The sequence below is a fragment of the Phyllostomus discolor genome, chromosome 4 (assembly GCF_004126475.2).
Source record: "Phyllostomus discolor isolate MPI-MPIP mPhyDis1 chromosome 4, mPhyDis1.pri.v3, whole genome shotgun sequence".
NCBI lineage: Eukaryota > Metazoa > Chordata > Mammalia > Chiroptera > Phyllostomidae > Phyllostomus > Phyllostomus discolor.
In genome coordinates, this window is record NC_040906.2 from 69668178 (window position 1) to 69740266 (window position 72089).

Genomic DNA, 72089 nt, shown 5'->3' on the forward strand with positions numbered 1-72089 from the left:
CTTGCACATCATGGGCTTTGGGGAAGCTACAGCTCTCAGAGGAGCCAGCATAGGCAGGGAGGCAGCTGGTTGACAGGGATCATGGAGACAAATGACTTGGAAGATTCCAAGTCCCATTCTGCATCAGGCTCGGGTTCAATTTTAAGACCACAAAAGCAATTCCTTAAAGTTCAGAGCCAGCCCTGGGTATACTGCTGAAGTGTGAGACATTTGGAAGTTACGGGAAACCAGCCAGGAGGCACCACGTGTTAAACCGCCTCAATTACCTGGTCCCCCAGGCTGTAATCACGTACCACTTCAGGCTTGAGGACCACCCATCACTCTGCCACTGCCATAACTTTAGTATGTTTTCCAAATAGTTCTCTCCTGCAGTCATCCCTGGATCTCCTCTGCGTCCTTCCTTTGCCTACAAGGAAATGGGAGAAAAGAGGGATGCACTTTTTTTCACGAGAATTTACAGAGCACATATAATCCTCCTGCTGTGGGGAACTTTCCAGTAGCTGGCTGGTGAAAAGCTGACTCACTGCTCCTTCAGAAACCCTGGAATCGCTGCTTCATGGGCTTTGGGTGAATGAGAGCAGAACAGAGATGAAAGAAAACCCACAAACAGTGCCACTGCCCCCCACACGGGAGGGAGAATGTGCCCTAGTCAATTCCCTCGTCCCTTTCCAAAGGCCCCTGTGTGCACACCTTCCTCTCAAGGAGGTTATTGTATATGTTAACTAGGTAAAAAAAAGTATAAATAAAATTCATGCAAATATATCATACAAAGTGGTAGGAGAATGCAGAATGCATTATTTGGAAATTAATGCCCTATTTCTAAGCTAGGAGATATTTTACCCTTGCACACACACATGTACACATCAACATATGTACCATATGTGCTCCCTTAGCCCCTGGTAAGAAAGAGGCTTTTAAGTTACCTATCGGGAATCCTGTATTATTTGAGGTGATATTTGTTAGATTGGGTAAATGGTTGCACTTTGGGCCCCTGCACAAATTTTATGCACAATTGAATTTTTATCACAGACCAGTCATTCCAGGACTTGGCTATGTATTTCCACAATAGTCCTAGATATTTTTGAACAGGAAAGCAATTCAACCTTATGCAGACTCTGTATATTAAATTTTCCTGTTACCTTTTTGTGTATTTTTCAGATATGTTTCAACTCCAAATCAAGGAATTTCCCTTATAACCTCTTAAAAAGTCTAGGCTTTTGGAAGTGAATATAATCCACATGTTCCTCACTTTCTTCACAGAATGTTACTCTCTACAAATCACTTGACCACTAAGAAGCTATATGATATTTTTAAAGGCCATTTTTTCCTTAGAGAAGGGAAATCACATTTGATCAATAACACAGTTAGTTATAAAATCAAAGTTACACAAGGACTTATGAAGATATATTGTTTTACTATTTAACTCCAATAACTTTGGCTGGAGATATGTGGAAACTCACCAATCACTGTCAGAAAAAATGCACATTATTGTTTTTTTTTCTTCACAGGCTAAAAACTCTATTTTTTGTTTATATGATGCACTTCATCTTCTCATTACAGTGACTTTTCAATGTGGTTCCTAAATCTGCATTTAGAATTCATTGGAAATAACTGCATTATGCAACTATCTTATATTTTAATGTATCTGCACATAAATACATCTTACAGAAAATCCTTTAATCTGTAAACCTGAGCACATAATTATAATACAAAGTTGTAAACACATAGCATAATAAAAGATAATAACTCTCTCTGGACGATGAGCTTTCTAAAGACAAAAGAAATGTCTTCCTCTTTATGGTCTCTACACATAGTAGACCTTTGATAAATATGTGTTGATGAAAGAAAATGTGATTTAAAAAATAACAGTAAGAAACAAAGTTACAGTGGAGTTTGCCATTTTAGACCACAGAGGGATGCCAGCTGAGCAAGGAGGAATATGTTAACAGGACACAATAATATACCAACCCCTACTTTAATCCAACACTAAAATGGATTTAAAGGTACATGGCTGAGGGCGAGAGGGAGATGGGAATGTGCTCAGTCACACAGCTGCTCAGGCCCTGCCCTTCCCAGCATGTTGCTTAGTTGGCAAGAGGAGCTGGGGGCTAGAGTTGGTTACAAGGCTGTAAATTAATTTGTATTCAAACTTCTAATGTTAGGGTAATCACTGTGCTTCAGAAATAACTACACTTTAGTTTTTTATATACAAGTATATATATCATACGTATAACTATACACAATAAATACAACAAACATATTTATAGTATACGCATTTGTTAAGCTATACATAGTTTTCATTCTACATAAACATTTGTGCATATATAATATATAATATATATGTTACATAAATTTCTCTGTACGTGGAGATTTGTATTATTATAAAGGAGGAAATGGAAATGTTGACTAAAGAACATTCTTTTGTTAGAGTCTTCAAGGAAGCTGGCAATGTTCTCTGATGTCTGAGGCTTATTCACACTCATAACTTTATGTGAAGTACCAAAGAATAAAACATGAAGCTCCTTTGGGACATTTAGGAAATGTGATCTCTCCCTCATTGATAAAATCAAATTTCTAGAGTTACAAAAGAAGAAAGAAAACTTGTTTGAAGGCTATATTCCCAACCAAAGATCTTCAGTGGATTATTTTTTAAGCTGCAAAGACCAAGAAACACAGACCAAAAGGGGGTCTGAGCCCCAGCAGCACTTTCCCACACACTCCGCATCTTTGACTTCTAAACACCAAGTTGTAAATTCTGAGAGCTTCCGGCTCACTGCATGCTGGCCTTGCTGTCTCCACAGAACCTACATTCACCTTTATACAGGAATGTTGATTTGTAACACAGACATTGTGAAGGATATTTAGATGTTTAACCAATTTTCAGTTATAAACATCAGATTTACAAATGACCCACAGTGAGAACCACTATGACCATCCCTTTTCAGTGTTCTGTTCTCCCTCACACTACAGACCCTGCTGATTCTGCTGAAACAAACACGCAGGCCACCCTCCACCCTGCCCCCCACACCACAGCAATAAACAAATAAGCAGAGCCACAAGCGAGTTGTGAAGTATAGATCTGGAGAAAGGAACCCACGGAGAGCATCCTTGATATACTTTGCCATGGGGCAGGAAATCAAAATGCAAATACCAGAATTAAAAATGTTGTTAGTCATTCAAACCTGAATGGGTATCAGTTTCATCAGAGCTGCTGTCATTTTCATCAAAGTCAACCTCCTCGTTCAGCCTTCCTCATCATCCACTCCTGCGAAGACGTTACAGTAAAGACCAGGAAAAAGCCCCTCGGGGTGGGGCATAGGAGTGAGTAAGAACAGCCCAACACAATCTGGGAGAGAGCTGCAAATAATAAAAACCAGAAGACTGTGTCAAATAATCTCAGTTGATTTTAGAATTTTGACAAAGTCACACCAGGTACTAAAAAATTTTCTAGTTTTCTAGAAAACTGTCTTCTTTCCCTATCTCCTCTTTCCTTCTTTCCCTGCTCAATGGCCACACGCAATCCCTCAGCCACACTCTTGGAACCCAATCCAACACAGCATTTGGTGAACAGTCAGAGTTAATGCATTTTTGTTTCATCCAGCCTCAGAAGTGCTTTTTGGAATAGAACTAATTTATACGTTAAAGACTTCCTATAATATTCAAAGTGATAACAAAAGCGGGTTTTTTACTGAGCCAGGAAAAGGAGAGGAAACTCTCCGTTATTGGACATATGTCATGTGCTCTGCATTGAGCAAAGCACTGGGCAACACACAATGAAGAATCAGCCGTCTCTGTCTTCAAAGAAATCTCAGGCTTGCTGGGATGACGAATGTATAAATAAATGAAGACAGTTGAGTGCTTAAAGGCATTATGGACATTTTTGCTATCTGGTGTGAGTGATGCAAAGAAGCAGGCTGATTTAAAATGTATTTGGCTGATAAGAACTATTTCTAATATTCAGTGTTTACAGGCAGAGTCCAGCAGTGTGGCAATGAGTGGCTAGTAAGAGTAAAAGACAATTAAAAATGAATCAAAGCAGGAAAAGTCTTCCTTTCTCTACTGGCTTTATATGGAGCTCTAGAGTCTGAGTACCAAAGACAAGTGGCCTCAGCCATAAGTGGAAATGTATCCCTATTTAGGTATTCAGGGGGCAAAGAGGGCAAAAGAGACAATTCCAAAAGGCATGTAAGCTAAAGGAGACTAGACATGAAAGACTGAAACCAATATTAGCAATATCTATATTTATATATGTATATGTATGTATGGAAAATAATACAATAATTAATAAATAGTTACCCATCCTCACAAAAACCATTCTCGGTATATTAACAATGTTTGGACTTTTTCCAGACATGAGCATGATGGGTTAAGAAAACTAATAGACTCCCTGTGACTTTGAGAGGTGGCACACACAACATGGCCATGCATGGAGCCTTTGCTAGGCAGTGAGAAAGCAGAGTTATGGCTATTGTATGAGTTTAGAGAGACATTGAACTCTGTGCCCTAGAGGAACATATATTTGCTCTGTACCAAACAAAGCTGGTCAAAGTATGAAGAAAAGGGAAAAAGAGCCAGTGAAGAAAAAAACAAATATAATCTATTGACGCACAAAAAGAAGATTTTTAAAAGTTAATTTTGTTTGTTTTTGATGGGGATATTCTGCAAATGATTTATAGTGAAGGTGTTAAAAATGTAGAGTGAAGTGTGATATATTATGCAAAGAACTATATTTAAAGCAATAATTGAAAGAACTATAGCCAGGAAAAAAAACACAAAGTGATTTCTGATGAATGTTTAGGTAAGTAAATAAAAATTAGTTTGGTTATATGATCTAGACATGTGTTTTTCTCAGATATTCCTCTTCCTTTTTAATGAGGAAAAGCCATTAAAGATACCTAATCTAATAATTTCTAAAATGTTTAAATATATCTTTCCATTTATTGTTTTTGAAGAAAAAGGGTGATCTAAAATGATTATTCTAATGAAAGAAGAGCATACAAATCATTTGAATTAAAGTATATATGCTATATACATACCTACTTTAAGATATAACTGTTGAAGATAATATTGAATTAAAATGAACATATACAACACCTAGACATTTTCAGATGCTAAAGGAATTTCTTGAAATACATTCCCCTTCTCTCAGTTAAGAATTAAAATCAAGTTGTTCCAAATGTCATTTTATATAGTGCAGAACATATCAGTACTATGTCCAAAAGAGATGTGTGATGATAATGTCACATGAGCGTTCCTGGGCACATGCAACTATTTCAAAATGAGTGTAGAAAAATTCCAGTGTCATAATGCTATTTACCAGCAATGTGGCGGCACTGGTAACCAGGCAGATACTGGCTTTTCTGGTTCTGAAGAGCGAAGGATGTTGACAGAAAGCACCACCCCATGATTCAGGTGTCACAACAAGGTTTAAATTATTCTTCAGTAGAATTTCCAAGGTTATTCCTTCCCACAAGCTTTGTATATAAGATTCTCTGCTATCCCCATGGTTACCGAAAGGGGAGAAAAAAAACAATACACTTTAAATGTTTTGGTGTTGAACCCCAAGCACCAAATGACCTTCAGCTGAACAATGTCTCTGGATGGTTTTAATTTTCTCATTTGATTCTGGATATGACTTGCCTTTGAAAACAACAACAACAAAATATCCTCAACCAACAATACATATCTTCTACACACATAATAATAAAAATTAGGTTTTTGCATCCAGCTACCTTGTTTGAATCTGAGAGGACTGGACATTAGAGAGATTGCCCAGGAAAAAAAGTGATCTGAGAAGATGGGAAAAGAATAATAAAAGCAAATAAAACGAGTGACTCCTTGAGTTGGGTTGTTGGAGCCAGTAAGCCATGTGAATGATCCCCATCAACGCCAGTGAAAGCATCTATTTTTAATTTTGTATTCAACAGAGAATATTAAGATTCAAGAGGAAAAATCTAGACTTACGTGGCCCATTTGTCCTATCAAGTCTCTCTTTCTCAAAGAAAATGTAAGTAAAGCAAGCAAAGTAGTGCAACAAAAAGACTGGCAGAGACAACAAAACATATGCCTTTCTTATCTCTGCTTCTCTAAATGAGTTTATGTCTCTTCAGGTTTTGGAGGCAAATCCCATCATTATCCACTGCATAGATGATATGAACTGGGTATTTCCAGCAGAGTTCTTTCGTATTCTGTCCTGGAAGCACCAGTACAAGAAATTCCATAGTATTCCTGTGTCCTCAGTGTGAACGCTTGCCACTGTGTAAGATTCAAAGATGGATATAATTGAACCCTTGTTCTTATAGGTTAGTCTAGGAGCTAAACACCTTATTCTACCTTTTATTATAATTTGATATCCTTTTCAGTGCTTGCACAAGGGAATGTAATGAGAGTTTGAAGGAGGAAAAATTAATATCTATTTGGAAAAATCAGAAATTACTTTCCAGAGGCTGACCTTGGTACAGGGAGGACAGGATTTAAATAGGTGGCAGCAGAACGGGAGCCTATCACAGCTAGGGAGCATGATATCACCAGAGGCATGTACATTATTATTTGCACCATAATGAGTTTAGAGTTTGTATTGCAGAGTATGTACACTGCAGGTTAGAGAAAAGTAGCAGATAAATAAGTAGCATTGTTCTATAGAGAGCCTAAAATTCTAGTTTAATAAGAATGCATTTCAATCTGTAGATAATTGAAAGTCGTAAATGTATTTTTAAATGTAGTGGTTGAGCTTTCTAAAAATGCAGTCCTGATCATATTGTATTTTGAGTACAAAAGGATTTTATAGAGCCAGTGCAAAGTGCAGGTGTAAGAGGGCTCATCGTCCTTGATCTCCAGAAGGACCACAGGGCTGGGACTACCTTCCCTCTACTCCCCATCCAGGCTGCCCCACAGTACTTCTCTCTTCACTCCCACCCCACCCCCAGCCAGCTTTGCTGTGTCAGGTGTCCAGATAGGCTTCCTCCAGTATTAATCCTTATTCTGGAGGGCATGTTTCCTAAACAGTGCCTGTGCTGGGCAACATCTTTGTATCCCTGAGCTTTTAGATAAAGAACCAGGCAACAATCACCCTGAAATCTGAAGAATGTATTCTGGCTAGAACAGTGGGTAACTCCACAGGAATGTTGTAGACACTTTATTTTTGGACAACTCCCATCGGCACTACAGCCTTTGGCAGATTCCTGGTGCTTCCTAATGCTGAGAGGATTGAAAATGAAATAAACTGAGATAATGCAGTGGAATGATGTGCACGGGAGAATATCACAACATAAAGATGGACAACGTAAAGGCTAAAGAACCCTCGTTTGTGTCAAACTCAGAGTCAGCCCTATCTCAAAAACAGAGAAATCCACCAACCACACATTTTAATGGGGACAATATCACCTCCAAAGGGTGAAGATTGTGTCTCAGAGAACAAAACCATCTAACCTGTGTTATGTATAAAACACAGAGATGCATACAGCATATAAACAGATATAAAGTATATTTGTGTTACATTGTCATAGGGGAAATTTTATTATTTTCTTAATAAAAGTTTAGTTTATTAGGAAAACTATATTTTAAAAATCCCCTTAAGAGAACAATGACAAAAAAATTGAGAAACACTGTCATAGGGTCATAGCAGCCTCTACCTCTCCCCATTGCTTTGCAGGGGAAACAGAGAGAGGGAGAGAGGGGGAAATCTATGAGAAATCCCCTCCTTGACTCTATCCTCTGAGCCAAGGCAGGGCTGTCTGAATGAATACACAGAATTCACTCTGACAAGGAACTCAGAGAGCTAAGTATTTAGAGAGCTGACGGCAGACTGTGAAATTGCCAGGTCTGGCCGGGCTGCAGAGAGCCTGCTGAGTGGCAACTGGGGAAGAAGGAAGCTCTGCCAGCTTAGGAGTGTCTTAAACTTGAGGGTGGGGATTTTCCAGGGACCTCATTAGATCTCAGGCTTGTACCTACAGAGCTGGGGTTCCCCGATACTGCTCTACACTTACGGGCAGACATGCCAGGCCAAACTTAGCCTTAATTGCTGTCTCTCCCAAGCCTGAAATTCCACCCACCCTTCTCAAGGGATATGGAGGTACTCTAGAAGGCAGTGTTTGGGCTACCTTGGGCTTCCTGTAGGCCAATGGACTGGAATTGGAAGGACACTTCGGTGACCAAATTCCACTTAGAGTGATGACATATTCTCTTATTTGTGAATGAAGGACAAACAGATTAAAAGAAGCAGTAGAGGTTTGGGGTCATTCATGACATCACACAGGGAGTCTTCTTTGTTTCCATCTGCATAATTGTTTTGTCCACCTACGAACACCTGGAGTCTTGCCCAGTATCTGAGACTTGGGAAAGGGGTGGGAAAGTGAACAGAACCCAAGTGGGAGGAAGGAAGTAGCCCTACAAAGAAAGCATACAATGTAAAGGACAGTGGAAGGCAGCAAGGGGAGTGGAGTGGGTGACAGTCAGATGGCAGAAATGAAGGCAGTGGTGGGTTATCAAGGCCATTTAACTAAGGAGAAAGAAAATATGAGGACTAATTGGCTAGATACGTACTTTCTGTAATTATGTTGTCTGAGAAAAATTATGCACAGTTATATATGCATAGTTATGTATATATCTCATACTTACATGCTTTTGCATGTATATACATACATGTATATCTCATCTTATTATATATGTGTGGGATACTCTGGTATGTAATTTTCTAATTTGATAATTATTTAACAAAGTTCTTCTTTCAAGGTACCTTATTTTGAATTTCTTTTTGTGTCCCTGTATGTTAAGCAGAAAGTGAGAGGATACTTCCCAAACTGGAAATGCATCAAGGTAAACAATAAAAACTTGATGAGGCCGTCACCCTTTAGATCTTGGATATCTTGTGAAGAATGAATAATGCGCAATGTAATTACTTGCTAAAGGATTAGGATATATTTTTTAATTACAAGTTTTTACAGGCAAATGTTCAGAGGCTTGCACTGACAAGCCTTAAGATAGGTAAAGAAGTTTAAGTTCTGTGGAAAGAGAAACAGGTCCACAGGAAGAAGTAACATTGTTATCTCAGGTCATTTAATGCAGAACCAGCTTTGGGATCTATGATGATGCCTTTTATGGTTAAAAGAATGGAGACTTGATTTGCATGCGTAATATGTGCTTAGATTCACATCCAGTTAAATACAGCTAAGCTCACACACCCATGTCATTCTGACAAGACTGAGGTGCAGATGAAACAAAGGATTCTTTAAGTCATTCAGGCCAACATTGTATCTCTGCCTCTAGTAAAAGGACAGACATTTCTACCTTGCTAAATTCAAGAAAGAACACGTCTTAGTTTTTTTTTATTTCTTATGTGTTTAAAACTAAATTACCCAAGTCTTATTTACTACCTTTATAAAATAGAATTCAGCCCAATCTACATTTCAAGAGGGAAACTAATTATACGAGGATACTAATATGGCATGAAGAAAAAGAATTCTTAGTCATAAATCAAGTATGTACCATTGAAACCACATGCTTTAAAAATAATGGCTTCCATGTTTATAAGAAAAAAACTGCAGTATTTGAATATCACAAGCTATCATGCCCAACTCCCCCCATCCATCCTGCTGAGAGGGAAAGAGCCCACTTGTCATCATTACATTTCTCTCCACCAATCTCCATACCTTTTTTAAAAGGCACTGCCAGAGCCAAGCTCATTGCTAACAGCATAGGGGCCCCAGCTTTTGGGTGTGACTCTTCCCTCCAAGCTTACACATACCTAGAGCAGACTTTCTTTGCATGAATTGTGCTTACAGTGTGTGTTTCTCAATATGCTTTTGTTTCTTTGGTTGATTGGTCGTCATGAGTTCACCACCATTCTCTCTACAACATGTGTGAAAGAGTCCCGTAGTGTCATCACTAAATTCAAATTCTGAGTATTCAGGCATAACAAAACTGAAAAAAAATGTGAGACAAGCACGCCTGATCCGGGCTCAATAAGTCCATTCTGTCACGTCCTTTGACACACCACTAAAGAAGCTTTGGCAGTTGTTATTTTCACAACAATTCCCTCAACGATTTTATTTTACGGAGGAGAAAGGGTTAAAAGAGGTGAGCAAATGCCAAGAATTGTGGGGTTTTGGGTTTCCTTTTCAGTTTTTTTTTGCTGTTTCAAGAATTTTGGGTGGTTTTGTTGTCATTTTCTCTTTTCAAAATCTAGTTAATACCAATCCTTTTCTAATGTCAGACTTTGGTTTTAATGTCACACAGTGAGCCATTCCTAAAGAAGTACAAAGTAGAAATAACACGAGTAGCTATGCTCCTTGTGTTATTTCTACTATAGATTAATCATCTATAGATGATTAATAAATCATCTTTTCAGCATGCTAAAACACAACATATAATTAAATAAAAGTCATTTTTCTCTATTCCATTAGATAAATTAAAATCTTTTAAAAAACACCTCCCACACGTAAAATTGTGATATTTGCGTCCTTAAATAAGCATGGTTTTTAAAACAACAAAACATTTTTCTGATGAAAATAAAAGTTTTCCAGATAGAAATATATAGATAAGAAAGGATTTGTTTTCTAGAAAATTTCATGTTTGAACACAGAACTCCATTACTGATGGCCTTTCTTTTAAATAGACACACATTTGCTCCTCCCTAAGGCAAAGTGTATGAGCCATTGCTTTTCACAGTATTCTACCTAAATTGAAATAGAAGCTAAGGAGACAAAGATAAAATTTAGATTGAGTTGAAATATCATGTCCTTTTCTAAGATCTAATCACGAGGGCTACCACAAATACAAAGTCAGTAGATCATGAGTCACACATGAATGACTGTCAAATGTTTTTTCTCCACCTGAGGAGATATTTTAAAAGAAAATAATAGCTTCTAAAGTATGCCATATGCCATGTGTAATACTAGTAATATGTTAGAATATTTAATAGGGAAAAAACACTGAAAGATTAAAAAAGAAACTTATTTTTCTACACCAAAAGCTAAAGTAAAAAAATCACAGACAGAATTTCATAAAAGAAAAACAGGTATCTTATTTGCTCTAAAAAATTGAATGAGCTAATAAAATTGGGAGAACCTCAATTTCTTCAAATTTCTAGAAGGATTGCAATGTTACTGAGAATTATTGGCATGCAAAAATACAGGCAGGGCTGTTTACACCATTTTACAGAATTGTTCATCACCCATTCACAAGGTGTTCAGAATTGTTGTAACTTCACTAAGAATCGAAGAGGGGTTTATAGTGACCTATACAGTAAGATTCCATTCAACAAAAACTTATTAAAATCTAATTTTTATGATGCTGCTACAAGTTGCCAGTTTTTAATTCAGGCAGACTTTACAAAATAAACTCTAGGGAGATTATCTTGACATATTAGCTCCTTCTAATAACAACCCTTCACTTGTCTGAGCTGATGACCCTTAATATGTTCTTTAGAATATAATCTTTTAAATGGACAACTTAACAAATATTGGCATAACCATATATGATAATGCTTGTAGGGTAAAAGAAAACAATTGCATCAATGAATTCAGATGATCTTGGTTATGCTTCAAGTTTCCTCACTTCTTAATCTTTTATGTAGATAATGTGCAAAAACATCTTTTCTAAACTCCAACCCAGTCTTTAAAGTCAGTGGATCAAGTTCCTCGAAATCACACAGCCACTTAATGGTCAATAATAACCTCTAGAAATCTTTCTTCATCTGTAAAATTAGAGGCCTGAATTGATTGATCTTAAAAATCCTTTCCACGTTTACAGTTCTTGTTCTAACAGCAATAGAAATACAGAAAAGCTTCAAACAAAATTGGACAGGAAACTAATATTTGTAATGTCATACAGAGAGATTATTCAGCAATTTCCATTGATAGGAGTCATATGGTGAATCCCCCAGAGCTATTTAGAATCAAATTTCTGATTGCTTAGAACTATAGGTAGAGCCCATTTACTTCTTCTTCTTCTTCTTTTTTTTTTAATTCAAGGTATTCTGAGGTTATGCTCTGTCTTTCTTGGGATGGACATTCCATATAAGATGAATGTTGCAAAAGGGCTACACTGAGCCAGAGATGAGGTGGAGAAGAATGGGAAATGGAATAAAGATCACAGGAACAGAACTGGGTTGGGGATCAGCATGTGATAAATACTTTAAGACCCTGTGTTTCTTGTTGATGGTGGGCTAGCCTTCCAACTGCACTTAACACCCTATATGATGAAATAGGCATTGAGAGATCATGAACAGTTTTGTTTATCATCTTATATTGTTTGTCATGAGATAGCTGGTGTAACGCTAGATAAATGCCTTAGTCAAAGAGCAGGGGAACCAACCAAAACACAGTTTCAAAGATTTAAAGGAAGCAGTCTGATGTGGTTTCCTCCTGTAAAAGTGGGTGTGTTTGGGTGGAGGAGCTGGGTAGGGTGTTATGAGGAAGTATTTTTTATAATATCATGCATTTATAAACTCTCCTTAGAAAATATTGTAGATGGTTCATATTTATAAAAATATAAAGTTTTAGATTACTAAATATAAGAATTAAAATACTAGAATGAATGATTTAAAAAGGAATAATTCTAATGTTTCACATTCAAATGACTCATGCTTCAATTGTTTTTTAAATATACTTACACGATTTAATAGCAAAATATACATACATTTCTTGAAGAATTTATTAAATTTTGAGGATAAAAGTATTTTAAATTAAAGTCTACCAAGAACGTACAAATGATATTTGATTCATATTAGTAGTACGTGGTAAGAATTCGACAGTCAAGGCAAACTGGTATGTACAAAACATTAAGAATTCATAGAAATAACAAACTAACTCTTCTCTAATAATTCATAGATATTCTTTTTAACATGTTCCCCAATGTATATTGTGTTGTAAATTTATTGTAGTGGAATTATGTATGGACAGGTCTATCTCCTATTTGTACTAGATGATCTTTGTAATCAGGGTTTGTCTTTCTACCACAGACTTCTGTGATTACTGGACACAGTAGGCATACAATAAGAATGTGCCCAATAGTTTGGTATTGCTCTGATTTATTTGTAAAGCAAACAAAGAAAAAGTCAAAGAAATAAATGATCTTATCCACATCTTTAAAGCCCTGGATAATAATATTGTGACACTTGTAAGTAAAACACTTAAAAGACAAATAACAGGCTGGGAGAATGCATCCTATATAAGGGAAACATTCCTAAAAAACAAAGAACTACAAAATAAAAAGAAAGCACAAACAGTCAAATAGGAAAATAATCATTGAAACATATGAATAAAAATACAAATGACTAATAAACATATGAAGAGACAATAAACCAGAGAAAGTCAAATCAAAACAATAATGAACTATCCTGTTTGCCTGTTTCATGAACCAAAATTTTAAAAGGCTGATAATAGCGTTGGTTGTAAAAGTGTGGGGAAATTACTGCTCATATATGGTTAGTGAGAGTATAAAATAGCACAGCCCACTTTGTGGGAAAGGGTTTTCAGTTTCTAATCTATTAAAATTTAAAACACATGTGTCCTTTGAACCAGCAATTTCACATCTTGGAATTCATCTTAGAAAAATACTTATATAAAGAAGCATGTGTCTGAATTTTTCTGGCAACATTTGCTATATTAGTGAAAAATTGGAGGCAATCTAAATACCTATTAATAAGGTACAGGTTAAATAAACTGTGGTCTGTCCATCTGCAGAAATCTGTACAGTCATTCAGAAGAATAAGTTGAATATGTGTTCATTGACAAGGAAGTCTATCTGTGACAGACTGGTGTAAAAAGAAGTTTTTTTGGAAAAATATATAATCACAACATATACGTAGCATGTCCAGGTGGCCGGACACTTTCATTTTACCATTATACCCTCTTACACTGACAGATGTCTTCACTTGATCATTTTTTAAAATGCAATGTTTTAAAAATATGAAATGCAGAGGGAGGATTTTGCATGCTTAGAGTGAGATTTGTAACATTAAATATGTTGTTTTATCTTATTTTTAATGAATATAATACAGGCAGGTGTTAAAAAAAATAAAATAATACAGATGAGCTTATTGTATCAGATTGGGTACTATTGGTTGCAAGTAACAAGAGCCTTGACTCTACTGATTTAAAAAATAAGGCAATTATCATCTGACATTGCAGGATGTTGGTGGGAGGGCAGGCTTTGAGCCTGGTGAATTTTGCAGCTTACAATTATCATGAAGAACCTGACTTCTTTCCAATTGTTTGATAATTCTCAGTGTAAATTTCATTCTCAGATGGCTTCAGTGGCCCATTCAGATATGGCATCATCATCAGGAAGACAACAGAGGTTAAAGTACATCCCTTTATAGTTCTAAGGAGTGAGGGCAAGTTTTCTCAAAAATGACCCTCCTCCACCCTGGGAGCCTTCCTTTCCCATACCATTAACCAGAATAGATCCCAGACAAAGGAAATGTGATTACCCTTGGGGTTTTAGGTAGAACTGTGTAAAAACTAAATTAGGGTTCCATTAGGAAGAAAAGAGTGGATGAATGAAGAAGAGTCAACCAAGAATATCAAAGTGTATTATGAAAAAGAATAACCCTTTCTCATCGCTTCTTAGCCTTTTGGCTAAGGTCAAGTATAAAGAATAACCATTTCTTGTTCCATCGCTCTTCCTTCTCTAGTCCCTCTCATAAGAACAATTTTTAACTCTTACTGTTCCTTGGGCAGTTACCCCAGTATCTCTAAGTCATATACTTATACCACTATATTTCAACTTCTGAATTTTAGGGCTCATCTATGAAATTTATTTATGTTCTCTACCAGTAATGCCATTGTTCTTACAAACATAGTTATGTTATTATGTTTGTTCCCTCTAAAGATTACCTTTGTAACTCTAAAAACATATATTTACACTTTTGATTTCTTATTCAATCAACCAAAAGCAGTATGTATGACCCCACACTCTCAGAGCTGAGGTGCTGCCCACTCCCACCATATCCTATGGCTTTGTTCCCTGATGACAAACCCCCCCATTTCTATGTGTTATAATTTTAGTTTTATGACGACATGTTCTTAACATTCTGCAAGCATAGATGTGTTTTCTGTGCTTTGGTTGTAGATTACTTCTAAAGGTTAAAAACCAATAATAAACTTTATATTAACATAATTATATAAGTATTGTTCAATGGGGTTTTGTTTTGTGTAAGCTTGTTTTGACACATTTGCTCTTTTTGTTCTCAAATAATTTTCCTTTATTATGTTCTCAATTATTATCAGATTCCTCCTTTATCACTTACTAGTGCATTCATCGCTGCACCCTCAGCATGATCCCTCCAGGATCTCGTTCTTCCTTCCATCTGTCCTGGCTGCTCTGTGGGCCTGCCGTTTGGGACTTCCTTCCACTGTTCTGGTTTGGGTGTTCTATTTATCGAGTTCATACCTTTCTTTTTTCTTATACATTTTCTCATTTCACTCAAAATATTCTCAAAAACTTCTGAGAAGATTTGCTCAGGAGGTTGACTCTCTGCAAAGTTTTATTGTGACACCATGCTTGTTTCATAGTTTGTGTGCGTGGCATATCGTGTTCCCAGCTTTAAAGGCATTGCTTTGTTGTCATCTAGTGTCCAGAATGGCTGTTAAAAAGATGGCTGTAGTAATTTTGAACAAGAAATACATATACATGTACATGTATTTTCTCTGAAAGCTTTTAGGGTCCTCTTAGTCTTCAGTGTTCTGAAATTTCACCTTGACATTCATAGGTATGTGATTTTCTCTCATTTTGTGTAGATGTTGAGCCCTTTCAACCTGAATGTTCATGTCCTTCTGCTATAAGCTTTTATCCTGTTTAATTTTTTTGATAATGTCTTGTCATCTGATTTTATTGTTCTTTCTTTTAAAAAAGAGATTTTATTTTATTTTTTTTTTAGACAGAGGGGAAGGGAAGGAGAAAGAGAGGGAGGAAAACATCAATGTGTGGTTGCCTCTAACACTCCCCGTACGAGGGACATAACCCACAACCCAGGCATGTGCCCTGACTGGGAACGAACTAGTAACCCTTTGGTTTGCAGGCCGACACTCAATCCACTGAGCCACAGCAGTCAGGGCTGTTCATTCTTTCTGAAACTCATTACTTGAACAATATACTTGCTAGGTTGATTATCTTTTTAACATAATCATTTCACATATTTTCTTTCTTGTAGTCTTAATTATTTTCTGAAAGATTATATTTACTTTCTCTTGCAAACATTATATAGTTTTTTCACTGATTTTAGCAACAGTTTTTAAATTCCAGAAGCTCTTTCTTTTATTTGGTCCATTTTTGTATCATTTTGTTTTTATGAATATAATACATCCTTGAATCTATGTAGGATGCCACTGTATTTTCCTTTGTTTACTGAAATTTCTTATTTTTCTCTGAAGTTAATTTTTCTTTTTACTTCTTTCTCTGTCATGATGCAGGCTTTCTACAAATATCTTTGATTTTCAGTTGTCTTTCATATTAATGAACAGGACAACATAAAACTTCACTCTGAGTTCTAGTATAGTGACAGGGTCAGACATGAGGACATGAAAACTGCAACCACCAGTTTTCCCCTCAGAGGGAACTGGCAGGGTTGGGGTTCTTGGGCTTTGGTGCTCCTAAAGGGCAAAACAGAAAGGGTTTTGGTGAGGATCATCAGCACCCACATCATCCACCCTAATGTCCTCCAAATAGTTACTTCAGTATTTTTGGAGAAGAGCCCTTTGGTTGCAACGGTCATGGCGATTGGTAACTGGCGATTAGATAACTCCATGCCAGGCATTTTGTTACTGAAGATAACTGGGTTGTGCTCAGAATTTAATTTCTCTGTTGTCAGTCCCACAGCTTTTCTTCACCTTCAACAGTACCTGCCATTCCTGAGTCCTAATCCCCTCCATGGTCTTCAGGAGAAGAGAAGCTCCAGGCAGGGTCTTTGCAAATGAACTCATAGTTATGTTGTCCATTGGTCCCCTTCTTTGTCCACCAGTTCTTCATCTCACTTTTGTCCCCCAAAAATCTATTAAAATTTCTCCTTAGGTGATATCCAATCCCAGCATTTTTTATTGTTGTAGATTTTATCTTCTTTATTCTCTACTAATATTTTAGTGGGGTTTTCTGGGAGGTGGTAGTGGAGAGAGAAACACATAACCTCAATTCACTACCTGGAACTAAAAGTCACAGACAAACTCTTAAAAGATAAGCTTTTACCTCCATTTTAACATCAAATTTATGAAAAGCACCTTGTCATGCAGTATTTATTAAATTTTAACAACTTTAAGAGATAGAAAAAATTATCTCTAACTTGAAATTAACAAAAATCAGATGCAGTTAGATTGACTTCTTCAAGGTTGAAACACTAGTTAGAAACACAAAGCTTAGTATTATAATTCAACTACCAACAACACAAGGACAATGAGTATTCACAGTTTCAGAGATGTGCTTTTAGTCACTGACATATTTCAGAATCTATGATGGTATCAAGTAAAGAGTCTTATTTCTTCTAACCAGTCAACCATACCTTTTTGAATGTTAATTTCTTCATCTGTAAAGTGACAGGATCAGACATGATTACATATCTAAAATTTTTTCAGCTTTAATGTTTGAGATTTAGGCAATATGTCCCTAAATGATATTGTTTGAGGCTTAACAAACCTTACTTCAGAAGTGTTTTCTGAGCATGTTGCTGCGGATTTAAGTATACAGTGCCCTGCCCTTAGTGGGATGGGCTTCATCAAGAATTTTCCCAGGACACTAAATTAAATCTAATAATATTTAATAGTGAGGACTCCTGCCTAATTAGTACAGTGATGTTCACTTAACTGAGATGCCTCTAAGTGATTGTGTCCTGTATCTACAGAACTTGAGGCGACCAGAGACTGGTGATGCTTTTGGCTTCTTCAAATAATTCTGCTAGTGCCAAGTTGCCAGAACACTACAGAGAAAGCAAACCCTTCTCTAGAAACATCATCTCTCCTAGGTAAAAAGAATCAATATTCCCAGGAAGAAGATTACTGTTCAGTTCTCTAATAAAGATTAATTAGCAAATGGCACTCTTTCTTTCACTGAAAAGGCTACTCACAGATAGCTGGTCTAGTGTATTGAGTACTTGACATAGGTGTGTATGGCAGCAGACACAGCTGTATGGTGTTTTCCAGAGAGAATCTCATTATCTACATTAAAAGACAAGCCCATATGGAGAAAGGAGGCAGGAGCTTAATCTGAGGCTTCAGAAAAGGGAAGACTCCAAACACATACACACACGTACACTCATGCTGATTAGCCAAATTTAAAAGAAAAGCACAGGGTCATAGTTTCTTCTTTACAATCTCTATAACCTCAAAAGTTGCTGAATTTAACACCTGCTGGTTTTTAGCCACCAGGGTTCTCTCAGTTTAGATTAAACGAAGTCTCTGTTTCTTTGGTGTCTTAACTCATTGCTGTACTGAGGTTTGTTGCCATTGTCTTATGAGAAGCTTGACTTTATACCGTATGGTTTATTCTATCTCCTCCTTTTGGCATATATGACAATATTTTCCTTATAAGTAGCATTTAGGGAAATTTTATAATGGAGAACTTTATTATTTTAAGATCTAACATAAAGCATGTTTAAAATTCAGCTCATTTTTGGATACATAGACCTATGAATTATAAATTGATTCATAATAGGGGAGATTTGGGCTTTATCTGATATATGTTTATCTCATATAATAATGAACATGTCCTACAATAATCATAATATTTTCTGAGTTGCTGAACACTCCACACATACAATTTGTTCATAAGCCAAATAATCCCAGACCATATGTTCCATATAATCACTGTAGCTGTCAACAAGCAGACTCACACTGCTTAACTTATTTTTTCAAGAAGGGTGGAGCTTTTAGATAATTCACTTAACAAAGTTAAAGGTATAAGTTTAATTACTGCTTTGCAGCAGCTTACATTACATTTGGGATCAGTAATATGGTTATTTCTTCTACCCAAAGGAGGAATGTTCCATGCCCTCAATTTAACCCCTCTGAACCAGTGCTTACCTACACTATCATTAGCAAAAGTATTTTACAACTCACTGTAAACACAGAGAGTTACTTCTCTCTCCTCATCTCACTGAGGCACTGGGGCTGGGCAAGAGACTAGTGAAAGTTAGGAAAACTAATGGGCTGAAATCAGGTGGATTTCAGCACCTGAAAGAGAAACCTGACTGACCCTTCAGCAGGGACAAGCATTTACTTAGGACTCCTCTTCCCTTATCCTTTGGTTCCTCCTCATTTCCATGTCTTACCTCGACTTAAGACATGTGAATTAACAGTTTTCACTATGGTGAAATGTAATAATTTGGGATGTAATAAAATATTCACAGCTTTTAAGAAAATCTCTAATTTTGATTTTTAGGTTTTCATTATTTTGTCATTATAAAATTTTTAGTTTATGAGATAATGAATGTATGCTTCACATTAGTTTAAAATACTTGAAGTGACATTGGAAAGTTTGTCTCTATTTTAAAAGCAGAGTAATTATACCATTTTCTATTCAATATTGTGTTCCCAGTATGTACTCAATGAATGACAATTGTTGTTGATTAAATGCTATAAATGCATGTTACTAAAAAATCATATAATACTTGATCATTATTCAGGTCCACCTGATCACTAAGTATGCCAACAACTTAAAGTATTAAATAAATTGCTTCAGTCCAGAGTTCTCTTCATGACTGTATGTTTTGCATTGTTCATTCTTCTAAATAGAGTCATCTTATGACCTACTGAGTCCCAAAGAATCTCTACTTACTTTGAAATTTAGATTTCTCGGATCAATTTATAAGGTCAAAGTAGTTCCAGCACTTCACAGGCACAAGAACTTCCTCAGCAACAGGCTTGGGTTACACTTTGTGTGCATTCCACAGAAGAGTTTTAAATTTAATTCAGGACTAAAAGCACCTGAATAGGAGCAAGAAGTGTTGTGGATGGAATAATGAGAAAAGCAAAGCAAACTGAGGGCCAGAAGGCTGGTCAAGGTTGTAGAAGTGCCTCAGTTCCTAATTTGTCTGTGACCTTGTTTTTTTTAGAAGTGGTGTAGTTAGACCTCAGTCTTGTGAATTTTACAGTGAAGACACTGAACTCTTTCTCTCTGACCTTATGTTATAATGTTAATGCTTTTGACTTGTCACATATTTCTTCTAAGGGCACTTTATAAAGCTATGGTGGTCTGAACCTAACAGCTGGTAGTATAACAGAGGTCATTTTGGGATTTATTAAATATCTAAATATATTTTATAAATGTACAAAAGTCTAGCAAAGTCAATAATAATACGGAAGCATTTTATCTTTAAAACTTATTAAAATATAAAAATCAAATCACATTTAGTTATATGTTTAAATAATTGTCTTTTTTTTTTCAGAAAAAGATAGATTTTAAGATATTAAGATGTTAGTAAATCTCCATATTTATTTTCTGTTATGGACTATCTAGTGCTCACCCCATTCATGTGTTGAAGTCCTAAGCCCTAGTGTGACTGCCTTTGAAGCTAAGGTCTTCAAAGGAGGTAATTAAGGTTAAATAAGGTCATAAGGGAAGGGCCCTGATCCAATAGAACTAATGGTCTATCAGAGAAAGATCTCTCTTGATCTTCTTCCACCCTCCCTCCCTCCCTTCTCTCTGTCTCTCTCTCTGTCTCTCTGTCTCTCTCTCTCTCTCTCTCCACAGACACACAAAGGAAAGACAATGTGAGGACAAAAGGTGAAGATGGACATCTATCAGGTAACAAGGGAGGTTTTACCAGAAATAAAACCCAGCCAGACCTTGATCTTGAACTTTCCTGCCTCCAGATTGTGAGAAAATAAATTGTTGTTGTTAGTTGTGCAGCTGGTGCTATTTCTTTGTGGCAACCCAAGCTGACCATGATATACTCCATATTTATTAAAAGTATATAGAAATGAATAAAATATTATGCTGTAGAGGTTTGTGAGACTCCTCAGAATAGTCCTAGGGCTTTCTGTCTGAACTGCTTGGATGCCTGGCAATAACGGCATCTAACTAAAAAAAAATCACTCTTGAGTTGTAGGAGGAAAGGTCTATCATTATGATAAGTCTTTGTGTAATCAATATTCAGGCAATGGCATGCCACATGTATAATTTTAAACTGAACAATGGCAAAGTCTATCTATTAACAAACACTATACAAGATCTCTTAAGATTCATTTTGTCTAAGAAAGGGAGGATTACAGGTGTTTCCTCCAAGGTGGAGAATACTGTGGGGTGACTTCCAGGGCTGCAATGTTGTCACTATCAGATTTCTTGAACTTACACAACTTATCCTGCCTTTTGTCACAGAGAGGGAGCATAGGGATAGCCAAAAATATTACAGAATTCAGAGATGAATGTTAACTTCCTAGTTACTAGAATCAAAAGAATGTAATTGAGTCATCATTCACAAGCACAGAGAAGCTAAAGGTTAGGTGGATTGCCCACAGTGCTCATTTACAGGAAGTAAATGGAGAGTCAGAATGCAAAACTAGGTCTCTTGAATTCCATTGTTCAAGTTGTCATACAATCTACTGCAGATACCTCCTCTTTCTATGTATGGAGAATATGGCTGGGCCTAAAAAATGTGTGCCACAGATCCCATGGCAAAATGCTTCACAATATCCTATAATGGGTACATATTATTCAATGGAAAACAACTTGAAATATGAGATATTTTTAAAACAACAATAAAACCATTTCAAGCAACTGCATGCTATAGTGTAATTGTTTTCCTTCCTTTGTAAATTATCTGGGATGTGCACAAGTCAAATGGTCCCTACATATGTTTAAAAGAAGTAAACTTATTTCCTTTTCTTGGCTGGTTCTCATTTTGTAATCTCTTATAGAGGTGCATTCTTGAAAGAAAAATAATGACTTGGGTGTGTGACCTTTGTCAAAATCATTTGTAAACACTCTTCCATAATGGAAAAGAATCAACCTTGAAATAAACTAAAACACAGTTATTTTTCTTGACTGAAAGTCTTGCCTAAAAAAGAATTTCAATTCACTGTCAACTTTCAAAGATGCTATATTGTTTTATTTGTAGTACAAGATCATTAGGGAAAAATATAAGTAAAAACAAAAAGCAACTTCTGAATGTCTGAGGAGATCATTAAGGTTGTTTCAAACTTACATGTCTGAAATTATGAAATGCAGATTTTACTGTTATTTAAATTTCCTTTTCATTTAGAAACCCTTTGTCTTGCTGGAAATAGCCTAAGTGCTCATCAGTAAATGAGTGGGTGAAAAAACTATGGTATATTTACACAATGGAATATTGCACAGAAGAAAGAAAAAAGGAGCTCCTACCCTTTGCAACAGCATGGATGGAACTGGAGAGCACTATGCTAAGTGAAGTAAGCCACACAGTGAAAGACAAATACCATATGATCTCACCCATAAGTGGAACATAATCAACAAGACAAATGAGCAAGCAAAATTGGACCAAAGACATGGAAGGAAATAAAGAACAAACTCACAGTGACCAGAGAGGAGTTGGGGGGATAACAGGGAAAAGAAGGGAAAGGGTCATCAAAGAACATGTTTAAAGGAGACATGGACAAAGACAACGAGCGGGGGAGGATTGAATGTGGGATGTGGGGGTGGGTAGGGCATAGGAAAGTAATGGAGGGGAATGGGGACAACTGTAATTGAACGACAATAAAAAATAAAAATTCCTTGTCTTATAAACAAAATCCACCACAGGTAATTACTTTTAATTGTGATTTTTCAGGTAGTTTCTAATATCTAGTTTTTTATTTCTCCAATAAACTGGTAATAAATTATCATTTTGAAAAATTCACAACTGACAATTTAAAATTTCACCATAGTATTGATCAAGAACTTTATTTGCAGCTGACAAGTAGCATCATACTCTCGAAAAGATCTTTTGGTCAGTTAACCAAGTGCTTAGATAAATTTTTCATCTAATGCCACAACACTGTGCCTTACATTAAAAGATAAAAGTGGCAATTCTACAGTAAAGGCTTAGCAGGGAGTCTGCTCACTCTGGGAGTGGTGTTGGATGGTACTAAGGACAAGAGCATTGAATGGGCTTCAAATTTTGTTTCTTTTTGGAATGACATCTTGCAAAAATAGTAAGTAGGCAGAAAGCAGGGCAAATAAAAATATCTAGTATGGGATTTTAGGGATCTTGAACAAATACTTTGTTTCTTCCTCCCATCTGTAGAAAATACCACTTTTTAAACTGATTTATTTTTAGAGAGGGGGGAAGACAGGGAGAGGAGAGAAACTGATTGTTTGCCTCTCCCACGTGCCCCACCCAACCAGAGACTGAACCCACAACCCAGGCTTGTGCCCTGACTAGGAATCAAACTGGGACCTTTCATTTTGTAGGAGACTGCCAACCAACTAAACCACACTGGTTAGGGAGAGATTGCCATTTTGAATAGGTGAAACTATATTCTAATTTTTTTAAATCAAACTTCTGGGGAACAAATATCATATTATACTAATAAGTAATGATTCTTGCTACTGGAAATGGTTCCTTTATGCGGTTCCAAAAATCCTTCCATTGCATTTTATTGTACGTTTATTCTCATTTAGTCCTCAGTAAAATGGAATCTCCTGTTAGAAGAAAGAGGAGTGTCTAATCACCACCTTAATTTAAGTAAGAAATTTTCATAGGCTTTATGATAGGTATTGTATCTAATCTAAGCATTTTCTTCCCTGTAACAAATAATCTCACTTGCCCGCTTCTTCCTCATCTCCTCGCATTTCAGAATCCCTAGTTCACCTGGAGAACTGGAAGGAACAATAGACAAAGGATTAAGAGTTAAAGCTCTTTTCATAGTCACATAACTAACTGCCTTTGGATAAAATACTTCCAACTTTACAAGTTTTGTCAATAGTAAAATGTAAAGTTTGAGGAAACTTATCTCTAACTAATTGTCTATCTCTGAAGGCAAAGTCCTGGTGCTTTCCTGAAATCTATCTAGTTTTCCTACATTAATTAGGGGATCTAGAACTGGACACAGTATGCTGGTGCTCAGTATAAAATGAGGTCACCATTGTGACATACATTTATTCCTATTTCTAAATCCTGGTCTTATAATAATATACTTAAATTGAACCTCAGTGGTGAAAAATAATTTTATTATTCATGTTAATTTCAAGGTTTTTTTTCTGCTATTTTTGACTTTGTTTTTAAGTATATCAGCTGAGGATATACCGAATTAATATCCATTTTGTCTGCTCATGATTATTTCTCCAACATATTATTTTATTATTATAATCTGGGAATCCGTGGACTTACCAACCTGTCTACTTACAACACATCATTTACTCCCTTAATTATTATCCTCACAAATCACCAGGGAAAATATTTAGCAGCACCAGGGCAGGTGCTGGCCCCAAAGAAGTACCTCCACTCCAGTCTTGACACTGATCCTCTGATAAGTTCTCTCTGCCCAATGACCATGAGTTTTGTGACCCACCTAGAGCCTATGTTCTCAATTAATTTATGGATATTTTCCATTTCCCTGTTTGTTTGGATTATATTTTGTGCATCTGTATGTTTGTTTGATCTGTTTTCCTTGAGAGATAGAAAAGCTGCCCAAACTGAGAGGATGACACTGAGGAATCTATTTAGATAATAGAAAAAAGGCAACAAAAAATTTATAGCCAACTGAACTACATTAATATGTTAAATACAAATGTGTTAAAATCTCCCAATAAAATCAGAGTTTATCAGCAATTTTCTGTACAGATATTAAATGCCTTATTGGCTAATGACCTCAACATATCATATAGCTAGCCTCATGAGCCCAAATATGGAAGTGCCTGTGAGGCATCAAGGTCCTAGAAATGCTGGCTGAGTGCCCTCCTACACATGGAAGCCTGGGTGCTACAGGTTGATGAAAGGCAACAGTGGAGGAAGTAGTTCTTTCTATTGAACTAAAAACAATCTGGGTCATAGCACATGACATATCAGAGCTGTACAAGATCTCAGAGGGCATCTAGGTCAGCCTTCTAATTTTACAGGTGGAGAGCTTGATACCCAGATAGGTTGCCCAAGGTAACACAGCTACTTAGTTGTAATCAAAGCATCCGTATTCCCAACATCATGTGAAGTCATTATATCTGATGCTTCTTACACCTATAATTACCCACCATTTTCTTTTTTTGTCAGTTTGTTATGTGTTCTCTATTTTGAGGTATCTCTATTATTTAATGTTCTTTTTCTCTACTTTTTAACAAAAATATATGCATACTATTACTACATATACTGCTTCACATTTTCCTTTTTTATTTTTTTAACCTAACAGAATATCTTGAAGGTCAATTTATTTTAATATATACCCACCATTTTCAAAGTAAAAGTGATTGAACCGACAGAGCATACATTCTTCAGTCTAAATTTTGCCTGTTGAGTCTTTCTCAGTCCATTTAAGGCTTCCTTTGATATATACGTGAACAAGAGTTAGATCATAAGGAAAAGAGTGAGTAACTTAACTGTCTTTGTCTGAGCTGATAAGCCTCTAGGGCTGGCTCATAACAAAGAAAGTTTCATTGCATGGTAATTGTTTCAGTTTTTTTACAGGAACTTCTCCATTCAGGCCTTCAGATGAGAGAGGGAAATAAAATGCATCATTGAATTACTCCCACTCATATTTCATAAGGTGAACACAACCGTTAATTTGCAATTTGTTTAAAAGTAGTAATTTTATGGGGCTTTTTTTAATTTAAGGATTATTTATATTTTTAAGATGTAAGCAGAAATTTGCTCTCTCAAATTTTGCTCAGCCTCATTGTTTTTTCTCCTGTGTAATTTTAGAAAACAGAGATCTTGCTTGTATCCCTGATTTTCTTTGGAGACTGATCTTGCAATCTAATGCTCTTTTTACATTTTAATGCAAATTGATTTTCCTCCCACTAGTTAAGGGCCTTGGCGGGCTTGTGTTGTGGGAAGAGTGGATATTAGGGTTCTGGAATTACCCAAGTCATTTGTCCTCTGGAGGATTTTCCCAGACATTTTGGACTATTACAGAAGGAGGTTTTCCTGGTTAGAATTGCCATTCCAAGAGACTATCTGAATGAGACTGCTCATTCACCTGAATGTGTTTAAAAGTTCTGTGATCTATTCTGTCAGCATCAGTCAGATGTTAGGTCTCAAGACATCTTTAAGTACATGGTTTGCCTCAGTAGATGAGTTCCAGAGAACAGCAAAGTCTTCTGATTCCCTTCTCCCCACTTTTTGTGACCTAACTTTACAAGGCCTCTGAATGAGAACTGCAGGCCAGATAGCACTCAACAAGACTCTTAAAAATACCAACTGAGAACTCTAGGGGGAAATAAAACTATAAATTTATATATATGAAAAGCATCATTTTGGGAAACTTTCCAAGATGCATTAATTGGGCAACAGCTAGTCAGCTTTTTTTGAAAATGAATAAAAGTTGAATGACTTCCATTGTATGTTATAATAAATAAACCTTTCTTAAAGATGCTAATATTAGCCTTTTCTTCTAATTCATGACTTTTAATAAAAATAAATACATTTATATTTTTCTTATTTTTTTCTCATCACCAAGATTTCTTGTGTATACAAAATTTGGTTTCAGATGTCTGTTTTAATTGTAGATGAACCATTGTAAGCACCCTGGTGCCAATATGTTAAGAGCCTTTAGTGACCTCATCTAACATTAACTTAAATTTCTATATATGGGGCTTGATGACATGGGGTACTCTGAGAACAGTCATTTGATTGATGCCATCACGTCGCTGTGGCAATGTGGAAGCACCACAGGGCATTTCCAGAGGCAGCATGGAGGCTGTAAGGCAGAACAAGTGTACTGGCATAAATCCTCAGTAAATATTAAGATCAATGGCTACATACAATGTGCTGATGGTAGCTTTTTGCTCTGAGTTAAAATTAAGATAAATTATATTATTGATGTACTAAGACCTCCTCTTTGCCTGTAAAGCACAGGACAGGTTTTTCGTGTGTTTTTTTTCTGCACATAATCTACTTTTCTTGCTAGTTACCAGACATTGCAACATAATACTTACACATTCATTTAACCTATGGCTTGTCTGTATTGGTTTAGTGAAAATAATGTGACCTACAGAAGAGTCTTGGATAAAGGCCAGGATCATATTGTGGTGAGTCATTTGACCTCTACTTATGTGGCCAGTCTTAAGACCTTGATCGTCCATTCTTAATCACATTCAGCAGTGCTCAATGAGTAATAGCACGCAGTGTAAAAAGCAGTGCCCTTTAGAGAGGGTTCCTTGGAGGCTGGAGTAAAGGAGGAGGGAGGGCATAGAGAGCCATTAAGACTACAAGATGTTTATAAAGGGCAAAATTCTTGTTGGTTGAGATCAAAGAGTATTTTTCTTCTCTCTCACACAAGCTTTCACAAAGTAGGGGTAGTAAGACCTTGAGCATTTGGGGTGTATGTAGCCGGATACTTCTTTCCCCCATTAGGTGTCCTCTAATATTTTGGGTTTTAATTTACAGCCTGGGAACATTTCACTGGAAGAATCTTTTAGAAGAGAAACATAAAATATTTTAGATAATTAAATATTTCTACAAGGAAAAGGAAAGAAAAAAAGGACATTGTCATATTTTCTTTGGGATTTAACAGATAAGCCATAAACTCTTTGGTAAATGCCACCTATTCAGCAGAGAATCTGATCTAAAATACTGAATCCACTCTGCTGAAGTCAATCATTTGTGTCAAAAGGAAACATTTTTTTCTCCCTACAAACTCATCTGCAGCAGTGATTCTCAGATTCTGGTCTGCAATCACTGGCGATCCATTATAACCCTTGTTTGGGGATCACACGATTCAAGTTCTAGTCTAACTTCATCTAAAGCACTCAACTCTAAAATAAATACTATAGACAGAGTAAGAGAGACCTAGTCATCTCTTTAAGAGATTTGCCATCAAAATTACTGCAACTTGACCTCTAATTGTTGGACAGTCCCCCAGGGAATATCTGTGGACTTTTATCTTTGTTGGTTGTTTGGTTTTATTTACCAAAGTAGTAGCCATTTGCCCACAGAAATTGAGAGCTGATGGTCTAAAGAGCAATATCTGCAAATTGAGGTTAAGTGCTTTCAAATCTACAGTCTTTGTCTTTACCTATGATAATGACTCCTTTCAAGTTATACTAGCCAATTATTTTTTCTTTCCTCACTCTGAGTTGAGAAATAATAAAATAGTGGCTACTAGGTTTTTTTGTTTACAAATTTGATCTAATAATTACTGTCTTGTCATTAAACAAACCCTAGCCTCAACCAAATTTTTATATTTCCTTTTTCTTTTTTTGAGCATTTCAACATAAGAGATGAAAATTTCCACAAAGGATTTTTCTAGAATCTTGATAGGATATCTCTGACTCCATCTTTTAAGTCTTAGATTAAAATATCAAATGCCACTTGACCATGCATATAACCGTAAGTCACTCAGCTTTGTAGAGTCCATCAGATTGGTAATGAAGCTCTGGTAGTCTCTAAAAGATGGCCTGATTTGTGCTCAGTAATTATCTTGTTTTTCTTTGATTACTCCTAAAACTCTGGGGGGAGGTGTATCTTGTGTATATATTATATGCTTTTCAAAGAGAACAGTTTACTTATTTATTTTTAAAGATTTTATTTATTTATTTTTAGAGAGATGGGATGGGAGGCAGAAAGAGAGGCAGAGAAACATTGATGTGTGAGAGATACATCAACTGGTTGCCTCTCACATACCCCCAATCAGGGACCTGGCCTGCATCCCGGGCATATGCCCTAACTGGGAATCAAACTAGTGACCCTTTAGTTTGTAGGCCAGCACTTTAATCCACTGAGCCATACCAGTCAGGACTAAAGAAAACAATTTATAAAGAACTAATTTTTTAAATTTTTTTTCTGAGGCAAGGTTCTTAAATATTTATCATATTGCACTAACAAATTATTGTAAACTCTATTTGGATGTTTAGTAGATTAAGTAGTCAATAAGTCATAATTTTGTATTATTCCTTTATGTGTTAATCTTTTGTTTTCTTTTCCTGGGAAATACTGAAGTATAAACTAATGTCATTAGGAATCAAAGACAATGAAGTTTGGAAGGGGCATTTGGAAAGGGTTAGTGTGCCCCATAGTACAAAGAACCAGAATTATCTGGTCTGAGTCTCTAAAGAATGCAGCAAGTTCTTTGTCAAATTTGCTGTGAAAAAATAAAAGGATAATCAATTGGGCAATGAGTTATTATTCAAAGTTCACTGAGCTATGTCATTTCCTATTGGTTAAAGAGTGAGGACTATGTCCATTTGTCAGCAGTCAATCACATTAGCAGTCAGCATTAATGAGAAAAAACAAGACCAAATTCTTTAACTCAGACTGGAGTACCGTCACTAAACAGCTTACACAGCTTATTTGAATGCCCTCGACAGAACAAACAGCCATAATAAGAGAAAATAAAGCAAAAGATTTTCATCCAAGGGAAAAAATTCTTCTCAAGTAACAAATTCAATTCATTAAATTTTATGATCTTTTTTTTTCAATTCTTCTTTCTCCAAAAAAAATTGCCTGCTACCTTTTTGATGTTACATAAGGCTAGCTGAGTGACCATTACACTGAAAAGACAACTGCGAAAATGGCGTCTTTCAGTACAGAGCAGGTCGCAAGTTCACATCACGGCCTCAGACTTCATGCATCTGAAGCTACTTCATATCCACCACCTTATTAAATTATCCGAAAGTGCCTACGACTCATATCAATATTTTCTGACATAATGTCCACAAAGGCAGTCTTCATGTTTCCTTATTTTTATGTCATTTTTATTTACTCTTTATTGTATTGTTTTCCATTACTATTTAATCCTCTTATATCCTGTCCCCTCAGCAGTCACCACACCGTTGTCCATGTCCACGAGTCCTTTCTCCTTTTTGTTCAATCCCTCCAACCCCTCTTTCTTTACTTCATTGTTGATGACTGTAAGAGACCTGTGCTTTCTCCTCACGGTGCACCTGCTCCTTCAAACACTTCTGCTGGAGTCGGAAGAGAGGCAGGCAACCATGAATAAACAATTAGGATTATGCCTCACAATATTCTGCTGTGAGCTGAGATCTCCATAAATACACTTACCCTGTAAAGGGGTTGTCTGTAGTGTGTTTCTAAAGAAGAATGTTCAAAAGTATAGGACACATGATTCACTAAGCAGCTTATTATAAAGTTAATAAAGAAGGCAGATATTATCATATCTCTGTAAGGATGAAACTAAAGAATATAATTCAGTCAGTGTTTGCTCAAGGTCAGACAGTGCCTTAATTTTTAACCTGCACTAAAACACAGATTTTCAGACTGTATTCAAGTGCTCACAGGAAGAACAGAGCCATTGTTGTTTCTCAGTCCTATGCCATCCCTAGGTGGCCATTGTCTCTCTGTTTGCCCTCTCAACCCTTTTAGTGTCAGATGGGATGCAGTGTCTACGGGAGTTGGGACTTTCCCTTAATAAGTAAAGGGTTAACAACAAAAGAAAAAACTTTTAAGCTCATACCTTTTTAAACAATTGAGTGTTGAATACACACAGTTTATTAACCAATCTATGTTGAAATGTTTGCTTTTTTCCTCTTCTTTCAAACTTTGGGCTAAATTAAAGAAAGAGTAATAGGAAGGCAAGAAAGATAAACAAAAAGAATAGCAAAGAAAGGAACATTATGTAATATACAGGAGTGGGCAAGAGTACATTAATAAAATAATAAATAATACAATAATTAATAAATAAATAATACAAGAATAAACCCTGTCTTTTGCATACTCACTATTGTAAACCTACTTTTGCCCACCCCTGTATGATCCCCTAGATGGGGCTTCACATATTTCAAATGAATGTTTCTCTTAAGAAAAGTCCTCTCATTGCAGTCTGAAATATTAGTCTTTTCTAGACCTTTAGGTATACTTTAGATACAAAAATCTCATTGAAGAGGAGCAGTTATCAGAGTACAGGTACAGACCTAGAACTGGAGCTATTCAATCATTCATTCAATGAAGTAATTATGCCACACCCTGTTTCGATCCCTCCTATGTCTGACTATGTATCGCCCCCAGAATGAAATCCAAACTCTGTGACCATATCTCCATTATCCAATTATTTTGTCCCCACCTGCTTCCTTCTGCTCTCCTACCTATTTTCTCCCCCTGCCCCTTGGTAGATCCTAGAGACTCTGGCCTTCTGAATTCTGTTCCTTAAACCTGACAAACTCTCTCCCTCCACACAGCCTTTTCACCATCTGTTCTGTTGCCTTCCACTGGACTTTGTCATGGCTGATTTGTTCTCATCACTGAAGACTCAACCTCCTTAAAGGGGCAATGCCAGGCCACTGTATCTAATCCCCACATGCTATGCTTTGTCACATCATCCTGTTTTTTTCATCATTGAGTTCAGCACATTCATTCTTATTTGTGCACTTGCTTCCTTATTTACTGTGCATCTCTTGTCTGGAAAGTGTGCTCTGTGAGAGTAGCAAACAGGTCTGGCTTGTTCACTGTTACAGTCATAGTTCCTAGAACAGTGCCTGGTATATAGGAGGTGCTTAATAAATATTCACTGAACTAAATTATAATGAATTTATATATAAATATATATTATATATGATAAATACATATCTCTTTGATATCTCAAAGAGATAATATCACTAAAAAAATGATATCTCTATCATTGAGGTCTCTATAAATATACTTACCCTGTAAAGGGGTTGTCTTTAGTGCGTTTCTGAGAAAAAATCTTCAAAAGTATAATCAAAAGTCCAGTTAATGTAAAGTATGCATTAACGGGAATGCCCAGTTAATATATAATAATTATACATTAATTAATATATATTAATAAATATATCAACATGTATTAATATGGTCATAGGTTTATATTAAATATATAACATATTTATAATATAAATATATATTTTATATATTCAATATATATTAATATAAATATATTAAATATATATATTTAAAGATTTCATTTATTTATTTATTTTAGAGAGGGAAGGGAGAGAGAAAGAGACAGAGAGAGAAACATCAATGTGCAGTTGCTGGGGGCCGTGGCCTGCAACTCCGGCATGTGCTGGGTTGTGTCAAAGTGTTTGGTACATATTCAAAGATTACCATGAGCAAGGTATCTCCATTATTAATTGGGCCATGGTTCCCTTCTGTGTGAGGAGCACTAAAGTTCTGCAGAGAAAATTTTGGCCAGTGCTGCTTTAGGAGCCTGAGCAGGACCAGGTATCCTTTTCTCTGTGGTCAGCCCTTCATAGTATGGACTGTGAGTCCACACCAGGGTCTTTCTTTGTGAGGCTCTAGTTTTCTCAGCTCTGAAAGGGAGAGAAGACCGCACTTGGACCCCTGAAACTTTATGATCACAGTGTCCAATATTTACATCCATCCTTTGAACTACCTTTCACTGTGCCTCTTCACTCACCATACTGAACTTTCTGGTTTTTCACTTCATCTTCTCTTCATTTACAAGCCTAGAAGACTTCATACGGAATCTTTAAGTTGGGCTTGGCCAATATCTTTACTAATAGTTAAAACCTCCTGACCACCTGCAGCACAGAAGATGAAGATGAGGGGGAAAAAAGAAGTACTCAAAAGAAAAGGAGAACAAATGCATGGGCCACTTTTAGTCCTCTCTCAGACTTCTGAGCTGGGTGAATAGGGGGATAAATGTAGAAGAGGGTTGGGAGGGTGGAGATTTGCACCTGCATTTTTAGGTAAGCATAATGTGTTTTTTGGATCCAGCCTAGGGTGCTTCAATTCCAGGGAGGGGGAGGCTACAGATAAACGAATTAAAAGGCAGGATCTGAATTTCTCCTACCCAGTTTCCTCACTGCAACATGGGCAATGGCTAATTTTGTATATTTGGGTCTCCAGTGAAGTAAGGTTGAGTTTCCAGTGGCTTCTGTCACTCATTTATGACCACCCTTCACTTTTCTTTCTACTCTGCTCCCACCTCCCTACCCACTCCTCAAAATCTTTCTGCCTCCTCCTGGGTGACTGAAATTGACAGGTTTCAGAAGCCAGTCTATTACTGAGACCCAGGCAAGCCAGTTCTAACATCTGAAATAACCTGGTTTAGCTACTGTTTTATGGCCTATATACCAGAGACAAACCATTTTTCTACAAAAACAACCACATAACGCTTGCCCACCTAAGACTTGCTTCCTATGTTTAATAAGGGTGTCTTAACTTGGGTGACAAATGTTTTTGCTTTCATAAATGTTCAGGTGGCTTCTGTAGATCAGCACTTATTAAAACGTTTTTAAAGGAATTCTAATAAAAATCAATATGCACACAGATTCAGTTTTCCAATTCCTCCTGGACTTGTACAGTCCCATCCATCAGCAAGGCGTTCCAGGAGTCTTCAAGTTGCTCCAGAGCCTTGGGCTGGAAATAGATCCCGCACGGTCACCCTAGAGGGCGCACTGTTTACATCTTCTGCTAGTAACAAGAGCGCTCGCTCCCAGGCTCCATAAAAGGGGAGGAGGCGGATCAGTTTCCTTCTCTCATTGAGAAAGAAGAGGATTGGAAGACCGAGCGTATAAAGCCGCGCAGAGAGCGTGAAACAAAGCAGTCGGATCGGAATTGGACTTGAGGAGCGAGGTGTGGAGTCAGGCATAAAACTTGTTGGAGGGGAGTAACGAGCCTGCTCCTCCAGCTCTCCTCGTCTGCGCCGCGCTTCAGGGGTCCTCACCAGCCTTGCAATTTATTTTTATATCTACTTTTTATAGAAATAGAAATATATATATTTTTTCCTCTTAAGAGAAAATTCCTGTTCTAAGAGAAAATAAGACAAGATCAATGAAGGAGAGAAGAGCCAGTCAGAAATTATCCAGTAAATCTATCATGGATCCTAATCAGAACGTGAAATGCAAGATAGTAGTGGTGGGAGACAGTCAGTGTGGGAAAACCGCGCTGCTGCACGTCTTCGCCAAAGACTGCTTCCCCGAGGTGAGTGTGACTGGCCGGGGCTTCGAGAAGGGGGGCGGCCAGCGGTGTCCCCCGTCTCCAGGTGGGTTTCCCTTTGCTTTAACCCCTTTGCCCATTTTTCTTTTTTCAAGCTGTCGTCCTCACGCCTTACTATGTTCTCCCTGGCTAAACTGCCCGGAAAGAGAAAGTGGACAGGAAGCCTTTAGGGGTTGGGACGCGCCTGCACATCGTGCTGTTAGCTTCTGAAACTTGTCCGGACATGTGTGCAGAACCTGGCGCTGGGGGATTTGGGTTCTGTCTTGAAAAACCGGATAGGGAGAGTGGGGAGTCAGACAGGGGTTTAGGAAAAGGTCTGCAGGTTAGTGTGTGACCTGGTATGTGCCTTTTATTTTTATTTTTTTTTTTCAATTAAGGAGGCATCGTTTATTTCAAGATAACCTCTTTGCGCTCTTCTGTCCATTTTGTTTGTCCAGAATTACGTCCCTACAGTATTTGAGAATTACACGGCCAGTTTTGAAATCGACACACAAAGAATAGAGTTGAGCCTGTGGGACACTTCGGGTAAGAGTCGTCGGACCGCGTGGCTCTTGGGGCGGGTTTCCAGATGCTCCGGGGTGCGCAGTGGGTCTCGCTCCCGGCAGCTACGCACGGGCCGGCGCGCCACCAGCGCTGGATTCCCCTCGGCTAACTAGCCTTTTCCAAGGGATTCCCGGGGCCCCTGCTGGGTGATAATTTTGTCCCTTCTGGGTGAGGGCGGTGAGGAGAAAAGAGCGCTGTGTGACCGTAGGGTGACCCCGCAGTGGGAACCGCTCGTAGCAGCCCGCTGGCCCGAGAGCGGTTGGTTCGCAAAGATGTGCCTGAGTCGCCTCGCAGCTGCCAGGCGGCTTACTGTTGGGGTGATGCGTGCGCCGCCCCAGAACCACCTGGCTCCTGGCAGGCACCCATACACGATCTAACCTGGTTTTCTGGGAGGTAGGGATCACGGCGGGGGTGGTGGGAAGTGGGAGGTGAGAGAAAATCCCTGAAGCGACGCAGTTACGTTCTGATCCCGCTCTTGGGGAGGGGGAGTAAAGTGAGCGCAGGCGACCGCTGGGCTCTTTACGCCTACAGCGAGGAATGCGCAGCCTACGGTCGCCTGGTGCCGGGCCTTGTCTCCGCGCCGCCAGCCTCTGTACTGACCTGCAGATCCGAGCTCCCTTTGCGTTCGCCTCCCCCTCCCGCTGCTCCCCGTGATCACGCGGTCCCTCCGCTCTTGCCACTGCTAGTCCTCCCTGACCCCCATTGCACCACCCCTCCCCCCGCCAGCCTACGAGGCCGCGGGCCGCACTGTTCGCCTTTGACCTTCCTGTCCAAGTTGAATTATTGGCGTCTTGGTGAATTATTTTCAAGGGTCGGGTTCAAGACGGGGTTATCGCCTTCCCACGCGCCCACCTAGCTACCTGGAGTGGTGGTGGTGGAGAGGGCCGGGTATCGCACGGGAGGGGAGTAAGGGGAGGCTTCCACCGCGTGGATGTTAGACATTCCGGCTCGGCCTAACGTCGGAATCTGGGTCTGGGATCCAGGCTACTGCCGTTCCTTTGGGAGGTGCTCGAAAGAGTATCTGTTTCACGAAGGGTATTGCCTCAGGAGGAGGAGCCACCGCGAAGGCCGGGTCAAAGTCCCCCACGCTTCTGTCTGGGAGTTTAGCAGGGAGCAAGGCTGCCTCGGGTGAACCAAGCTAAATCCTGGTGAAGCTAGCGCTACAGTGCCAGCACACAGGTTTTGCAGTCAAGTGGGTGAAGCCTCAAGATCCGGGGCTACGCTCAGCTGGGAGAGTAGCCTCGTAGAGGTGCTTCGGGGCAGTGGGAGAACCCCACAATCTTAGACTTTAACCTCTGGAGCCCCGGAGGGACTCACGGGATTTGAGAGCACGAGGAGGGGACCAGACTGACAGGGTCGCCCGAGGCAGTCCCTGCACAAAGGCGAGCGGGAAGTCCTGCACGAGCGCCCCTCGTGGTCCATATCAGATGCTCTGAGTTCTGCAGTGAGAAGATCCGATTTTTATTCGCTAGAGAATCAGAGGAGCTGTGCCAAGGGCAGTAGAAACGGAACCTCACCGGAATTTGTGTTAGGGATTGCACATACATTCCCGCAGCTGTAGGGAAGGTGCTGATAGAATGCTAGTATTTTCTTACTTCAATAGTTCTATCTTCAGCATCGTTACAGAACCTGGTGCTTAATGGGACCTGATCCCCAGACATATCATGGTATTTGTTACACCTAGTGGGTAGCTGGTTTGGTACCAATGATTAGCACCAGTACTCCTCCCCACCCGTCAGCCCTGTTTATACCTAATGCATGATAAGAAATATTTAGGCATGGGGTCTGGTCTGTGAGTCTGATCCAGCCATTGATACAAAGCTGTGTTTAGATCTTAGCTACTGGTTACCAAGGATTTCTGTTTAAAAATCCCCTACCTCCCTGAGTGTCATTTTATTATCTGAAAAAAGAGGATAGAGAGCTAGATAATGTGCAGGATCTCTCCCAGCCATTTGCGTCTTGGCCTTAGTATACTGAACAAGCAAGTCTTTTTGTTTCCCAGGATGTTGGTTGGCTTGGGCTCTTAGCCCCAGTGGATCTGGCATCCCATGCTGGGATTTTCACCACCCACAAAGCAGCCACTGCTTCCTGGTGGATTTAGGAAGGAGATTCAGTCGGGTAGGGGAGGGGCATGGATGGGCCAGCAGGAATGCTGGGTTATATATCCCTTGTCTCAGGCTTCAAGAGTCACAGGACCACCAACGGAGATTTTCAATTAGGCACCCAAAGAGCTAAAATTGACTTTTTTTAAGGAGAAAAAAAAAGACTATTTTTCAAAGGTTAGAAAACAAAATGTGGGCATTTCATAGTAGGAGGCCATGCTTCATATGTGCAGATGAGTATCACTTCAGATATTTTCCAATATTTAAATCAAATTCTGTGGTTTGTAGTCTCTGTACACATGGCACCATGTCGCACACAGTAGTCATCTAATAAAATCTGTTGCATGAACAAGTGAATATGCATAGTTTCCAAGGAGATGAGTCTTCCTGACATTACCACTGAATTACCTGTGCACAAAGACTGGCAACTTTGTAAACATTGCCTTTTATCAAATTAAAGATAATCACCTGAAATGAAGTCTGTAGTGAGATAATCACTTGCATTTTTATTTGACGAAACAAACCTATGCATGCTTAACTAAAATATAAAGGTTTGAAAAGACAGTGATTAAGAAAATATCACTGCAAAATTATTCTGTAATGAAATCTTTGTTCGAATTGTGGCTTATACAAATGAAAAAAAAGCATAAAGAAATTAGTTAGAATCCCATTAGGTTGTTGTGTGAGGCACAAAATACTAGTTAATTAAACAGTTACCAAGCACTGCTTAAATTCTTAGACTGTTTCCACCAAAAATGGTTTTGTCATTCATGAACAAAACACATCTAAACAAGAACTGCTGCATCAGCAGCTAATCATCTCAAGTGTCTTAACATTGTTCCATTGCATCTCAACCTTTTCATAGCAAATTTCTAAACAGGATTATTTTTTGACAAATGTTTAACATTTTCTTTGCCCAATAAGACATTGGTTTAGTTCAGGTTGGGAAAATAATTGTATGTGCCTTATGTTACTTGATACATTTATTTTTTCCAACTGCTATCAATTTAATTCTGGGAGATAAGGCCTAAACCAGGTCTTCAAAGTCCTAAATGTCAAAAATTTTTTTTTCCTTTGTACAACTTTGAGTTGTACAAAGAGATTTATGTAGGAAAAATTAGATGTGCCTAACTTTGCTTATATAGGGCAAGAGATTGTATAAACTTTGTTCTTTGAATGGCATTCATATCCTGTTTAGCCTCCTAGCAGAGGGGCAAACGTTCAGGAAACAGGCAGTTCTTCCCTTCTCTGGCTTCTATACTTGGAGGGCTTCTCATAAGGGGTCTCGTTTTCCCCCAGCAGTCATGCAATGTGCATAGGCAAAGCTCTGTCAATTTGGGTGTAGGAAAGAACATCAAGTGAAAGTAGGCTATGTGGGGCCTCCTTGCACCAAGAGAAAAGATCATTCCCCACTTTTTAAGCCACGGTGCCTTAAAACAGCGCCTTCCATTCTCTCTAGCTCCCTTTTTTTCCCTGCACCTATTATGTGCAGGCCCTATGTTAGGCCTTAGAGATGCTGCGTTAATTAAAATAAGGCCCTAATCCAAGTGTGGCAGGGAGTGGGGATAAGGAAACACTCCCCACTTAGTGTAGCTCATATTCAACTTATGATGAGGTCCTTGCAGCCAAGTGCCCTGTTCCACCTGGTTACAGTGTATTTCCATTGTCAGGCATCCCTAGTGCTGATAGACTGTCCTCAGGTAGGAGGCAGATCCTCCCTCTCACCCCCAGTGCACAGGCCAGTTAAAGCAAACACAGTGGCACTTGGCCAGCTGGTTTCCTGAGGGCTGCTTAAAGTCACTCCAACCCCACTGAGAGTACACAAATTCTTTTAACTAGTGCCGCCATGAACCTTCTAAAAGGCAGGGGTGCTAAAGGGAGTCTTTGAATACAGATCCATAATTTCTTGATTTTAATGAGAAATATTCCCTTTTTATTGATAAGAAGAACACTTATTTATAATTGCAGAAATGCTCCAAATGATTTTCAAATTGACTCAGTGAGTTTCTGTATAACCATGGGTCAGGGCTTCAGCATTTTGAGGTGATTGAGTTGAGATCAAAGTAGTTCTAATATCATGTGCTTCAGAATCTGCCCCAGTTGCCAAGCATGGGAGCAATCTGTAGCACGGAGCCAAATGCCTACTAATAATAGAAGCTTAGTCATTTAAGGATCACTGTATCTTTTCCTTAAGTGATTTGATTGCAATATAATGTCAGCACGTGTGATAATCATTCATGCCAGTTTTTAACCAAGGCAAGTTAATACACATTTTATTTCAGGCATATTATTGGTTTTAAAATACTCAATTCAGCTGCTATAATTCCACCACAGTAACTATTCTATTGCCTCATGGACACTCTTTTGAATCTTGTCTTGATGTAAGCTTCTTCTAGGGCCTGTGTGCTAAAATTAGCACTTCCTATATTAGTTGTTGGCATTATTAACAAAGAATGTAGTATTGTTTACATTTTATACTTAAAGAAAAGGGGAGGAAATAAAAATCTTGATTATTCATGGCCTGACTGCTCTGTAAATATGTCTACCTGTATTGTTATATTTGTAGTTTACACATTAAAGAATGGTGTCTGTGCCAAACACTCCATTGAAATAATTCTTAAAGGGTGGAAATGTTTCAGCTGTGTTGGGAGATTAGTGTTAAAATTAATTCAGAAAAGCAGCTTCAAAGGAGATCACTAGTCCTTGTTTTGTGATTTAACATGTAAATTAGCACATCAAGGCAGGATATATAGAAAGGATTACAAAACCAGGAAGGTTTTTTTTGTTTTGTTTTGTTTGGTTTGGTTTTTTTTTTTTTTGGCATTCTGTGTGCTCCAAGCAAAAACCAGTGTTGTGGGAGCAGGTGTTGTGGGAGCAGGGAGGCAACAGTGCAAAGCTGAGCAGGAGCAGCTCTTGCCCTCAAGGTACTAACAGTCTCACCCTTGGTGCTCTGATACTTGTTTGGGGGGGGCGGTGAGTCCCCAGGCACAGCTGGTTTCACCTAGAAATGAAAAGATCCAAAGAACTGTTAGAGGCCACAGAGCCTGCCCAAGCCCCTGGCTTGTGAGTCACTGCTTATTGAAGCCCACCATAGTTCCTTCCTTATCTCTATAAGTGGACTCAGCTATTAAGAAGTCTTTATCATCCCTCCCACTTAGAAAGAGGCTTACATTGAATGATTTTCAAGAAAATCGAGATTCCAAAAGTTGAAGTCTAACTTAAATTAGTCTTGTTAGAGAAAGAAATACGACAAGAATTAACAAAAAAGCCAGACTCATGGGTGCTGGTGATGTGACTTACCAAGGGCAAAATTGCAGAAAACCAGTTTGATCATAAGGTAGTAGTGATCCCTAGGGGCTTAGAGTTTCAAAACCAGGTTCAGCTCTTTAGTGTCTACTTGAAAACCCTGTAACAGATATGGATTAAGGAAAATCAGATAGCTCTAAGTTAGGATGGTGATGTTTCAATAAGCAATATATTTACAATATTACATTTGGAGATTTAACTCTTATTGAAACCCTATTTAATGCTGGATTTTCTCTAACCTAGTTTCTTGCTAAGTTGCACATTTCAGTGAGACATTCATATTGGTCGTTCTGATGCCACCTGTAAAAACCAGATGTCTCCTCATGAATCCAGTTCTTTTGCATGTAGATATGACACCAGGGATCAACAGTTTCTCTACCCAGTTCATGGTACCTAGTAGGCCGTGCCAAGTCAGTTAGTTGTGCCTCAGCCATGATTTGATGCCCTATAAATGTCTTCTCAGTTGCTACATGTCAGCAGCGTTACTCAGAGACCACCTTGACAAAACAGATTCCCCCTGACATGGAATATAAGCTGCCTCAGAAGTTTGGCTGGGTGTTGTGCACATTGGTTTTGCAAAGGGAGCCCGGCGACATGGGATGTGGCCAGGCAACTCCACACGTGTGCCTCTTCTCCCAGGATGCCAGTGTTACATGGAGCACAGAATCTTTAATCTGTTACTGAAGGACAGTGCCATTTTTCAATTATCTGTATCTACTCTTATCGTTCAAATTCTGTGACCAGAGTTTCACTTTAAGTAGAATATTTGGATTCTTACATTTTTTAAGTATCTCAATAAGACCGGGAGTTTAAAGCTAATGCTGTGTGTACAGCCTCAAAATAGCAATCTTAATTCTACCTCATTGACTTTCCAACTATGTATCTGCATTGCCCCCAGAAATTGAAAATAATGATTGTGTTTTTAAAGCAACACAGAAGTGCCCCTCCCCCACTGAAGCTTTCATAAAATCTGTTTATAATTCCAGTTAATGGGAACATACAGAAGAAACAAAATACTCTTCCTAGGAACATGTGTTGCATGTTTGTAGGCATGGCATCTGGAGGGCACACTGCTTGAGAAAAGAGCTCGGGGTCTTATACTGGGCCCAGCACTAAAGACGGTTCTGCTCAAGTGTGATTCACGTGGTCGAGACCGAGGCTGGTCTGGAGCTCTCTGAGTAGAGGTGGCAGGAAGAAACGGATTCCAGTGATGACTGCACAGTTCAGTCTCATGTGTTAGCTGTTGCTTGGGGCAGATGTTTTCTTGGTGACCACTAAAAATACCAAAAGTTAATCTATTTCCTGTGCCAAAAATATGTAATATTTCTAATTTTATTGTTTTCATAAGGAATTTCTTAAGGGGGAAGGGGAAGTTTTTCAATTTAACGTTCAAGTAAAAAGTTATATTTATGAAATATTCAACTAGAAGAGTTTTCAGTTCTCAGACTTCTATACAGCGTCAGAGTGTTTGAACTGGTTTGGCAAAAGACTCTATAAAGCCTCCCATTTGGGCATGAATCTTGTCACATATACATCTAATGATGTACATATATGGTATGTTCTATCTTTGTGAAAGGATGACGTATACAGGCAGGTATGTGTCTGCAGAATTAGTTTCTGGGTGAGGCACTTTGTGACTGTTCTTGGGCTGGAAATACTGCTCTCGCCCCAAGTTGATGGGTAGACATGACTTTTCAAAAGCCTTTTAAAACTTTGCTGATGTTTGCCAAACTTGAGGAGCTCAGAGAACCAAAGCCGTACACTTACTCTAATCTACACCCAAGCAAGGAGGTGTTTTAGGGGCACTGGAAGTGCATATGTGGTATAGTTTTTTCTTAATACAAAGCTTTCCTGAAGTTTTTCCTTTATGGTCTGATAGGTTAATTAGAAAGGACTTTGGAATAGAGCTATGTGCTTAAACTTTCATGTAGCATAGTTAAGAAATGCTGTATCTGAGATTTCCACATGCATGAAGCCTATTCCACATGGCTGAGGAAGTTTTATTGGCAAAGGCTCAGTACCTACCTAGACTTACTGAATTTAGCTATAGTACGTTCTTGGATACGAAGTATGTACTGTGTCCTGCAGTTAGGGTTCAGTACTTCGCTGCATAGAAAAAAGTTCAGCACTCTTTCTGGTGTTGTGTTTAGTTCTACAGTTACCCTGGAAGATTTACACCTGCATCTTAAAAAATATATTTATAGAAGTTAATGTTTTGCTGTTTGGCTTAACAGACTGTTTTAAGACTTTTCTCGAGGGATATGGGAGTTAAGGGCAGGCATTGTTCTTAATTCACGAGCTTACTTTTGGCTCCTTGCTTTGGTGTCACTTCTGCCTCCCCCATTTTGCTTCTCACTTCACAGGGGCATTCCTGGAATTCCTCTTCACTTTTTCTTGGCTGGTGAGTTATACCACACATGCCTGTGATTATACCGTGCGCTCTCCAGCTTTGCTTTCCTTTGTGCAGTAGCTTGGGCTTTATAGAGGAGAATAGAGAAGAATTCAAAGTGCTTAAACGCAGAGTAAACAACTGTCAAGTTACACAGGATCTTTTTCTTTTCTCCTGAAGTTCCTGCTTAGCCATTGAATTGTTAGATTTTTTTTTCTTTTATAATTCTATGTAAGTTTTTTACCATGAAGGAAATAGAGACAACAGATTTTCTTTTCTTTTTTTTAATATTTTATTTATTTATTTTTAGAGAGGGAAGGGAGGGAGATAGAGAGAGAGAGAAACATCAATGTGCGGTTGCTGGGGGTTATGGCCTGCAACCCAGGAATGTACCCTGGCTGGGAATCGAACCTGAGACAACAGATTTTCTTACCCAAAAAGTTTTTAATTTACCCCATAAAAATGCAATGAATAAGTGGCTTTGTTATTTTAGTGACAAATTACTCTTGTAGTTCATGGTTAGACAAATTGTGCTTATAACTAATAAATGTGGGCATCAGTTTTATGACTACTTTTAGATACCACTGTTGATCTAAAAGTGTGCTGCTCATTAAAAGAAGTAATAGGACAGGATCATTCCGAATCATATCTTGTTAAAGCTTTTAAAAATTACCTCTTTACATCTATAAGCAATGTGGTTAATTTTTCATGAAACTTTCCATATATATGTATTTTTATTCAAAATATTAAACCACATAAAAACATCAACATAAACAAACCTCCAGAAGACTGTGGTGTAAGTTGAAAACTGTTTCCTTTTAAGTCGGGACAGTCTGTAAATTTTGCAGGTATTTGAGCGTGCTCACTAAGCACAGAAAGCAGACTGCTAGATTCTAGTCAGCAGGAATCTCCAGTCCTAACTGAGGGCGGAACACAAAGGCAGATCCCCTTTGTGGCTGGAGACACGTGGGGGAGGGAAACCCAGCATACAAAGGGCCAGAGAGGTGTTCTCGGCATCCATGGGGACTAAAATGATGAAACAATTTTCTTGGTAGTCCCAACTGTAATTACTCTATTTTAAAACCTTTGTAATTCTCCAGATGCTCTCCTAAATTTTGTATTTGGAAAAGATGATCTCCATTGTTATGCAGGGTAGTTGTGGATGTGAATTTATCAGTGGTACCTCATCTAGTCTCAAGTTCTGTTCTGAAGGAATGAGGCACCTGGAGATGTCTGTCCTTCCAAGTTCAGGTCTGATTAAGACTGCAGAGTGAGTGATTTCCAAGAAAGGACACCTCTGAAGCATAGTCAGGTTTATGACAGCCCTCATTGTTGGAAAGCACTGATTTTATGGGCTTGGGATCAGCTCATCTCCTGCTAACTTGGAACAGCAGAGGAAATCCTGGTGTGCATGGCTGGTGTTTGGATTTCCACTTTATGATCTGGAATTTTATGCCCTGTACTTGGAAAGAGATTCCCTCATGTCTAACTGTGTCAAAGTTAGACCTTGGACACAAACAGGACAGGTTGCAATTCAGAAAGTCGGAACTTCACAGAACAAATAATGGAAAATACTGGTATATCCACACAGAGCAATAAGCCATCTCATTTCTGATGCCTCTTAGTGTTAAAACTAGTGAATTATTTATGAGTTATTCTCTTAATCTCAGATTTCTTTAAGTGGCTGAAAAGCAGGAGCTACAGCTTGTCATTTTTAGAGACATCCTCCCTCTAATATGCCTTGATATTTTAAATGACTTGATTTAAAAAACAAACAGGCAAACTCTGAACCCTTTAAGCTTTTGGAAAATGTCTTTCAGTTGTCAGTCTACTTCACCAGGGTCCTGAGTCAAGATGTGGGTAGGGAGCTGGTGCAGCTCATGAAAAATTCTGGTTTAGATTGTTGGTACTTACTCATAGATTTTCTTCCTGATTTCTAGAACATTTCTTTCTCCCTTGAGTGGTAGGCACACCTGGCCTGATATTGTCATTGTTCATTTGTAAAATAGTGAGTGTAAAGGCCACCATGTTCCTGAGGTTCCCTCGTGAATGCTAGGGACCCAAAACATAGTATGAACAGTGGGTGATGCACCCCAGCTACAGTAACTTCTAGATTTCAAAAGCAGCCTCCTGAAAGATTTTGTTTTGATAGAAATGGAAAAGGTTATTTTAAAGGCTTCTTTAGTCTTTCTCTCCTCCTGACTTTGACTATCAAGGTTTTGATTTATCAGGAGACAACATGTCATGTGTTTCTGCTAGAAATGGAAGGCAATGTCAAAATGGAATGGGTTTTCAAAAAGACCTGGGTGGCTTAGATTTTCTTTCTCTACTCTGAAGTCAAATACATACATATGCATTTCCCCTAGTAAGATGATTTTCCTATTATGCCTGTGAAATGTCAGGATATCAACAATGATGTTAAAAAATAAATAGCATTGCCAAGCTGTATTTGATTTTATAGTCACACTATTTTATAATAATTGTCCTCATGTAATTGCCCATCCTTTGGGACTCCTAAAGGAAAAGAAGAAACATGCTAAATGACTAGAGGGTTCTGTGGTTAAATTATTTGTCTGGTAACTTAGACCTTTATGGTGCCCTGCATTTAACTCAGGCCAGGATCCTTGGATCATGCCTCATTGTCACTCTCAGAGATGAAACTGTGTAAAAAAGTAACATGATCCAGTCTGGCATTTATTACATGCTTTGGTTGTAACAGGAAGAGAGGCTATGCAGATTTTGAGGGTAAGTTTAAGTAAGCAAGCTCAAAGGTCAGTGGCTTATCCAAACTTGTCACTATGAGATAGGGTGGCACAGATGCATCCTACCGTGGGCTTTTTGTTTGTTTGTTTTGTTTTTCAGTAACCTACCTTTCATCCCTCCCACATCCACCCACATTTATGGTGCTGGCCACCATTCAGCTTTTTATGGCACTGACACAACTGTAACCATAGTTAATACCAACTGATCCTTTACCAAATGCCAGGCCCTGCTTGGGTTTGCTTAATCCCAGGTATGTTGTCTTCATTTATGAGTGAAGAATCAGTACAGGGTCCTACAGCAACCCTGACCCTCCTTCAGTGGTGGAGGGGCATTTGCACTCCAGGACGTCTGGCTCCAGCAGCCTCTGCACTTCACCCAGGTGCCTTGGGATTTACCCTGAACCATGCAGATTTCAGCTAAAGATCCCGTCACTTCCCTTTGAATTCACATCAGATACAAGGGAGGCTTCTTGCCTCTTCTGGCTGAGATGAACATGTTACTACTCGCTCCCCCCCTTTTTTCTTTTCATTCATTCCCAAGAATTAGAGGAGGTGGGAGTGTTGCCTCAAGGCACATTCAAGGGGTTTAACTCAAAAAGGCAGGGTTACTACATGATGGACAAGGAATTTTCATCTGAAAACCTGTGTATCTTTGTCTTTTCTCAGGTTCTCCTTATTACGACAACGTCCGGCCCCTCTCTTACCCAGACTCGGATGCCGTGCTGATTTGCTTTGACATCAGTAGACCAGAGACTCTGGACAGTGTCCTAAAAAAGGCAAGTGCTGGGGAGCAAGGACACAGTTCAGTACTGGCCTATTTATAAAACAGAAGCATGTGGTTGGCGGGGGAGCTCAAACACTCTCGTTAATACTCTGCTCTATATTTTGTAGTCAGAGCACTGAAAAAGGACACTTTTACACTATAACAGGGTTTCCATCTGTGTCACCAGTTTTGATGATGAACCTGCTTAAAATTTGATTTCATCTTAAGAAATAAAATACCCTTTTTAGGAGCCTCTCTGTTTATACTTTGGAAAGAAATTGTGCAGCTAAAAGTAATTCTGCTTCATGACTGTCAAGCATGTCTTCCTTGTTTCTTTCCTTCCTTCATTTACCCTGTAGATTGTCTTAGTTTATAGGTTTACATTGGACCTCATCTCAGATAGTGAAATGAATGCAACAGTAGCTGTCTTAATACAGAAGCTGTGTTTCAGTAATGGTATTATTTATTAGAAACAGAAATAGAACTAATAAGGGGTAAGGGTACGTTTCCAGACATTAGACAAGGTAACTTGTAATTAGGTAGATGTCAGATACTAATAAAAGCCATAGTGGTAAACATGTCCTTGATGATAATACATGCCAGGTTTCTGGAGGCCAAAGGACCTAAGGAGGCTCTGGACAGAAGCAAGGTGGGGAGGTCAGGAGAAAGGGGACCTGTTGCAGGAGGGTTGCAGGTACTGAGAAGGCTAGTGGGAGGAAGGAGCTCTCCTTGGCCTCTACCAGTCTAGGACTCCGCTCCGGCTAGGTGCAGAAAGCACATGCTTCACTGTGGATCAGCCTGTATTGGCCATTAGCTGTTTTGGTCCCGGCCTTGAATGCTGTGGGCTTTCAGAGCCAGATTCTTCTGTAGAGCACCCTCTCTTCTGCCAGCACCATGGCTTACACAGAGGATGTGACAGTGTCCTTATAAAATTTTGTGTTTTTATTAATTTGCATTTTCTTATCATGTTTTACTGCGTGTCTTTTGTGTCATAAAATTAGAGTTTGAGGGTGAATCATCACCCATCTCTTTACTAAATATGACACAGTTAGCTCAATGAAATATGAATTTGTTAAAATACCAAGGTTCTTTTTTACTTTTTAACTCCTTTCAATTTTGAGTAATGTGTGTCCATCACAACTAGTGCTAATGTTCATCAGATTCAGGCAGGAATACACCTTTTCTGTCTTCAATGCTTGTAAACAGTTGCTAGGCATTCAGAGGAGGCCAGTCATTACCCAGCTGAGGAACGACATAAAGACATAACAGCATGTCTAGTGCTTGTCTGTAGATAAAAGAGATTGCTTATTTACTGCATTTTTACTTGATGTAGCATCGGATGATGCATAATTTATGATGAAAAGCCTTGCTCCTGTTTTATTTTGTTTCCTCTTCTGAGACCAAATGAGTTAGTGAGTATGTTTTATATTCCTGTGAGGTTTAAAGCTCATGATAACTCCTGCTATGATTTGTCTCAATTAATTAAATCCTTTAGGTCCTTGAATATCAAAGTGGTTAGGCTGGCTTAAAGCAGGACATATCATATTCCTTTTTTTCAATTCACCTTATAGTTCTTAACTCCAGTACCATTCAGCACATGATGGATGTTCTTAAATAATTCTGGAAGGGAGAGAGAGGAAGAGGAAGGGAGGGAAGAATTGGTGGATAAGTTAGGCTCTTACAGGAAGTATACTGCTCCTTTCAATCCACTGGTGTACTTGAGACTAGAGTTCATTACCTACAGCACATCTGGTGATCTTCCAAATTACTCCTGCAGGATGTCCTTCTTAGCTAGTACTATATACATTACTTTATCACCCCCAGTCTTCTGTGAATTCTTATTTGGAAGGCATAGTTATGTTTTAATCGTCTTTGTAACCACCACGATATTTAGTGAAGTACTTAATACATATCTGTGTGTATGGGAGGGGAGAATCAGGAGGCATGGATTCCTGATCTCAGCCTCTCCAGCCCTTGCTCCCCAAGAGCCAGGGCTCTCCTGTGAATGCCCTGAACTCCCCATTCCCATCCTGGTGGTTATCTCAAGCTCGAGGAAGTGAAACCACAAAAAGACATCCATTTGCTCTTTAAAGGAACAAAAAAAAAGCAATCTCCTGCCAGCCATTTCTGGAGGTTCTAATAATTCTTGTGAAGTCACAAAACAGCTAACCAAATTGGATGAAATTGAAATATTTAACAACCTATATAACTTAGAACTAACTCAAGGGCATAGAAGTCCCAAAGAGATGGGACTTTGCATGCAGTGTCATGGTCTTTGCTGATTTAGCCACTTGAATGGAAGATTCTTAAAAGCAAAACATTCTGTTTATTATTAACTCTGTTTCCAGTCCTTGAAATCTGTACAGATTTCATCACATGGTAGCTGCTTGATCTTTCTTGGTGGGACTGGTGAATGCATGCATACATATGTTTGTGTTGGGTCCGTCTTATTCCCAGCTTTCCATGCTGGGAAGTGTCAGCTCAACACATATGAAGATATAATCACTCCTTTCAATATATAATTATACTTCAGGCACTTTTATCTTTCAGAGATATCCCAATAATTAAGAAATTACTGAAGCTACCTTATGACAACACCCATCAAGTCTCTTGCAGTAGGGATAGATACTGAGTCACAGAAAGAGAGAATAGATAATAATATACGTAAGCCTTCCTTATGGATCCACTTGAAAATGTAGTAAAACTTAATATCTACTTAGAAGATAAATGCAAGCTTGCTTCTTCATCTGAAGTGACACTTTCTTTTTTTTTTTTGACACTTTCTTTTGAATGTCCTTCATGAGCCCCATTTCCAGTGTCTGCCAGTGGAGAAATCGTTTTCCATTGTATGGATGTAAGCACTTTCTTAATGATTCATCTTTTTTCCCCCATAGTGGAAAGGTGAAATCCAGGAGTTTTGTCCCAACACCAAAATGCTCATGGTTGGCTGTAAGTCTGACCTGCGAACAGATGTCAGTACATTAGTGGAGCTCTCAAACCACAGACAGACACCAGTGTCCTACGACCAGGTATGTACTGTGCCAGTGTGCCAATGTGGATTTTAAAAAGAATGGCAGATATGGAACATCACTCATAATAAATAAAATAAGAAGTAGCAACTTTTCTTAAGGCTCAACCAATGGTCACGTCCAAGTGCAGGACCCTTTTCTAAGATGCAGAATGAGCACCATGTGTCCAGATCAGCATCAGCTGTAAACATAGATGAAAGGGGCTGGTGCTTTGGGGCCAGTGCTCTGAGCTCCTTCAGGGCTCCTTGTTGGATTAAAGTCAAGACTGCAAAGTGAGCACCAAAGTGGTCTGGGGCAAGGTTTGGCTGAAATTGTGATGCTTTTGATGCTGGACACTCTCAAAAACTTTTCCTTTTTTGTGGTGGTGGGCGGTTTACTGTACAAGGAATCATATGTATGTATGTGTAAATAAACAATCTTTTAAAATAGGAAGGCTCTGTCATTTCATAGGGCAATCAGGGGATGTTTAATAGCTGGTATAAACAGTAGATCAAACATATGCTACCTTGTATATTTCTGTAATTTCTACTGTATTTAAGGGAGAATGTGGTCAAAATCAGTAATACTCTTTAAGAGAAGTCATCTTATTTTACACTTAGCAACACAACAAAATACTAAAAGAAGAAAAGGCCTTTGCCAGTAAAATAGAACACTCCACAAAATTGTCTTTTAGAGTCTTCAGGCATTCCTCCTAAATTTAGAAAGGAGGAGAATTGGTTTTAGAATTTACTCTTAAAACTTATAAACAGATTTTAAAGAGAGTTCATGTTCAAAGAGCTAGAATTTTGTTTTAGCATTCATTATTTTAAATACTGCAATCTTTGTCTTGCATTTCTAATTAATGAAAATTTTGTTAATACACCATTTTGATGCACACATCCTTATTGTTCTGTACATTGGGTTGTATGATCCATACCTGTATAAGTGCTTACATACCTGTATATTGTGCTTACTAAAGTTATAGATCTCAAAACAGTAGTATTTTTCCCTCTATTTATTTTGGCCCTAAGACTTAATTATATACATCTCAAAATTGATTCTGTATCCCATCCCTTATTCCTGTTTTTTGGTATATCCTGTTACACTCAAGAGAAGAGAAATTGAAGTGTTGGAAGAGGCTAGGGGCTGAATTACCCCTGTGAGAGCCATGTGGAAAATGCATCATTTACATTCACCATCTTCAGCTGACTTTTTCTGATAGCAGAATTCTCAGGGTAATTCTGCCCTTTACTGTAACCTGGAAGATCAAAGTATCTAGTTACCCTTGGTTACAGTTGATCGTGAAGATGAATCACCTCCTTAGCTTCTGTTCTCCTTTAAATCACCTCTTACTGACTGATGATGGGGGGGCCTTCATTTATTGATGACCCAGTGACACTAGATCAGCCTTTAGCACCTCTGGGATGTCAAACATTATCTATAGAGGGATGAAATTGAGTATCGTAGGGCTGGGTCTTGACTGCAAATACTTATGCAATAACAAAGAAGGCAGTTCAAATTTAAAAACTAGTATTTTTCTTTGCAGAAACCCTTGAGACATTCAGTTAACATTAGAAACGTTTTTTTTTTTAAGATTTTACTTATTTATTTTTAGAGAGGGAAAGGAGGGAGGGAGGGAGAGGGAGAGAGAGAGAAACATCATTGTGCAGTTGCTGGGGGTTATGGCCTGTAACACAGGAATGTACCCTGGCTGGGAATCGAACCTGGGACACTTTGGTTCCCAGCCCGCGCTCAATCCACTGAGCTATGCCAGCCAGGGCTAGAAACGTTTTATGATGCATTATTCTTTTGTGGTATTAGTAGACACTCTATAACTTTCCCCAAAGACTTATTGCTGATTACAGTCTTTTCTTTTACTTCTCAGGGGGCAAATATGGCCAAACAGATTGGAGCAGCCACTTACATTGAATGCTCAGCATTACAGTCAGAAAACAGTGTCAGAGACATTTTTCATGTTGCCACCTTGGCATGTGTAAACAAAACAAATAAAAACGTTAAACGGAACAAATCGCAGAGGGCCACAAAGCGCATTTCACACATGCCCAGCAGACCTGAACTCTCGGCAGTTGCCACGGACTTACGAAAGGACAAGGCGAAGAGTTGCACTGTGATGTGAATCTCCTGTTATCTTCAATGAGGACAAAGAAATTTAGTGTAAAAAATCACCACCAACAAAACAAAAAGATGAAGTCTGAATGAAGTGCATAGCCAAAGTCACATATTCTGGAGGCTTGGGAGGCATTTGAAAGGATACTCATCTTTTTGGAATCCTGTCCTTAGGTTCAGCATGTAGGGAACAAGTGGTGAGAAGTGAATACGTTGAAGAGTTCTGAAGTGTGACTTGAGAAATACGCCAAAAAAGAGAGATTCAGATGGGCTAGAGGTAGATGAGGAGGAATGCGAGTACCTCCAAGAAGAAAAATCCCGCTCTGAATGGTGCTTGCGTTATTGTTTTCTTTGTTATAACCTATTCATGAATCTCTACTTTGATTTAATTTTTAAATGTTTTAATCTCCTTTACAAAAAGTATATATTAATATACCGTCCTCATTGGGGAACTGGCACTGTGACCTTAGCGTTTAGTTTTCTAGAGGATGTGATCTAATTTCCTTCTAGCTCATCATTAAAATGGAAATTGTATCGGGACCCATGGGATATCCAGAGGAAAAGTTTGTGAGGCTTTGAAATCTTGCCTTCCTGGAGATAGCTGAGCGAGATGGCTCTAAAGAAGGGCTTTTGCAGTCTTGCAAGATATGCAGACAAGCACTGCTACAAAGATTGAATAGATCAAATAGAAAAAAGTGTTGATTTTTATTCAGTCTGATGGTTTTGTTCATGGTTGTGATTGTCCTTAAAAAGTGGTAAATTGCTCAAGGTAATATTTTTGTGCGCTGTTTAGAAAAGAGTGTGATTTTTTTTTTTGCCATCGTTAATGAAAATGCAAAGTCAAATGAAAGGTGTCTTGGTTTGACGTCATAGAATGAGTGATCCAAGGAGGAAAAATGTAGGTACTATTTTCACCTGAAGAAATAATGAAGGAATAGTAGCAGAAAGCACAGTTTGTAAGTAAAGCTGTCTGGAATTGTTACCAAAAGTACAAAGCAAAAGGCCTATTATGTGGGGGATGAAGTTCCAAAGTTGGCAGCATCTGATGATCTGTTGGTTTAGTTCACTTTCTTTAAATGAACATGATAAGAGAAGGACCCTCTTGCCCAAGCTTTAGAGAATCCTTAGTGAAAAATTATGTAATACCCACCCTGACACTATACCAGCCACGTCAGGAGAGTGATTGCTAAACCTCACTTAACCAGATATCCTGCCGAGGCCCCTGTTCAATACTTGATCACTGTTGTTACATAAAATAATCAGCATTTAAAATAGTTTACAGATATTTTCAATCAGTTCCTTTTAAAGCTTCTTTCAGAGAAGAGACCAGATCTGACCTGTTGGTGCTTGTTGAAAACGAGCTTTTTTTCCCAATGATAAAGCTTCATTTTTGAAGTGTTGAAGCTGTTGCTCCCATTAAAGTGTGGCAGGAGAGGAGATTAAGGTAATTACCACATTTAGTTCTATGTCTTACAAGCACTTTGTTTTGTCTCTGCAAGAAAATACCATTCCAGCCATTTCCCACGAAATACAGGCATTTTACCAACAAAATATGCTTTGACTGATGCAGCATTATGCTTTGGGCAGTATTACAAAATAGCTGGCAAGTGCTTTCTGTATTTAAATATTGTAAAAAGAAAATAAGTTATAACTGTTATAAAGCAGAACTTCTGTTGCATTTTTTTTAATGTTGAAGTCAATTTGTATGTTTGGTCAATGTTTCTGCAGTATTTATTAAAACATACTTTTTTTTCCTTCAAATAAAAAAGTAACCATGTCTTTGTCTAAATGTGATCTGCCTTTTATTACGTACTTCCTGATTTGGCTGTTTAGTTTTGTTCCCTGACAGAGATGATTACAGAACCTGGCCTCACATTTCCAAACCTAAGTAGGCTTTGGAATTTTTTGATTCTTGGCAGTAGTAGCAGTGTCTTGGGGAAAGATAAATCTGCATATATAAAAGGTTTTCATGATATTTGAAATCACAAGGAGAAAATGGAGCGCAGACTAAGTGATTTAATCATATGTATGAAGAGCCATGGTACCACCTGGAATTAACTTGTAGAAAATGTGGAAATTCCTCGCACACTAGGAATGACATCTTGTAGTGCTGTCTCAGGTCACGGATTTAATTCTGATGTGAGGCTAGTTTGCATCTCTGCCCTGTGGGACCCCAAGCTTCAGTCTCTAACCCAGTCATCCACCTTGTAATTCTTGTTCACAGAAGCCGATGGTATAGATGACCCAGGACCCAGATATTGCAGCAATTAGGGGAAGGGGAAAAAAGCAAAACAAAAAGCCTTGTTTGTCATAGCAGCAACTCAGTAACAGGACAGCATAATGTAGGCTCCTGCAGTGACCTGAAAGGTGTAAAGGAAGCTTAGGACTGAGGCCAGCCTGGGTTACCCTTAACCCAGTTGGTTGTGTCTTTAGCTAAAACTCTTACACATAAATTTTACATAAATGTCCAAAGATACTCAGAGAGGGACTTCAAAACTCAGCAATTCTTTCTAAACAACTAAGCCACTTACCATAAAAACAGCACCATGTGGCTTTTTTTTTAATGCCTAGAAATGGTTGAGGTATAGTTGCTTGGAAGAATTCTCAAAAGCATAAACCAAAGGGAAAACCTGAGGATCCAGCATGAGTGAATGAATTAAAGATCATTGAACATTATGGGCTAGCCTCATAAAAAATTTTTAAAACAGAATTACCAAAAGTGTTGGTAACATTCTTGTCAGCAAGTAGTAAAAAATAAAACCAGCTGAGGTTCTGCTGACCTTGGCAGTATTTTATAGGTTGTACAGTAATATTCCCCTCTGATGAATTGTTCCTTTCCAGTAGCTTTAATTTGTTAAACCAAAAAGGAAAAAAACTTGCCTTCGGCCCTGGGCATGTGTGCCTTCCTTTTCTCTTCTGACTTTCTGCTTCAGCAAACATTTATTCTAGGCATTCTTCGAACATTCCTTTCTATTGATTAATGATCATGATTAATGCCTCTTTAAATACTAAAAGTTGATTTTCAAACTCTTGAGTTAAGACTTTAATTGTGTCTCTCTCACTTCTATTAATCTTTTCCAGGAATAGTTGCTTAGATGATTTTAGTCTTACAGGGAATGTGCCTTAAGTGCAAATTTAGAAATAACCCAGGGGATTATTTTTATTAGCAGGAATAAAAAAAAAAAATCACCTTATCCTCAAAGACTCCCGAAACTCTTAGCATTGCACATCTCTTTTTTGATGGAGTATTTTGACATTTGCATTCTTTTCTAAATCTCCCAGTTTTTATTTTGTCATTCTTCCTCTTACTATTATTTTTTTTTGTTCCTACTATGTGCTGGCCTTTTTCTAGGCTTGGCCCATGAGACAAAATCTCTGTTCCAGGGGGTTTAGGATCCAGTAGAGAAAAATGGTCGCAAACAACACAATGCTCCATATCCGGGCGGGATCTCCATGGACACCACTGAGTCACAGATACTGGGTTGGTGGCAACACTCCCATATGCAGTCAGGGACACCAGTGCAAAAGTTGCATACATTATAGCACATGTAGCTATAATGAAATGGCACAAAAGGAATTTTCAAGTGCGTCCTAATGGTTCATTTATGATGGTTGTGGAAGGAAGAGCAGTGCCAATGATGGTGGCCAATCAGCATTGTATTTATACAATAACTTTAGGTTTTTGTGGCTAATTAAAAGACCAATAGGGGAAAAGACTCCAGATCTGAGCTTGAATGACCCCCAATCTACTTGTTATGAAATGTTCCTGAATTGCTATAGTTTTCTATTCCCTGTGATATCTTCAATTGTTGAACATACTGGAAAAGTGAAAATGAAATATAATTTGAAATAAATAAAACTTAATTATAAAATGAAATTAAGTCAGGAGTTTACAAAAACTGGTATTTATATAGTACTTTGCGTAAATATGGAAAACTCATTATTTCTCTAACATTGAAAATATATATTTAATGGGAGTCTAAAAGATCTCTTAAAAAGTACTTAATAACAGTGAACTCTAAAGCTCCTTTTCTGTGCCCCTCTGGGAACACAGCACACAAATTCCAATGAACCCTAAATCTGAAAACGTGGCAAAGCCAATTTACTCTTTGGGATTTTTTTTCCAGATTTTCTTCTTTTGAAGGGAGTCATGAACACTGAGGTACTAATGGTGGGTTTCTATTTTAAAACAAACTTTAAAAAGTCATTCCACAATGAGAAATGAAAACTGGGTCAGTCTATGAGCAACCTCACTGCCAAAGTAATAGTTAACACTGAGATTGCACAAATTAGGGGCCAGACACAGTCCTAAATGGATTATACAACAACTCATACCCCATCACAAATATTTTCACAAAGTACCATCAACTTTTACTATTGGACAAATAAGGAGCTAGGCGTTTTCTTCCCAGTCACGTGGAAGAGTCAAGATTAAAACCAGACAATGCAGCCTAGCTCCGTAATCCCACCTCCTCTTCTCAACTCCATTTTAGAGACAAATACTTCACGTGTGCACTACAGTGTCCAGGTGCGTGAAAGCTGATGGCCATACACCCGCTTTCTGAGCAGAGTGTGGCTGCACCCACCCTGATGTCCCCAAGGCAGCACCCTTGCTGGGCCTCCCCATGGCTCCAGCCACTTCCTGATCCCACACTTCCCTGTCCCTCCTTTCCCTTCCTCCTTCACTGCCATGTTCACCCTGCTTCCTGGGTGGTGAGAGCCTTCTAAGGGGACAATGGGAGGCCCTGTCTTGGTCTGCTCAGGCTGTCAAAAGAACATACCACAGACAGGGTACTTAAATAACAGACATTTTTTTTCTCACGGTTCAGAAGACCGGCTCTCTGAAATTAAGGTGCCGGCTCATCAGGCTCCTAGTGAGAGCTCCCTTCCTTGATGATAGACAGCCACCTTCTCGCTGTGCTCACATGGCCTTTCCTGCCATGTGTGTGCAGGGAGAGAGAAACAAATCTTTTCCTCTCCTTAAAAGGCCACCAATCCTGAGCCCGCACATAGGATCTCAGTTAACCTTAATTAGCTCCTAAAAGCCTTATCTCCAGGCATGGTCACATTGGATATTAAGACTCCAACATAAGAATTTTGGGGGACACAGTTAAGGCTATAGCAGGGCCCATGGGTGGTTGACACGCATTGGCTTCCACAATCCAAGGCTTCTGGAACTGGATGAGAACCAAAATGCTTCACAGCCATAGTTCTATTATAAAATCTGTCAACCTCAGATAGACCCTGGAGGAGCCAGCATTAAAATCAGGAAACTGTAGAAGAGAAAAAGTTCTGGCAATCTGACCACTGGGCAACTATTCAGTTGTATCATATTCTTTTCTGAGTAAGACAGATACAAATAATAGTATATATGATAGTGAAAGATAATCAACTAGAGTAACTATATTCACCTGATTGCAGATCCCTTATTTTGAGGAAGTCAGAGGAGAAAGTTACTTTATTCTCTTTTAGTCTCCCAAGGGTGCAACCCTATAAAATTGCTGACTAAAGGTGTTGAAGATTAGCCAAAAGTTTCTTTGTTCCACAAGGGGCTGGCACAGTCCCAGGCCACAAGGCTGTATGGAGAAAACCTGACTCAATTCAAATAATGCAGTGGTTTCCATTTGACTGGTCATCATCAGGGTGATTTAACTAACTGTCAACAGAGCTGAGAGAAGTGCTACCTGCAGCTGTCAGCAGGACTGTGTGGCAAGGGTTTCCTCCTTAAGGGTCATTGTACACTGCTGGACAAGAAATTTGATTGCTCCTTTGCTTGTCTAGTTCCCAACGTGTTCAGCCCCTGCCCTCTATCCTCTCCATCCAACTGGGCCAAGCAGTCTTTTCTAATCATTTATTCGTCTTTTTACAAACATATCTTCTGGAAAGAAGGCCAGAAGCAATCAACTGATATGACTTGTGTGGTTTTTTTAACATCATCAAATGGCCTCAAAAGACCCAGATTTTCTTGGTCACTTTGTTCCCAGCGTTGCCCCAGTTTGTGAGTGTGGACCTCTACATCTCCTTCTTCCTAGATAGCAAAACCTTCAGGGTGTCTTGAGTCTCAGTTCCACAAGGAAGGGACTGCCCTTGAGTTTCAGTCCTGCAAGGAAGGGAATGCCCTTGAGTCTCAGTTCCACAAGGAAGGGACTATGCTTTTCTCACCAATGTATATTCATAACTTGCTACAGTAGGTAGTAGATTAATTGATTAATGACCAACTTGAATTACCAAAAGAAAGGGTGCTCTTCGGATGGCTAAGGCCCAGCTTGGACCATCTCTAACACTCTGGATTAAGAAGAGATCTTATGATTGTCTCAGTAGCCCCCAAGATGCTCATTGGGCCTGGAATTACCCTAAAGGGAGGAAAGACTACACAGGAAATCTTGTGTACATGTGACCATCTGGTATGTACTCACCCCAGCTCTACCTCCCCCGCACTTTGTCCCCTACCCCACTACACACATCTCTGCCCCCAGGAAAATGTCAGCATATGGGAATGTTACAGAACACATTGATTTCATTTGCTATAATGCACAGCTAATTGCATACTACAATATTATAATATGCATTATTTTTATTATTTGAAAATTTTCCCCATTTTTGAGTCTTTCACATAAAAAAGGTAGAAATAAGAGATTTGAAAAATTGTAAAAGAAAATCCCTTCAATTTTATATCCCCCAGAGGCAATTGGTACCTGTTACAAACTTCAGGTTCCCTTAGGCTCTAGTCACATACAAATTCTTCCCTTATACTTAGCAGTATAATTTCTGTTTATGCTTTTTTCTTCTCAGGACATAATATCCACGAACATAACTTTTCCTACAACACTGTGGCATAACAAGTCAATAGATGCAAACAAATATATGGTACATTAGTCCCCCTGTCTGTGGTTTCGCTTTCTACAGTTTCAGCTACCACCATCAATCGAGTTCCAAAAATTTTAAATGGAAAATTCCAGAAATAAATGATTCATAAGTTTTAAAGTTCATGCTGTTCTAAGCAGTGTGATGAAATCATGTCCTGCCCAGGACATGAATCTTCTCTTTGTCCAGTGTGTCCACACCCCTGTCCATTGCACACTCAGTAGTCATCTCGGTTACCAGATGGACTGCTGCAGTACTGCAGTGCTTGTGTTCAAGTCACCCTTAATTTTCTTAGTAGTGGCCCCAAGCATGTAAGAGAGCAGTAGGAAACCAATACAAGTAAGCTTAACAAAACTCTCCTTTTCCTTACCCCTTGCATTTGGCTCCTTTAGATTATGCAGCTATGGCCTTTGCTCATGGAGTTGCTACCGTAGACCCAAACCACTCCTTTTAAGAATGGTCTATCTGCCATTTCTGAGGAGTGTCAGAAAGCTTCACTCTCTCCTCTCTCTGTCCTCCAAAGTTCCTGGACTATCATCTTGTCCTATTGGTGTTTTATGTCAAGTCTCAGTAAACAGTCACCTCTACTATGTTCTTAGATCCTTTTGGGTAGGTGATATTTATAACCTGAACCTGCAAGACATAGAGTATTTGAGGAAAAATAATTAGTGTTCTGTGGTAAAATACAAAAAAATTGTGGGCATTTGGAGAAATAGAAGACCTCGCTCCAGATTTAAATAATGCAAATGAAGTTTAATATAAGCATATATAGATATTTAAAGTATCATGAGGCAGTGAATGACCAGGGGCAAATAGAGAAAAAAATATTGTGACTGAAGCAGTTTTAGAAATTTTATTAGCAGTGCAGAAATTTTATAAGGAAATTTTTATATCAAAAGTTAGCTATTCAGGAGTTTCTTAATCTTTTATTTCAAAGTTATTTTTCTTTAAAACTTAATAAAAGCTACACATCTTTAACATCAAAAAGACATAAGTGCATATACCCATATACAGGTAACATTTTACACACAATCTCAGGAACTTAATGGGCTAGCCTTGGTATTTAGCCATGAATCTATGCTCTCCAAATTAGAAATTCCTGGGCCCACTTCCTCTATTATACAGACAAGGGACTTATCCAAGCTCACTAGAAGTGGGCTAATGGCAAAGACTAAATCTGGGCATTCCGATTCAGGAGTCATTGTTCTCCCAGACCTTGACCAATGAGCATGAGGAGAGCCAGTGACTCTGTATTTGCCATTTGATGGAACTAAAATACATGGCCTCTTTTAAATCTGGATGTGACACTCCTGGCAAATGCAACAGAACTTTGTTGAGGGTGAAAATAATACAACAAAATCATTGTTTGGGTGATGCCTTTGGCTTTTGTGGACCCAATCATTTACATTGTCAACAAATACTTTGTAAGTACTTTCTATGTGTCAGACACTGTGTTCTGGGCTCGGCATAGAGAGAGATGAGTTAGATATTGACCTTGACCTTGTCCTTATGGTTGCTAGTCTAATGGGTGAGAAAGACAAATACAAATAAAATCACAATTCCAAGTGGTAAGTGACACTGGGGGAGCATAAGCTCCTCTCTCCATTATTATTGTGCTTGATGTACTCTGCTTATGTCTTAAATCTCCAAGTCAGATTCTTAGAGGAATTAGAGACAAAAAACCTAAGATCAAATTGCAAACGGTCCATTTTTTTTCTGTGACTCTATGGAGAACAATGACTAGTTCAATTCTGTTGATGAAAAACATGTGTTTTTTTGTCTTCCAAAAGCAAACTCATACTTTTCCTGGGATTAAAAGACAGGAGGCTCAGGTGTTCTCCTTATCCCATGTCCTGAAGCAGGATGATACTACTTTTCATAATCAACAATAAAAGAAGCGATATGTTTTCCTATTAAAGACATTAGCACTATAGTGTGAGCGTGTGTTGCTGGAGAAAGGAAGACACCAATGTATACAGCAGGACCAATGAACTTCAAGAGCAAAATAGCAGCAACAGCTGAGCTTTCCTAAAGGACAGAATTCAGCAATTCAAATCCAAGCCCTTATTCCATAGCAAAGGGCAGTATGAGTGATGTCATTCCTTCTGATACGAAGCCACTTTTCTGGGAGACTTTGTAATGCTCACTCCAGGGTCAGTTAAACCCACCTTAGGTAGGAGTTAGTCATCCTCTCTGCAGCTTTACATGGAAAATGGTGGGAAATCCCTTTGATGTTGACTTAATAATAAAGAAATGGGTGTCTGGGGGAAAAGGAATAGATTGCTTCTATTCATAGAGAGTCACTTAGGTTCCTTGAACTACATTTGAGTTGTATATGTCTGGATGTAGTTGGCAAAAGCTCTGAAATGAAGCTGTCAGCCAAGAGAAACCAAAACTTGTCAGGTGACCTTTTCATATAACGGCTACTTTTGTCACTCCCTGATGTCCTGCCGAGGTGGAAATAAAATTGCTTTCTAGGTAGGATGTTGCCAATTTCTTTGGCACCTTTTGACACCACTCAAGAGAAAAATTGGGTTGGATTTCCACTTCCCTAATGACACAAAACAGGTTGAGGAAAGGAGGAGGGATGATGGCAGTTTGTGAGAGACCACAGGCAGAACAGAAAATACAAACTTTAAGACAGCTGACCCCAGATCTCTCCATTTATTTGTATGTATTACACTCTTAAGTCCTGTCCACAATTAGAGGATAAAAAAATCATTTTGATAATATTTAAATATGATTTTATTCTCATCAAAAACCACCTGAGAATTATCAATGGGGTCCTTTTTTGTAAAACTAAGATAGGAGAAAATATCACTTCAATTCATTTTTATTACTGTTATTTCTAGTTTAATGGACAGCAAATGAATGATAAGAGAAGGGATGGATGTAATACAATGCCTGCTACCTTCTCTCTTGAAACAATAGAAACTGGCTTTAACTTGAAGCTTCCCTATACTTTTACCTTTAGGTTCCACCATCTTTTCATGGTTTGTAAAGTCCAGCCACTTTCTGCTCCTTGTTCAACAGCTGAGCCCCATCTCTTACCACATCCTGCCCCTCTTCCACTCATTGGTCTCCCTATCTTGTGTGCCTGCTCCAACCATAAGGAGCTTCTTTAAATTCTCCTGCATCTGCACAGTCCATGGATACTAGTCCCTTCCAATGGAGCCTCCAAATGTTGTAATGTAATCTCAAAGCTTATAGGCCATTATTTTGTATGGAGGTTATTTATATAATAATACATATATAAGATCTAAGTGTTTTTCTCCCAAATAAAATGATAAATTATTAATGTATGTTCTTCTGCATTCTTTAGTTTGCATAAAAAATAGAAAAAGGAAAGACCCTGTCCCTGTGCTTTCTGACCTGCACATATATTTCTTCTGCCAGAAATATTCTTCTCTCTTCCCATGGTTGGCCGTGGTTACCTAGCAAACTCGTTCTGATCTTTCAAATATCAACTCAGATGTCACTGATCTAATTCCCACTGATCTTACAAGTTAGGTTAGATGCTCTTGTTACCCAGATCTACAGAATGTTCCATATCATAGCAGGCATCACAGTTTAAGAGGGCCATGTCTGCCTTATTCACCATTGTAACCAAACATCTGGCCTGGTTTCTGGCATACACTAGGCTTTCAGTAAATATATGTTTACTAAATAAACAACAAACTAATCTTTTTTCATTCTTCCTGCCAACAGATTAATATTCAGTAAGAACATGTACTGAGTTAAACATATAGTTAGGAAGAAAAGGAATGGAAAACCATTAAAAAATATGGAACTATATTTAAAAATAAGAAAATAATCTAGGACATTTTTAATATGACCCCAAGTAAATATATGAAAAAACATGCAATTACATTTAAGAAAATATGCTCATTCTTTGAGTAGGTAGCAATAACAATAAGGAAAAATGTCTTCAGGAAACTTGGACTTCAACTTCCACTAACTTTCCAGAGGGAAAGTCAATGGAAAGTATGGCACTAAAATCAGATCTCCAAAACAAAAGAGAGATTGAAAGGGTCCAGAACAGACTTCATTGTAAAACTTAAGAAAAACAAGAATATTCTAAATTTGAATAGTAACCTCAGTGCTGTTCTCAAGTAATCCATGTTACTTCGTGATAAGAAAATGAAGTAACAACACTTCATGTTGAAAGTGACTCAAGGAATTCAGCTTTACTGCTCTGTTGTCATTACTCAACAATGAGGGAGTATAATCAACATTTTTCAATTTTGCTTAAGAAATAAATAATAGAGGCTAACAGAAATCTAATTAGAATATACATTTCTCTAAAGAAGAACTCACCAATGGGAAACACTAAGATTCAGAAACAGCATTGAAGGAAGTGTTGAAGTCCAAGAACAAACTTTCACCTATCCAGAGCCAAGGTGGATGAAGCCTTCCCAAAGCATGATCCCTTCTAGCACTTAGCTCCCTGATTCATGGAATCACAAGCTCATCATGTGCACCTCAATGTGGTAGATAAACACGGAGATATGGGTTCAAATCCTGACTCACTCACTTCTTCATTGCTAAATATAGCCAAGAATTAATTATCTCTTCGAAAAGATGAGTATCATATATCTACAACACAGGCTTGCAATGAACATCTTAACTTTAATGATTCATTCATTCATTCATTTTTATATTTTATGATGGAAAGAATACTTAACATAGATCTGTCCTCTTAGCAAATTTTTACGTGTGCAATGTAGTGTTATTGACTGTAGGTACAATATTGCACAGCAGATCTCTACAGCTTATTTATCTACTTCTTTCAGGTCTTAGCATGATTAGTGCCTTCACAGGAAAGCTCTTCTTACCCATCCAACAGTGTCACTTTGCCCATCAGACACTGTCATAGTTCTGTTTGCCCTCCTTCTTAGCACTTATTGCAGTTTTAACCATGTATTTATATCTGTGATTATTTGATTAATGTGTTGTCTGTGGTACCTAGCCCAGTACTTAGAACCCAGTAGATATTCAATAAATTTATGCTGCTATATGAATAACTGAATGAATGTATATATGCATTAATAAAGGTTAATAGACAAAGCATGACACAGGCTTAGCTCAGTGCCTAGCCTCCAGGGGGACGCATGCACTTGGCTAGGAAAATGCTTTCATTGTTGTCATGCAAAAGTACTGTGAGGACTTTTGGTTTGTTTCTGCATTGCTTTGTTTCTTCAGAAATGCATCTAACTTCTACATCTGCCAGCAGACTAAGCCGGGAGACATTTCGGAACATTCAGGAACTAGAAGACTTCATAGTACAGTCTCTCCTGTGTTTGTTCCCCAAGAAAATCTCTCTTTGTCCTCTCATCCCTGCCTATAAACCTGCCAATCTTGCAGACAAAGTTGCCTCAAACAAGTATGTCCAAAACCACAAGGATCACATCCTTAAATGTCAGATAATTACACAGTAGTGACTTTTTTCTGACTAACTTGTCTATAATTTTTCAGCCTCCCTGTTTTTTTCTCACTATCTCATGGTTCTTGTTCTTCTAACACAATAGAACTGCTTGTGTTACTAGTATCACCCTCCACAGTTATACTTCTGATAACATTCTCGTAACACATTAGTGTAATGCTGACATAAAATAAGGATCCTAGGTTCCTTCTTACAAAAGTTAAAGACATTATATTGGTTTTTAAAGAATAATGGAAGTAGATTCTTGAGAATGTATTTCCTTAAATCTGAATACTTTTGTGAGGCCTTCCAAATGTTGACATGTATATTGCTACCACTAAATTAGTTAAGAGTAAATTCTGAGATCTCATGACAAGGAAAAAAACACATTTTTTTCTTTTGTATCTATATGTGGTGATGAATGTTAAATAAACTTATTGGGATAGTCATTTCACTATATATGAGTTAAATTATTATGCTGTATACCTTAAACAATGAAAAGTTTTTATACACTCAAAACATGTACCTTTTTATACAAGGTATATTTTAACAATGATGTGTACTTGGATAGAATTAAAAATGGACTCATTCATGCTGTATGTAAATTAGAATAATCAAATTACACTGTGGTATAGTAGAGCAGAGTTGAGTATATATAGTGTGGTATAACATAGTTTTTTTAAGATGGAAGGGAATTTTGAAGATTGCCAGCCCTATCTCCTCATGTTGAACAAAGTAAAGAGTAAGTACATTGAGACAATAAGCATACCTCTCCAAACAATACATGCAATTTATGTAGCAACTTCCAAGGAATTTAAATTGTTATAAAAATGGTTAAAGCCATTACTAAAATTAAAGACTAGTATTGAATAACATTGCCTGATGAGCAAGGACTGTACCATATTCTTCTTTGTAACCCATCACAGCATCTTTCACACATGTTTACCAAGTATTGGTTTATTGATTGGTTGAACCAATAATGCAGAAAAATTTTTCTGAGTTAATTTACTCACTGTTTTCTCTCCTACCTCCTTGTCCCTTCCAATTTATGAGCAATGTGATTTGCTCACACATTAATATAGAAATACTATGGAAGAAAGTCCTGCTTTTACTTCTTTTTAGATGTCCATATCTCTATTAAGCTAAACAGTGAAATTAGTCCTGGTATAATAGTTGCATAGAACTCAGGTCCTTGTATCTGTACTTAGCTTGTAGGACCTCTCTTATATTTGATATTTCTGAAAAAATTTCCATTTGTTAACTACAAAGTCTTTTTAAATCTTCCTGTTACAAAAGAGTTTCACCAAAATGTAGCACCTGCCTTCAAAAATAACCTTCCTAGATCGGGTTTATTTTCTAGGTGTCACTTAGTTTCAGAAGACCTAGTTATGTACTTGTACTAGGAGACAGTGAGTTCACACTGTTTTGAAAATTCAGAGTAAAAGGGAGAAAACTGTACTTGAACAATGATTAAAATAAAATAAAAAATTGATGACAATCAGTTTAACATTTAAAGTACCAGAGGATTTTGGAGCATGCAAGTTTTGCACTTTTACTACACTGCTATCATTACTTATGTAATGATTGTGATGTAGGTGAACTTTTCAAATTTGGAAATTTTAGTCACCAAGTTTGCTCTGTAGTCATCTGCTTTGGAAATAAGTTAGTTACAAAGGAAATCTATGCATATAATCTTATTTTAGGGACATAAGACACAAAAAACAAGTCCTCTGTAACACCAACACCATGAAACACCCATTCTCTCCCCCACCCACTGACATCCAGGACTTCAGCTGTACCCCAGCTGACTTTGCTCACTCACCAATCCTACTATGCATGTTTTTCTCATTTTATTACCATTATTTACCCATTCTGTTTTGGCTTTTGACAGTTAATCAGGCAACAAATGAGAGAACAGCTTACTGTTAGTTCAGAAGTTCTATAGATTATGTCCACACAATTGTCCCCTGAGCCTCCTTTATCACCACCCCCCACCATCACCCTCAAGATACGGCGATTTAACTGTTTTTGTAACTGCATCCCTGTGCATCCTCCTCAGCTGTCTTTTTCTGTTTTATTTTCTCTGAGAAGTTTCCTCATTTTTTCCCCAAATTTAAAGATTAAAATTAAGAATAATGGAACTAGATGTATGGACATTCATTCTCTAAACCTGAATTCCTTTCTGAAGCCTTTAAAAATCATATTTATTCATTCATTTATATCGTGTCAAATTCCAAGAAGGATTAAGGGTGACTTACAAGACATATGCAAAAGGTAATAAAATAAATACATAAAAAAGTGGGGAGAGGAAAAGAAATTGAATTAAGACCTATATCACACAGATCTATAATTACTTTACAGTAAACCACAACCTTGGCTTGGATTGTCCTAAGAAATTAAACAAAGAGACAACCCTTCAAATACATCACAAAGCCATTTTTAAACAGTTAAGGAGTTTTAAGTGCAGCCCTAGTTTCAATATAATAAATTTAATAAATATCTCTACAATTGAGAGAAAACAAAAAGAGAAACAGCATCAGTTTAAATTTCCATGGACATTTTGTTTTAAGACATATAAATTCTCCAAAAGCTGCTCTTCCCAAAACAGGTCTTTTAAAATGAACAAAATTGCACTACTTGTGTTGACTTTTATCATCATGTTGATTATCTATTGTTTAGTCAATCTTCAGAGAGTGACACTTATGTTTCTGGAATTGTGTGTGCCATATAAGTTTTTACCCCCTAGGTTATCTTAGTCTAATCAGAAAAACAGACGTGTGTATACAATTCCAGAAAAGCACAAAAACATGTCAATGGAAGGACATACAGTAACTCAATGTGTGGGATACACACTGAATTGTAAAAATCATGAAGGCACAAGCCCAAATGCAGGTCACCTATTTCTCCATTGCTAGATTTATCTGAGGCTCAATTCTTTTTTCTAAGAGGTGGGTGCAATGATAACTATGATATAGATTTGCAATCAACATCTTAATTTTTCCTAGTATAACTAGCACCCTCCCAGGAAAGCTTTGCTTAGCCTACACAATAGTGTCACTTCCCCCATTAGACCATCTCCTAGCACCATGTGTCCCTCCTCCATAGCACTTATCACAGCTATAAGTCTGTAATTATATCTATGATTCTTCAATTAATGTGTGTCCTCAGTACCTAGCCCAGTTTCTGGGACTTAGTAGATGGTCAACAAATGTAGGTTGATGAATGATTAACTGAATGAATGAGTATATGCATGAATAAAGATTGTGCCATAACAGGGCACATACTAAGCTTCGTCGTTCCTGACCTCTTGAGTGATGTCATGGGTTTGGCCACAAAACTTCTCCCATTGTTCCCATAGAAAAATATCATTATTAATAGCTCTTCAGAAGTGTGTTTAGAAATTTACTAGATAAAAACTTTGAAGGGTTATGGCTGTAATCTACATTAATTTTATTCTACTCCATATCATGTAACATTGATATGAATAATAGGTCCACCTTGCTTTTATTCTATTGAGGAAGGCAATTAAATTTTTGGTTTTAGGGTTACATACTCAAATTAGAAAAGAACTTTAAAAAATTGTGCCTTGAATCATTTTAATGTTTAGTATTTATTTCCAGATGTCAGTTACAGTAGCAAGGAGAGAATATTTCTTTAGATCCTTTAATACAGTAGTATATAAACTAATCTATTTATTCCCTGTGTGTTGAATAAACAGCATAACATTGGAATACATGTTTCACCAGAGCAGTTTTAATTTCATGGTGACTTGTACCATGAGGACAGGTATGAGTGTATGAGGCAAAAATCTTCTTCATTCTTGGGAACTGTATATAATCACCTAATTAATACCTGGCTTAATCTGAACTTTTGATGAATACAGAAACTTTCATTTTTCTTCCTTTCTTCTTTTTATTGTATATTTTTTCATGACCATTTATCCCTCCATATCCTCTCCACCTCTACTCACCACCTTTCACTTTTCTTGTTCTTTGATCCCAACACACTGCCTGGCTCAGTGTATGTATGTAATAAATTACTGTTTGATAATAGAATTATGATTAAATAACTGAATGATTAAATAAATGAAAATGGATATAAGAACTCAAATAATGCTTTAATCTATCTAAGGAAGAAAGATTGCTTGACCAATAGGATCCCAGAATTGCCCATCCAATATTTTTTTGAAAATCCTCACCTTTGTTCACTATTTTGAATTTTGTAAGCTATTAAACTTTGGTGTTACTTAGTGTCAACACCCTCAACATGAAAGATCAGCAAGAACACACCTATGACAAACAAGGCTGGGTTTAATTCCCATTGGAGTGTGCCATTGGGCTTCCCAGCAACTGGATGTTAGGAATGACTTACTGCAGGATCTGAGCTTGGATTCAGTGATTTGGGGATGTATTCAAGGAAGAGGGAATTCACTCTGATTGAGTACTATCGGAAAATGGAGGTGATTCTATAATTAGGTGCATTGATGCATTTTAATCTGAAAAAAAAGGAAGAAAAGAGAGGCACTAAAGCTATCATTGACAAATATGCAACAGTCAGTCACATTAGCTGGACGAGGAGGGTATTTGGCATTTTGTGACATGGACAATGTTCGTGTTTTGTCATGTTCAGCGCTGTCTTGTCTATGCCTTGATCTATCATGACCCCAGAGTGCCTTGTCTCATATTGATGTTTTGTGAAATTGTTGGCACTTAACCAAACACCAGGATCTAGCTGGGAGTGTCAGGCCAGCTCCTGGATGTCAGGGGTGCTTTCTCTTTCTCACTGAGAAAGTGACCTAAAATACTATTATCATATAGTCTATTTAGGTCTAATCTGTTTCTTAGTTTCCTAGCAGAGTCTAGTAATTAAGAAATTCGTCAAAGTTGGGGTTGTTTTCACAGGGAAGGATGAGTGATAAATTTAAAAACAGGAAGAAGACAGAAAGCAATACTTCATTAGAGCAAACTTGGAGGTTCAGGGTTCATATGCAACATGAGAAAAAATAGATTGTGAGCTTTACTTACTTTGTGTTTTAAATTGTTGTGACTGAATTTTAGAAAGAGGATTTTGTAAAAACTATGACAAAGACAAAGCTGTAAATTGTATGTTTACTCAATTTACAAAGAAATAAGATTTTATAAAATTATGACACAGAAAATTGGACTTCCTGTTTTTACAAAAGTTATGTACCACTGTTATAAAATAGACATATAAGTAATATAAATGACAACATGAGATGCCACCTTTTACACAAAATGCTCTAGTCAATCTAGATTGATACTTAAAATTTGTGACTTTTATTTTAAAATATCACTTTAAAAATAAGTACATTTTGAGTGATTCATATGATCTCTGATTAAATAATTAAAACCACTGAAAAGTTTTTATTCTGAAATATTAGAATATGCAAGGTTTTACATATTTCAGTATATTTAGAACTTTTCTTTATAAAAGATCAATCGAGTAACTCAAAGATTATATCTCTTTTCTTTACTTTTTTGTTTTTAATCATCCATCATATCCTGTCAGTGACATTAGCCGTTTTTGGCTGGTTCCCAGGACCTTTAACAGGCTTTCATCTTCAGAAACTCAATTGCTTCCTGTATGGGTGAACTCCGGAACATAAAACCTGCCCTTCCACTCATTTGGAGGTGAAACTTGTAGCGTGGCTTGTACATGCCTTCTGCTGAAGACATGACTATCCTTGCAGCTTCTCCCACATGAAAGTTCCCAACTCTCCCATCCTTCTCTTCAAAGCACATGTTGCCAGGAAGAGCTCTAAGCACACAATTAGTTTTATTTTAGTCCCTGAAGTTTCTTTCATTCACATGTGTGGTCTTTTTTTCCCATAATTTTAGGACAGTATTTATGTTTTTCACTTGAGGGCAAACATCCACACCTATACCCACATTCACTGCATACTATTGAGGCTGATTCTTTGCAAGGACTGAAGCTTACCAATCAAAATAAAACACTGCTCAGAGATGTCTCTGAGCTTTTACCTGCGCAGACAAAATCAAGCAGAGATTTGTTAATTTTCCAGTTGATTTACACATTTCTCAATTTGGCTCTCCATATTGGATTACAATTATTAGACAATGGCCAAATCTTTACTTCATTGTGTTAGGTATATCTGACAGATTTAGCACAAACACACTATTGGTTTCTAAATTCCTTTTAGCACCAGTTTGTTTTGGTAGTATAGTAAGTATGTCCTACTTAGAGCTGAGATAATTATCACATAAACATAGCTATAAAACAATTTATTTAACATAACTATAAAAACAGTTTTACCTTTTGACCTGTATTATTCGTGTTCAATCAGTCCTCTGGCTAATTTAAATTGCCAACCCTGTGTAAAACACAAATATACTAATACTGCAAGTCATTAGTTTTATGCAGTAAAGATTAATTGAATAGTTTCTAGTTTTTTGTCAATAATTCCAAATAATTTAAATTACAATTTACATTGCAAGTCCATACATGTAGAAAGGACATGAAATTGAAAAGTTGGATTTAAAAAGTCAAATACAAATATTGGTGTATATTCTTTGGTAGGCAAATGATTATTTATGGAGCTCTTTTTTTGTTTTAATATTGTTTTCTATTGCTTCCCACAGAATGAAGAACAAAATATATGAAAAATAATTATGATGTCAGTAAAGGAAAAAACATTCTTGCAGGAAATAATTATTGGGTTGGCCAAAAAGTTCATTTGTTTTTCTTTTTGCATAAGATGGCTCTAGTAGTGCTCATTTGTCTTTAACTTCATTTGTAATAACTTTGTTAAACTGTACTGTGACAGCTGTCATATCAGTGTGCATTTGAAAAAAAACATCAAAAATTGGTGAATTTTTGTGTACCCATTTAATATTGAAGATGGAAGAAAATAGGCAACATTTTTGGCATATTATGCTTTATTACTACAAGAAAGATAAAAACACAACTAAGACATAAACAAAGATTTGTGCAGTGTATGGAGGGAGTGCTATGATTGATCGAAAGTGTCAGAAGTTGTGTGTGAAGTTTCATGCTGGAGATTTCTTGCTGGATGATGCTCTATGGTCAGGTAGACCAGCTGAAGTGGAGAGTGATCAAATTAAGACATTAACTGAGAACAATCAATGTTCTACCATGTGAGAGATAGTCAACATACTCAAAATACCCAAATCAATAAACTTATTGATGAAAATTAAAAAACGTGTCTTTTATTTTAAGGAAAAAAAACATACAGACTTTTTGACCAATGCAACAGATGATCAAGTGGAGTAATTGAGGATTATGAAAGCACTATTTATAATGATATGAGTAAGGTTAAGGTAAACCCTAGACAAAGATTGGAAAGACATCTGGAAGAACTAGCAATAATATGGATGGTATACCACACCCAGTCAGAAGGTGTGCTGGAACAGCAAGTAATGAACCTTGGAGAAAGCAGTAAAACAAGGCCTGCAGAAGCTGTATCTGAAGTAGAAAGATTCATCACCTCCCAGCCTTGACCCAGCAGCAAGGTAGCTGAGCAAATAAATATCAACTTTTTCACCCTCCAATTCTCTGACAATGTGTCCCATGGGCCAGAGACAACTGAAAGGTTGAGGGACAGGAAAACCAGTTATACAGTCAGACTTCCAGAGCATAGAGCAAAGTGAAGAAGGATGGAGAATAGATTTGTGGGACAAATGGAGAATATCCAGCCCACTGAACTGTGTGGAAGAGGAAGGGAAAAAATTAGCATATGTGTAATTGCATGTCAAAAAGACAAATGGAATAAGAAAAACAAGTAAAGATTATATAAAAGAAAAGTTTCCTTAGGAACCTGCACTTTGAATATCATCACCATACTCTGGACAATGTCAATGAAAAAGAATTACGTCTAAATGCATTTTGGCCATAGTATAAAGTAAAACCACATAGGGTTTGAGGAAGACAGTTTACTTTCAAATTAAACACACATTAAACTAGTCTCCGTATGCATAATAGAATGCCAAAGCAACAACAACGATAGTAATGCAGTTTATCTACAAGATTTTGAAAGAAAACAATTGTAAGTTGACAATACTCAGTCAACTTAAAATACTCAATTTTAAGTTGAGTTCATACTCAGTCAACTTGTCCTATATGTGTAAAGAAACCAAAAACACATACTCATGTTTAATAAGTACTTATTAACAGATGAATATATATATGTTCCTGCCCAATAAATACTTGTTAATGGGTTAATGGATGAATATGTATGTGTATATATATGTATATACGTGTGTGTATTCTGCATATATACATATATATTCTGCAGTAATGTCTGAGATGTTGGTGACAGAAAGACAAGTTGAAGGATTGTACTGATATGCTGTAAAGGACTTTGAAAATAAAAGCAGCAATATGTCCCAGGAAGAACATTGGCTTGGGAACCCACAGTTCAAGATTTGAGATCTGGTTCCTCCACACCTGTACCATCTAACCCTAGGCATGAGGTGAGGATTAGGAGAACAAAGAGAAAGTGGAAGGCCAGCAGAAGGGTCTGAATTCTTGAGTGGTATGATTCAATTACCTCCAAAAGATCTCGAAAGATGAGCATGCAATTACTATTAATTGCAAATAATACTACTGATCATGATAACAGTCTATCCCTTCACTGGGCCCTGTTTAAACAGGATTACAGACATTGACACAGATGAATCACAATAATGAGCAGCATCCTAGGGGCCATGGTCACTATGGTTTGGATGATTCTGTATTCCAAAGGGTGGAGTAAAAGAATCCCAGGTATGACTCAGGTAATTCAATACCATCTTCACTAAACTCTGAACTCCACCTCATCTAACATAAGACATCCCCTCTC

General features: G+C 37.9%; 1 protein-coding gene across 1 annotated transcript; it reads left to right on the top strand.

Moving 5' to 3' along the window:
- Window positions 1-33481: 33481 nt before the first annotated feature.
- RND3 (Rho family GTPase 3) lies at window positions 33482-52753 on the top strand. The gene is made up of 5 exons (XM_028509056.2): window positions 33482-33949; window positions 34402-34489; window positions 45733-45842; window positions 48724-48858; window positions 50723-52753. Exons 1-5 carry the CDS (start codon window positions 33800-33802, stop codon window positions 50972-50974), a joined length of 735 nt encoding a protein of 244 aa, XP_028364857.1. The 5' UTR covers window positions 33482-33799; the 3' UTR covers window positions 50975-52753.
- The last annotated feature ends 19336 nt before the right edge of the window (window positions 52754-72089 follow it).

Coding starts and splice junctions, on each gene's coding strand:
- RND3 (XM_028509056.2), top strand. CDS start 33,800: ATGAAGGAGAGAAGAGCCAGTCAGAAATTATCCAGTAAATCTATCATG. Junction 34,490..45,732: donor GAGCCTGTGGGACACTTCGG/GTAAGAGTCGTC, acceptor GTCTTTTCTCAG/GTTCTCCTTATTACGACAAC. Junction 45,843..48,723: donor TGGACAGTGTCCTAAAAAAG/GCAAGTGCTGGG, acceptor TTTCCCCCATAG/TGGAAAGGTGAAATCCAGGA.